Source organism: Carlito syrichta, unplaced genomic scaffold (genome assembly GCF_000164805.1).
Source record: "Carlito syrichta isolate Samal-C Ts95f unplaced genomic scaffold, Tarsius_syrichta-2.0.1 Scaffold288990, whole genome shotgun sequence".
NCBI classification, from domain to species: domain Eukaryota; kingdom Metazoa; phylum Chordata; class Mammalia; order Primates; family Tarsiidae; genus Carlito; species Carlito syrichta.
This window is the reverse complement of record NW_007233086.1, coordinates 296,722-368,810: the sequence shown is the minus strand read 5'-3', so window position 1 is coordinate 368,810 and position 72,089 is coordinate 296,722. Positions and strand designations below refer to the sequence as shown.

The following is a 72,089-nucleotide window of genomic DNA, read 5'->3' as shown; positions in this document are numbered from 1 at the left end:
TATTTCTAAGTCTTACAAGATAAAGTAAACTTTAACCTTATTATATGTCTTACTATACTTAATTATTTATTGCATAATTTCAAACCCATTCTAATAAAGTAGAAAATAACTCATAATTATTACATATTCAAAAATAACTATGCTATTTTTTTCTTAAAATCAATATTTCCCAAAACTTAATTCAGTAAGACCTTGTTGCAATGGCCATAAACTTCTGATCTCACTGTTTCAAAACTGCTGTTCTGTGTAATTAATTCTGCAATACTTCAAATTTGTTCAAGTGTTAAAAACTAAATACATCTTCCAATAAATATTTTTCACAATTCATTACTATACAGCATTTAATGACTTTAACTTGGAAGCACTTTTCCATCTTGGAAACCAAGTACTTTTCAAGCTTTTATTTCTGAGATGTTCTAGGAATATGCTAGTTATTTAAAGATTAAACATAATTCCTCAACAAGTGCTCTGACATTTTACCACTTATAACATTATGGAAAGTTTTACTTACTGAAACATCTCTCAGGCTTTTCTCAAAGGAGAAATTACCAGATTCTTTAGAAAAATTAAACTTGTATGTGTCAGTAGGTCCTGCCCCTGACACCAAAGCCTTTCCCAGCTCATCCGCATATTTCTCCTTTTCCATCGCCAAGTCATCAGCTTCTTGGGAAATCTCCGATTCAGAGACTACGAGAGACATTAAAAATGTTTTGATATGAAAATTACTAAACATGAGATAATATCTGTTTACCTGTTAGTACTAATTTACCACATATGACATAAATTTAAACAAAAAGTAAAATCAATCCCTACACTACTAATTTTTAACTCAAATTATACCTGTTAGATGAACTAACAATATTTGAAAAATGTTTTTGAAAATTAGTTTAGTCTCAAGTCTGGTGTAGAAAGCATTACACTCCTGGCCCTCTTTCTCTGACCTCAGATGAAATACATGCATTGTAAAGGTTACACAGAAACAGTCACTGTGTACTTGCTCTCAGGTCATAGCCAGATAAATTATTTCCCATAATGATTCATGAGTTCAGTATCCCAAAACAACTTTCTTCCTTTCCTCAAAGACTTAGTAGTCTGTAGCCCATTTCTCACTCGTATGGGCAGAGTCAAAGTAAAGTAGGAGTGGAGCTCCTCTTTCTTGTCTCACGAACCAATGACATCCAGTGTAAGAGAAGGGAATGGGGAAACCACAAGGCACTGAGAGTCTCTTCAATGGCACACACTAGGCTAGTCTAGCTTCCGATTGGCTTGTCCAGATATCCTTAAAGCTGATGTTTTACACATTGCTGAGATTTTTTTTTTTTTTTGGCTGAGATTTTTATTTCAGCAATTATATTTTCAATTCTAAATAACCTCTTTGTTGCGTTTTCATAATTTCCTCTTCTTTCCCTACCCTTCTTTTAAATATCTGAACATTTTAATCATACTCTGAGATCTCCAGGGTCCCTGGGGTATTAGTCTGTCTCTTCCATCTACTGACACACTATTGTTCTAGTTCTGCCCTTTCATGCTTTGTCATCCTTGAGAGTGGCTGCCCTCTAGCCAGAGTGGCCAGTGCTCAGGGCAGAAGCGTCTTCAATCAAGGCTGCCGGTCTGCCTTTTTTAGAGTCACTGTATGGTTCATCAGTTCTGGACCAGTTGTGAAAGTTGGCTTCATAACTTGGTTTTTACATTTGAGGAAAAGACTTCAATTTTATACCACCATCTCAGGGTTCTGATTTATGTTGAGACTTTTACTCATTCGAAGTCCTAAAGGACTGGTCTGATTTTATGCTGCATATCCCAAGCCAGAGAGAAGTAGTATTTTGTTTTGTTTTAGGGTCTCACTCTGTTGACCAGGGTGGAGGGCGCAATCACGACTTACTGCAGCCTCAATCTCCTGGACTCAGACAACCCTCCCACTTCAGCCTCCCGAGTAGCTGTGACTACAGACATACACCACCACACCCAGCTAATTTTTTTTTTCTTTTTTTTTTGGTAAAGACAAGGTCAAGAGGCAGGGCTCAAACTCCTGGGCTCAAGCGATCTGCCTATCTCAGCCTCCACAGTAGTAGCCAGGGCTACAGGCATGTACCACCACACCTGCCTGTAAGAGTAGTTTTGTTTCTTTTTTTAAGATGATTTCATTAGGAGGATATCTCTTTCAGTTTCCTTTTTTAATTCTGAGAGCTCAGCTTCAATTCTTTAAGAGGCCTGAAGTCCCAACATTATACCCCATGCACGGTCATCTAGACATACATCCAGTTCAGAAATTCCATGAGTCTACAGTTACACTTCAGTTCCCATCACCCACTTGGGCTTTCAGACACCTCTTCAAATGCAGAATCTGAAGTTATCCCTTTCTTACACTCAAAGGTGGCAGTGTGTCTGTGTATTTGTTTGCTTTCAAAGTTACAAGATTCAATTTGACATGTGTTGGAATATGCATATGGTTGGGTGGTTTCCTGTGTCAATTTGGGCTATCATAGGAAAGTATGGTCCTATAATTTTATACTTATACATTTCATTTTATCCCTCATAACACTAAAAGATAGATATTATTTTCATTTTTCAAAAGAGAAGACTGAGGCTCAGAGAGATCAAGTAATGGTCTAGGGTGACAGACTAGCTGAGTGGTAGAGCTGGGATCCATACTTATATCTCTCTGGTTGTTCTGTTTGGAAGTGAGGCAGAAATATGAGACAGTGGTTACATTATTTCCTTCCATAATTTTGAGAAACACATTAGTATGAAATATTACAGATTATAAGGAAATCTTGATTAAGGGATCCCTAAAAATGTAACACATCTTTTCATCACTTTAGTCTGTGTACTGTCTAGAAGACCCAAGAGAGGCAAAGGAAAAGGGAGTCTCAGAATGAAGGCATATATTTTACAGGATCAATTTTTGATAAGTTCTGATAATGAAATATGATTCTCATATTTCACACAGTCTTTGAAAAGAGGTAAGAATAAAAATATCTTACAATCTTACATGACTTTACAGCTTCTAAAACACCCTCACATATTTTCTGTCTCAGAAACAGACATGTATTGAAAATAACATTCCTGTCATATGAATTGACCTTTCAAATACCCTATTATCTCAACTGAACAAAAAAATAAAACAAATGCTTCCAATTTACAGAATTTTATATTTTGTGTTTAGATTATTTCAAAAAGTAAATACCTAATTTTACCTAGCTTATATCTATAAAGAACAAATATTTCACAGATAAATAGGAAAAAAAATCTATAGAAATCATCTTTAATGTAGCTATAGAAAAACTTAAAGAAGAAAACAGAGTATAGCTCTTGGTAAAATATCTCTAATTAAAAGTATTCAAAATTTCATTAAAATGAAGATACCTGAAAATATTTAATAGAATTTATTAATTCATTCATTCAACAAATCCCAGCCCTGAGATTTCAAAATCACCTGCTGCCATCTCAGATGACATTTGAAGTGTCCTCTCAGTTGTCATCTTAGATACCTCTCATGGCACCCACCCCCCACATGAATGCTATGCTGATTATTATGGAATGTTTCATTTTTGAGGGAGAAAAAAATAGGAAAGGAAATTATCTATTTATAATTCCCCTTTAAAATCTATGCAATAAAGGTACTAGTTGTTTAAAAATTACTTAAACATTTCCTATAAAGGTGAATGTGAAACTCCGACTGCCTATTCAGAGCTTCAATCCTGGAAAAACAACTTGGACATCAGGTCTGAATTCTGTGCTAACAACATCTGGAAAAAGCACAGCTGTAAGCATTCAATGCTCTAAAACTTAAGTGACCAAGAATAAAAGCAATGGAAATAATAAAATTCAGCAAGAATGCAGCTGAACCACATAATAAGGCATAAAACATGAGAAGGCCAGCATGACCAAAAAACAAGGAACTATTCTCAGACTGATAGATACCTAAAGAGCATCTCTTGAACACTGTTTGTGGGTAGATGAAGACTTGAACACCATTTGTGGGTAGATGAAGATATATAACTAAGCAAAAGGCTGCACCTACCCTAAATCTGAGATGGCGCAGAAGACACAGAGCCTCATCACAGCACTAGGCATTTTAGAGGGTGTCGCATCATAAACCCTCCTCACTACTTCATTCATTAAAATCCTTTTCAACTGAGTTCTGGCACTATTTCCATATAGGTCACAAATATTTATGTATAGCACAATTATGAATGATTCTAATTATTTGATAATAAAATAATTAGTAAGATGTTAATTTACAGTTCAGTAAACTTTGAACTACTTCAGATATGGGTGATGTAAGTTTCTTACTGCTGACAGCAATTCTTATAAAAGTCACATAGTCATTGATCATTAACTCACTTTGTGACTTAACTCTATGATATAACCCTCTGTAATATTGAAATGACGATACACCACACGATAATTACACCTCAAGAACATTCATTAGATAAAACATTGCTAATGGAAAAGAAATCAGTGCACTTAGTGTGGGAGAGATTAAAAGGAACCTCACATCCTTTTAACTTCACTGAAATGAAAAGAGAAAAAAATTATCCAAATTGAAGGTTGCTGTCATCAAAAAGTTGAACAACAAAAAAAAAACCAGGATGAGGTATAGGAAGGAAATCCATTTCTATGTTTTAATTATTTAATTGCTTCAATGTTCTTCATCATGTCACTGTCTATCTATAAAATACCAAATCACATTTATGTAATAAGCCTTAACTAATCATGGAAACTGTGATAATATATAAATTCCTATTTTTTCCCTGAAATTTAAACAAGAAAATAGAAATGAATAATAAAAGGAATAAACACACATGAGATTTAAAACCTTATTAGATATCTTTGAAAATAAAATGACCATGTAGTGACTACAAAATGTTTTGTTTGAAAATCTGTTCAACACAGGAAGCCAAAATGTTAACAACTCACCAGAGAATACAGAAGATTGATATCATATTTTTGTCACACTAAATTCCATTAGCTAGAAAACAAATGGTAGAATATACTGCATTTAAGATCAATGTCAATAATAAATATAAAACTGAAGTTTACATCAAAATATGCAAACTCTAAAAATGTACAGTTCATTTCCTTTTTTCCTAACAAGTTTCATACATTGAGACATTCTTTCAATCAAAATTTATTATGGCTGGGTATGATGGCTCATGCCTGTAATCCTGGCACTTCGAGAGGCTGAGGTAGAAGACTATGTTGCTCAGGCTGGTCTCAAACTCCTGGGCTCAAGCAATCCTCCTCCCTCTTTGGCCTCCCTAAGTGCTAAGATTAAAGGTATGTCACCACACCTGGCCTAAATATAGTATTCTTTATGCACAAGCAACCGCTTCATCCAGGATCTATTTTCCCAGTGGTGCTGTTCTTCTCACCCAGATGACCTGTGTGAACCTAGTGACATGGTCTGTAGCCTATGCACCATATTCCCCCAACACAAAAACTGTGGTAATCTAGATGTACCTTCTCTGCCATACACAGAACTAATCTAACAAGTCTTCCTCCATAACTGCACTGCAACAATCATCCAACAACCGACTCTCTTACACAGACATTCACAGGTTAAGTGGATATCATCAAGAGTACTGCAAACATTACCCTAGAAATTTCATTATTTTACAATAATCCCTATTATCAGGATTCCTTGTTCCATGTCATAAAAGACAAATTAAAAAAAAAACAAAACCCTGCAAGTATAAATTCAGTTTGTATTGTATAACAAAACTTGTAACAGTTAAGAAAAAAAATTTCACAACGTATTGTAATTTTTTAAAGATATAATAATTATAGCAATAAACCCTAGATAAATATTTCATAAGGTAATAGAAGATACAGTTTGTAAATTAATATGAAAAATTATTTTACCTGAAACACCATTCACAACATAACTCTAGAAATGACTGCAGCATATTTATAGACTAGTTCTCCAAATCTTTCAATAAAATACTTTAGAAGAGTGTTACAAATTTGCTATATAAGTAAAACATAACTCTAAATTTTTAAATTTTATATCTGCTATGTTCCATACATGATTAGAGGGTCATTAGTGTTTTTAAATGATTATCACTAAAGATTTAAAAAAATCAAAAGACTATTCCATAAAAAAATTACAGCCCAAATTCCATATATGGGTTTGAACCTTGTTTTACAAAGTTTTAGACTATGGTCTGTTGTTACAGATGTAATACATGTTCAATGGAAAATAGTTTAAAAAGAAAAAGTGTACCAAGAAAAAAGAAAACCACCACCAGGCCATGCCCTCAAGCCAACACAGACCCTCTGACCCAGCCAACCTCCTCCCTCTTACTCCCAATTCTTCCCTGGGGTCCTGAGTGGTGATACATGTAAAAAGTATGACTTATGTTTTCTACTAAGAAATCATTTAAAAACTCTGACCAAGTCCATGTTACCAAGATTCAAATGGTAACCAGAATTTGCTGGAGCACTTACTTATTTCTCTATTCATATAAATTGTAGAAAATGGCACTATATGTTACAAATCTGTATATGTATTAGACAGCAATAACAAGTAAAAGTATTATCAGTTTACCCAATATCTACTAGAAAAAAGAATAATTGAGGACTAAGGAGTAACACATTTAAAATTTACTTGTAAGAGCATTGTTGGTTTATTTTGTTTTGTTTTGTTTAAAGCAGGATTTATTGAGAGAACAGAAAACTCCTTCAGTGGGAGGGGACCCGAAGGGGTTGCCCAAGAGCTTTGTTTTTAATATTACCTGTCCCAGTCCACGCTGACTGACCATCAGTAAGTGTAATAACAAAACCACATTCCAGTGTTTTCTCCCAGGATACTTGTAGAAAATGAATCATATTGGGTTCAGAAGCAAGACAGATTCTGCTTACTTTCCTCTCCATTTCTGAATACCTGTAATGGAAAAATGAAATTAACATTTCATAAGAAACTGTAACACAAATAATGATGTTTTCTCTACTAGTCTTTCACCTATACAAATACCAAGGAAATAAGAAAATAAGTAAAACAAAAAACTGTAGAATAGAGTCAGCCACGAAATTCAATAAACCAGTTTTGTTTAATACTTATTGATAATTTTTACAAATGAGAAAGTAGAGACTCATAAAGTGATTTGCCCAAGTAATGAAGATAAATAAAAGTTACCATCTCAATAATGCAAATTTTACCTTTTTTCCCCCAAGAGCCAATAGTCTCTTTCTCTACCACAAAAGAAATGGTTATAGAACTTGTGTGAACGACCTGAAAGTGATCTCATCATTGCAATGTAACTAAGGGAGATAAATTTGACCAAATATCTTAGTCTCTGGAGAAAAACTTTACAAAATTAAAAAGGAGAGTAGGTACAAATTATATGGGGGAAAAAAATCTCAGAACCCATCAGTTGGGAGTACCCAGTCAAGCCTCTCTAGAAAAAAGATGCCCAGGTTCAGGGACTCATTCTATCTTTGAGACAAGAGCACCTGTATACAGATGAGTACTATTGGATTATCACAGTCTGGGACCAATTGACTTATATTGCATTTTTAAAGTTTTGTATTGAATTGTTATATGCAACCAAAAAAGTACACACATCAACAATTCAATTCGATGAATTTTACAAGTGAACAAATCTATGTAAGCAGCACACAGATGAAGAAACACAGTACCACCCCAGAATTCATTCTCACATTCCCTCTCGTGTGGTCACTTCCTCTCCAGGTAACCACTGCTCTCTCTTCTGACACAGATTGGGTTTTGAATTTTTTGTACCTGACTTCTTTGCTAAGTATGATGATTGAGAGATTCATATATATTATGTCTTATCAACTGTAGATGATTTCAAGGCTGTATGGTATTCCATTATAAGCTACAGTACAAGTTATTTATTCATTCTCCTAGTGGTAGGCATTTGGATACTTTCCAGGTTTTGACTATGACAAACAGTGCTGTCATAAACATTACAGCAAATATAAATGCATAAACATTATAGCAAATATAAATGCATTTTGGTTAGATAAATATCTGTGAGTGAAATTGCTGGACCAGAGGATATGCAGATGTTCAGTTTAGGTAATACACAGCAAATATTTTTCTAAAAGCACTGTTCCAATTTACAATTGGTGAATAAGAATTCTTATTACTCCACATCCTTGCAAATATTTTCCATGTTTTTCACGTAAGTCATTTTGGTTGGCATGTACTGGAATTACCTTGTCATTCTACTTCACATTTCCCTGATATGAATTGCTATGGATGTCATTTTCATATAATATTTACTGGTCATTTGAATATCATGTTTTGTGGGGTCTGTTCAATTTTGTCAATTTGTATTCAGTTTACCTGTTCCTATTAATTGGCACTTTTTAAATTTGTTCTTAACACAGGTTCTCTTAAAGATATAGGTAGCTTCTCTCGTGTTACCTTTAACTCTCATACTAGTATCTTTAGATGAAAAAAGGGTCATTGTATTTTTTATGTCATATTTAGTACCTTGGAATCCTACTTAAACACTCTTTGGTCACTAAGATGTTCTCCTGTGTTATCTAAAAGCTTTCTAATTGCACCTCTCACATTCATCCATCTGGGACTGGTTTTTGTATATCATATCAGATAGGGATCAAGATACCTTTTCTACACGGATATCTAATTGGCCCAGTATTACTTACTGATGACCATCCTTTCCCAATTGCACTGCACTGTGACCTTTGTCATAAGCCATCTGACCGGACCCGTGTGGGTGTATACCTAGATTATTTATTCAGTCTCATTAGTCAATTTGTCTAGCTATATACCAATCCCACACTATCCTAGTCACAATAGTTTTACAATAAGTCTCAATACCTTACACTATAAGTCTCTTACCCTTGTTCTTCAAAATTACTCTAACTAATCTTAGTCATTTGCATTTCCATATTAATTTTTAAATCAGACAGCCATTATACAAAAGCACCTAGTGGTGTTTTTAATAGGATAACATGTAGACATATGACATCTTTCCAATATTGAGTCTTCAAATGAATAAGGATGTTATAACCCTTGATTATTTAGGCCTTTTTGCTCTTACTGCTGATTTTTTTTTTTTTCCTTTTAGGGCTGTGGAGAACAAGTAAAGATTTGCTACACAAGTAGGTTGCATGCAGGTGAGGTTTGGGCTTCCAGCTGGCCCTCTCTTCCTGATATGGACCAGGTACCCATTATGTTGCCATGTGCCCCCACTTCCATTCTCCGTCCTCCCCTTCCCTGGCAGTGCCCTGCATCTGCCAATACTACCCTTGTGCTAGTGTGACTAGTGCTCAGGGCTAACTTATGAGTGAGAACATGCAGTATTCTTTTATTTCTGTGACAGTTTACTTAGTATGATAGTCTCCAGTTGCATCCAAGTGCCAGCGCAGGCTGTGATTTTGTTCTTCATTATAGCTGCATAATATTCCATTGTGTAGACAAGGGGAGGGTCAAAAAAACTGCAATTTATTTTAAAAGTTACACATTTATTCTTACATGTTTAAATTTCAGTCACCTTCAAAGAACTTAGTTGCAATATTCCTATTGAGACACTTTTTTTCATTCCTTAAAACAGTTTTTGAACTCATCAATTGTGATGCCTTTTAGTGCGTCTGTGGTTTTTTGTTTCACCTCTTCCACATCCACATAACATTTCCCTTTGAGGATATCTTTCATCCTGGGGGGAAAAGAAGTCTCTTGGGGCAAGACTGAGTGAATAGGGAGAGTGAGGCATAGGGGTCATACCATTTTTGGTCAAAAAAATGTTGAACAGTCAGCCTGGTGGGCAGGTGCATTGTCATAGTGAAAGAACCAATAACCTGTTTGCCAAAACTTCGGACGTTTCTTCAACAAAACATGACGCGACCTTCTCAAAACTTCCAGATAAAAACTTTGGTTGATCATTTGATCCAGAAGAACAAATTCAAGGGACCAGCTCTCCAAAGAAATTCTGGATCCTTTTATGTCCCCCTTGTATGTACCGCATTTTTTTATCCAGTCCACTTTCAATGGGCATCTGGGCAGATTTCCTGTTTTTGCTATTGTGAACAGTGCTGCAATAAACATGCATGTGCTGGTGTCTTTTTGGTAGAGTGGCTTATGTTCCTCTAGATATAGTCCTAAGAGAAGGATTACTGGATCATATGAAAGCTCAACTTTTTAGTTCCTTGAAAAATTGCCACACTGCCTTCCACAGAGGTTGAACTAGCTTACATTCCCACCACTAATAGTACAGAAGCATCCCCTTTTCTTTGCATCCGCACCAGCACCTGTTGTTTTTTGACTTATTAATGACAGTCATCTTTACAAGTGTTAGGTGATATCTCATTGTAGCTTTGGTTTGCATGTGGTGATTAGTGAGGTTGAGCATTTTTTCATGTGTTTGTTGTATGTTTATATGTCATCCTTTGAGAAGTGTCCGTTCATATCTCTTGCCCACTTTTTAATGGAGTTGCTTGTTTGTTTTCCTTTCAATTTGTTTGAATTCCTTGTGAATCCTGGAGGTTACGCCTTTCTCAGATGCATAACTTGATGAGTTGGTTGAGAGATCATGTTATATTTCCCAATATTAAGTTTTCAAATAAGTAAGAATGGTATGGTTCTTGATTATTTAGGCCTTTTTTCTATTATTGTTGGTTTTTTTAAGAGTATAGTTTCTTGTTTGCTACGTTTGTTTTTAGATATTTTAAAATAAGTTCCAATTTTCTTAGTAAAACTGTTATTGGATAGCCCAAAGAAAGCTTTGGTTATCTGGAATAGTCCTGCTGCATCATCCTACAAATCACCCTTGAAGGACATGATTAACGGATATTCAAGCCAAATATTCATTGATAGTTAATTATCCACTGTTATAAAGAAGGCTGGCCCAATCTTAGGACAACAAAAGCAACAGGAGCTAGCGTGGGACTGTCAACATCATATTCTAAGAAGTGAAACTATTTACATAAAAGTATTATTCTCAGATGTCACTAAAAAATAAAATAATTGGTTGGGCATGGTGGCTCAAGCCTGTAATCTCAGCACTTTGGGAGGCTGAAGCAAGAGGATTGTCTGAGCTCAGGGATTTGAGACCAGCCTGGGCAACTTGGTAAGACCTCCTTTCTACAATAAATCAAAAAATAAGTCAGGCATGTAAGCACACAATTGTAGTTCCAGCCAGGCATGTTAGCACACGCTTGGAAGGCTGAGGCAGAAGGATCTCCTGAGCCCAGCAGGTCGAGGCTGCGACAGCTGAAAGCATGCCACAGTACTCCAGCCTGGACGACAAAATGAGACTCCAACTCAAAAAGATAAATAAATAAAATAAAATAATTACCTTGCCAAAAATGCATGCCAAAACAACTGGAAACAATATCAACATTTTATCATAAAATAAGTGATTTTTTTTTACTCCATGTAATAAAAAGTAAAAGAATTGGGAATACACAATTGTAGTACTGGAAGATATGGCTAGAAGGAAGTCAGATCTAAGAAATCATCACCATCATCATCCATTTGTTAAATACACTGCAATTTCACAAGAACTTTATAACTTAAACAGAAATCTACATAAAATAAACATTTATAAAACTGATCTCACCCTCCCAAAACAAACTATGTTCATGAACTTTTTCCCTCCCTGTCCTTATCTACAGATACACATGTTTAAGTAAGTTTTGTCAAAAAAGATACTGCTTCATATTCCATTTTAGACATATGATGTGAGGAAAAATTTGTTTTCATATGGGTACAAAGTTTCACACCTAGTATTCTTAGTGACCAAAAAATAAACCAGTAAGTGTCATCAATAACGAAAGCATGCTGATGTACATCAGCTCCTTAATCTTTACCAGCACTCTGTGAATTTGTCAATGTATCCTCACTGTATGAATGAAAAGACAGAGGTGACGGTGATGTTTAATAACCATAATTACAACTAGTCAGTGGAGTGCAGAGTTTCAAATCTACCCTGCTCTTATGACCACAGCACTTTGCTTGTTGTTAGGAATATGGAAATCTAGTAGGGTTGAAGTTAAAAAAAATCAGTGCTCCAAGAGACTGGTTTCTGGTTACCAGGTACAGAAACAGGGTTAAATGATGAAGAGTGTGAGCAGGGAGATTCTCTCTTATGGTGAGCATTGCCAGATGAGGAATTGTCATTTTAAGACTACTGGAAAAAACAAAACCAAGGCTTTCATTTCCAGTCCCCCATCAATGGTAGTTTACCAAGCTCATATTCTGCAATCATATGAGACACATGAGAAACAATTAAGCCAGTCTGATTCTGGATCAAACTACAAAAAAAGGAGTTTCCAACTGTGATCTCCCAAAGACATTCCCAAAGAAGGTTTTTCACAATTACTTATCCTTGGACTTACTTTAAGTTTTCTCAAATCAGTTTTCTCAAACCCATGAATTCTACCCATTCTTCCTAGTAGTATCAGTTGGGACCACACAGAGTTAGCATAAATCCTCTTATATATGGTGCCATTTTTCTCAAGGCTATGCACTTGCAGCTAATTAAAACAGTTCTTATAAAATATCATTTCTACCCATTCACCACTCTGATTATTCTCTTAAAAGTTTACTCCAGTTCATCTCTGCCACTCAAAGCACAATCCACAGAGCCCAAACTGAACTCACTGTTCTACAGACAATAAAAAACAGAAAGACTATCACTTAATTACAGATAGTGCATTTACATAATTACAAAGAAATATCATATTTGGTTCTTATTATTGTCTTTAAGGGTAGAGAGACTGGTGGGGGTTGGGTTTGGGGTATTTTGTTCTGTTTTTGGCAGCTACATCATTCTGAAGACTCCTATTTGAGTTTAATATCAACTAAACCTAAGTTTTTCCACATATGTTACTGCTAAGTCACATTTACCGCATCCTATGTTTATAATTTTTATGGTTGTTATTTGATGTTTTTGCAGCAGAGAGGCAGTTTCATATTTTAAATTTGTTGGCCAAAGTTACATCCAACAGTTAATCTGTTCCTCTGATCCAACACATTTGTAATCTCAATCTGATTTTGACATTTAAAAACTGGATAAATTCTTCTAATACTCAAGTCATGTATGTAACATGTTGAGCAGGACAAGCTCAAGCATAAACCTCTGTGGCCTGCGTTAGAAGCAAGCCTCTAGTAGACATTTATCATCAATACCATGTGGATTGACCACTCACATCTCCACCTAGGTCCACCACCCAACCCACTCCACCCACTCTGCCAGTCTAATAATGCCACCCAAAAGAAAAAAAAGGGAATGAATTGAAACTGGGAGTTAGTGATCCTAGTCTCACTTATAACAATTATAGGTTCTTTCTCTATGAATCCAAATATGACTCTTCTAGTAAATCACACTAGAATCTTGCCCAGATTGACTCAAGCTTACCAGACTGTAGGATAACACAAATTATTTAGCTTAAAGCCACTACCTATATTTGATCTAATATTATAATATCCTTTGATTATGTGCACTTCATTAAAAGATGCTTAAACCGTACAAGCCAACAAAATTAGAGAAATAACATTAAATTATAAATATGCAAAGAGAACACATTTTGAAAAGTCAAAACCAGGACAAAGTTCAAAATTCAAAGATGAAAGCTTTAGATGGAACTATTCTTTAATCACAGCATGAATCTTTTGCTAGATGATTCTTCAAAAAAGTCATAAAATAATTCTTGTAGCCCCATAACTTAAGCATGTTAAAATTTTACAATTTTTTTTGTAGATTTGACATCATATTCACTGAAAAAAACCTAATTATTTTGAAATATTTCAAAATTGTTTCCTCCAATGAGGTCCTTTACCTAAAAATGCTTAATTCTGAAATGTCTTATCCATTTGTGAATATTTTCTTTTAGATAAATTAGCCAATACATTTAACATGCATTAAATTACTCCTATGCTCTGTAATCCTTAAATCTGAAAATTACTAGAAAATGTGTGTTACTGTTATTCAATGCCAAACACTGAAAAAGACATATATCTAGAGGCTTACATAATTCCAAATGGTTCAAAAGCCACAAGTTTGGGGGGAGTGTGTCTAGGTACTACTTACAAAATGCCATGTTTTGCCTCTATAGTATTTCTATACCAACATACATACACAAACACACACACACACACACACACATAAACATACACACAGATTATTTCTTCTTAAATGTACTTTAAGAATCATGGCTATTGTTACTATTAATGTAACTTTGTAAAAGGAAAATACAGGCCCTAGAATTACTGTGAAACAGTAATTGGTTTCATTGCTTTAAAAAATAAAAAACCATATTTGAAACAAGTGACAAATTTCTAATTATAGAGAAAAATTAGTTTAAAATTCAATATTCCAGGTCACTAACTCATTCTACTTTCACTAGACTACAAAGGGCTTTAATCTCAATGATGGTGAAAAGACGTCAGGGGATCAGATTAATTTTAAGAATCTTTCAATTATTCATGTTTCAATTACTTTCCAATTTTCTGATTAATTCTAGATATTCATTACAACAACTAAATGATATAATTTTAAACACCCTATTATTTTTGTAAGCTCAGATTTGAAGCTTTGGCTGTTACCTATGACCCATGTTTAGGCACTTAACATATTAACAACCCCATTTGACAACACAATAACCCTATAAGCATTTTGTGTTTCAGTAGCCTCAGAAATATTCTCTTTACATCTAGTAGGTCTTAATTTCCTGACAATATACTATTGATCCAGTTTTGAAAGTACTTTATTCTTTTCATTACTGAGGTCACCCTCTCATTAAGTATCAAGCACAAAATATCTAATAAGAATCAACCACAGAGACACAAAGATGCCTCGGAATGTCTTTTAAGATTCAGGAAGAGCAAATCAATGATCTCTTTGCTTTCACCAGCCCTGAAAATGGAAATAGCCAGCCATGATATCTGCCCCAAGACTACTTGAGGAAAGAGGGTGGACTCCTCTTCAGAGGACCTGATTGATTATTCTATAAGAAAGCTGGTGTTTTGTTTCCTAAGGGCACTAAAGGTCACCTTAGTATCAGCACCTCTCCTAGCTGGAGCCAAGGATCTAAGACAAGCCTGCAGGTGGAAACAGTTGGGTCCCACCCCAATTTGTTCATCAGTGGCTTTATTGAGAGTTCAGAACAGTTGGGAATTGAGAGGCTTATCTTTAGTACTTTGTGTCTTTGATACTTGGCCTCTCTCTTAGAAGAGAAATAAGTTGCTGGCTGGTATGCAGTTGATGTGATCTACAGACTGAACAAATGCCATTCACAGTGGCTTCTGAATAAACAAAACGCTTTTTAAATTAGTTTACAAAGAATTTTGTATGCCCTTTTGGACGCTGATAAGGAGTAGTGCAGAAGCCAATTCTCTTAGGTCAGCTCCAGCTAATGACAACACTGTATCATTGATAACACCATTGTGAACTTGAGCTTCTTTTCTTTCCCTTTATGGTAAATGGTGGCTTCCTTTAAAGCTGCTTGGACTGCAGGTGTTCAGACCATTGTGGCTCTGCCAAGGAATTGCACTCACAGATCAGAAAGGGCTAAATGCATGTTTCTAATGAAGCAATTAACTTAAGTGCCCCCTTGTTGAGAAAAGCAGGCTGATACCTAAAGTGAGTTCAGAATAAAGATTAGCACATAGTACATGCTGTTAATCGTTTGTAATTAGATTCCTGGTCACATTATTTTGTTTGACCTTATTATATTTTTTCTTAAAGGAGGAAAAGAAAATGTAAATTACAAACCGAAAATGTGGTGACAGATTTTTAAAAAGTCATCACATTATAAAATTCAAAGACAGGAACATATGTAACTGGGAGATAAAAAAGAAAGATTTATGCAGCTCCCACCAGGTTATTCACTGCTGATAACACAAACATCACACAACAATTTAGAAAAACTAAGTGCAAAGAAAAGGACTATTTCTTATTCATTTAGTATTTTTTTAAAGCCCTGACTATTCACATTTATCATTCTATCAGAATTCCCACACTAAGGATTTTTTTAATTAGTAATTCATTCCTAGCATTTTCATTATTGATAGCATGTCCATTTGCTGGTTGATGTTACCAAAAGGTAAATTATGATTTTTTAAAAAGTGATAACAAAATCAATTTACCTTTAAATTCCCAAAGCAATTAAAACAAAAATATCAAGCAACAAAAGTGCTTTCCTAAAATAATATTTTCAAGTTAGAATATTCTAAACTTTGAGTGAATTTACAGGATTATTAAATACCTTTTCTAATCACATGAAAATTAACTCCATTCTAATAAGTCTGAAAATGAAAGTAAGGTAACCTCCTGTCCAGGTTTTCCTGGGAATTTTCTGTTTTTAAAAGTGAAAGTCCCAAGTCCTAGGAAATCTCTTAGTCCCAGACAAACCAGGATGGTTGGTCACCCTAAGGTAGTAAAATTTAGTTGCCACTGTTAACATAACCATGTTCAAAAATTGGTAATACACAGTTGATGTTCCAGGAAGACATTAGTTAATCTTATGCTTCAGTATAAAGCATTAGAACCATAAAACAAGTGTTAAGAGCATGGCATCTCTGTGAGGAACTGTCTTCGGTCACTTCTCAGGGCTGTGTGGAATGCTGGCCACTCCATTCCAAGTATCATGTTGCTGCTCCTTTTCCTCTCTTATCTTTTACAAATGCTGTTAATAATCACTAGTTTCAGTGACTCATTTAAATTTTACTTCCTCTCCTTTCTTACCCTATGAAGTAGATATTAAAGAGCAATAAATGACCTAACACATAAATAAATTACTCACATGCAATCTAATACCTAGATCCAAAATACCCTTAAAATTAGACCCATAGTTCCAAGACTGTGACTCCTTCACACTTATCTAATGGCCACTCTAGGTTACAAATAACCTAGCAGAAAGGATAAACGGATGCTATTGTTTCAGAAACTTTCTAGACTGCCCCAAGAACACTTCAGTTCCAACTGTAGTCTCACGCGAGAATGACACTTAGCAAAATTGCAGAGAAGAGATAAGACACTACCTAAAATACAGCATGAACAAAACAACCATCTTGTTTTGATAAGAACTTAGTAATTATGATTCCTTAAGTCTTGAAAGTTGTGACATCTCTCATATTTCAATTCCAAAAAAAGAGAGGATGTTCCTATAAAACAAAATTTAGCCTATATGCAGTCTTTTCTACTTAGCAAAATGTGCTTTGTTCAGAACTTAAATGTAACGAAAAGCACTTGAATGGAAATGGAACAATACTTGCCCTGTACTTCTCCCACTCACAAACCCACCATAGACTCACAACTGTACCCATTTATCTGATCTTTTTTAATGGCAAACAAGGGGATGAATGATAAGACTGTGTTGCAAGAGAAATGAGAGTTAGTTCTGGGGAAAAAAAATATATATATATACATATATATATATATATATATATACATACATATATATATATATAGACATATTCTCCAATTGTTGATACTATCTAATTCAACCATACAAAAATATTTAGGAACCACATAAAAGTGTCAATATTTAACAATTTTTAATCTATAAAAATAGCAATTCATATAGTCCAAATAATCGTAACAGTTATAAACAGTGCTTGAGGACTTACATTCCTAATTGGATGAGTAATTACATATTTACTCAGGCTATAACTTTTTAGTCTAAGACATTTTCAACCACATTCCTGAACATGCTTTGGGCAACTCTAGGAGGAGGAGATTCCAAGGTATAAACAAAAGACTCAGAATATTCTGAGTTAAAATAAATTATTTTAAATATGTGGGGTACAATTCAGGGTAAGGTATACAAATATTCATTATGCAGGTACCCTTGTTGATGAGGTGTGCACCCCCCCTTGGCAGTTTCCCACTACTGCCAATCCTGCCCCTGCCCTCTCCTGGCAGTTTCCCACTACTGCCAATCCCTTTCTTATAGTATTACAACAGTTGTTCAAGGTCCAAGGCCCACTGGGTGGTACATTCTTAAAGCAAACTGAAACTTTGTATCTAAAATTTAAATCAAGCTCTTGCAAGGTTGCAAGTTCTAATACCTTCAGAGGCCAAGTAGGTCAGGTGTAAGTCCATATGTATCCACCACAGGAGGGGTAAAGACTGGGAAATGTGAAACTACAAGTATTAAATAAAGGTAGCAGCCAATAACTCACTGTAAATTAAATTATTATCATGGGTGAGTACTGGCCCTCAGTCGTCTGCCGTTTTGATTATTTAAGAAACTAGCAAATTTCTATGTTTAAGCAGAAGTCACCTGACTTTTAAACTTTGGCTCTTTTATTGTAAACACTGAGCATGAGCAAGACTAAAACATCCCACTTTCGATAAAAATGCTGCAGCCGCCGGGCTCGGTGGCTCAGCCTGTAATCCCGCGCCTTTGGGAGGCTGAGGTGAGTGGATTGCCTGAGCCCGCGGGTTCGAGACCCGCCTGGGCAGCGAGACCTCATCTCTACAATAAATCAAAAAATCAGCTGGGCGTGGTAGTTCATGCCTGTAATTCTGGTTACTTGGAAGGCTGAGGCGGAAGGATCGCTGGAGCCCAGCAGGTCGAGGCTGCGGTGGCCGGAAGCGGCCACTGCACTCCAGTCTGGGCGACAGAGTGAGACTCCAACTCAAAAAAAAAAAAAAAAAAAAATGCTGCAGCCATCCACAGGCAAAAATCTTTGTGGAAGTCTTGGGATTCAAGTAGGAGACTGTAAAACTCCAATGGTACGCAAGACCTAGAAAGGTCATTTTAAGAGTGCAAACTCATAATATGGCTGCATAATATTCCATCATGTATATATTATGCAGCCATAAATAAGGACAAAATTATGAACTTCACAGCAACTTAGATGGACTTAGAGTCTATAATACAGAGTGATCTATCACAGAAACAAAGAACTGAGTACCACATGTTCTCACTCATAAGCAGACCTTGAACAATTATCATAATACTAAAAGAAAGGAATTGGTAGTAGTGGGAAACTACCAGAGGAGGAGAGGTGGGATTGGCAGTAGTGGGAAACTGCCAGGGTAGAGGGGGCACACCTCATCAACAAGGGTACCTGTATAATGAACATTTGTATACCTAGCCCTGAATTTTACCCCACATCTTTAAAATAAAAATGAAAATGAAATTTTAAAGAGTGCAGACTCCCACCTAGATGGCAGACACACCAATTTGGCTCCTGGGTTCAAACCTGGCAACAACCCCATTCCTCAAAGGGCTTGGCTTCATCCCCCTTTGTCCTTGATCCTGGAACCAAAACCATCCACCAGGGGTCCTGGAGGAATCACACACCAATGCAACAGAAAGGTTGGTCTGCCTGCCAATGTTGGCCTTGGGAGTGGACCCAAAGTTACCCTGTAAGTCAGCTCCAAGCCCGTTCAGCTGATGTCACAGGTTAGTACAGATCACATAAGAACCCATTAGAAGACCTTCCCATCTGAGACACTGGGACAAAGTTGCCACCCTCTATCCCAGAGCAGATCCTGAAGGGCTCCTGTCTCAGTTACAGCTTCTGTCTGCTGCAGCCCAGAAAACTGCTGGGATGCTCCCCCATCTGAGCCACCAGGGCAGGCTTACCAGACTCTGTCTCACAGCCAGATCCTGAAGAGCCCCAGTCTCAGTTCTAGTCCCTCTCACTTCGGCTGGAAGACTATCCCAAAAGCTCAATGATCTGCTAGGAGCATCTCAATCTGAGCCATGGGAATAGACTTGTTAGCGTCCATTCCAGAAAAGATCCTGAAGCGGCCCTGCTCAGCTACATCCTCTCTGTTGCAGCCCAAGAGCAATCCTGCCCACATAGAAAAATGTTGGAAGATAAGCCAGGCTGAGGCACCAGGACAGGCTTGCCAGCCTCTGCAGCACAGCAACCCCTCAGCTAATTTCAGCAACAAGCAGGCACTAGTTCTGACACACCAGGGAGTCTAATCAAAACTCCTAATGGCTTCAAAGTCCACCTCCCTATCCTGCCCAAGGAGGGAGAAAAATCTCAACCTTGCATTTCAATTAAGCATAGCAATTGGTCCATCCATCTCAATCCACTTATCTTCGGGCCCCCTCCTGCAACCCTGCCCAACTGAAGAACTCAAATAGAGGTACTTTCTTCTTTTTTTTGAGTTGGAGTCTCACTCTGTCGCCCAGACTGGAGTGCAGTGGCCGCTCCTGGCCACCACAGCCTCGATCTGCTGGGCTCCGGCGATCCTTCCGCCTCAGCCTTCCAAGTAGCTGGAACTACAGGCGTGCGCTACCACGCCCGGCTGATTTTTTGATTTATTGTAGAGATGAGGTCTCGCTGCCCAGGCGGGTCTCGAACCCGTGGGCTCAGGCAATCCACTCACCTCAGCCTCCCAAAGGCGCGGGATTACAGGCTGAGCCACCGAGCCCGGCTTTAGAGGTACTTTCTACCCAGGGAATATATCCCCTGTGGCTGAGCCTGATCAGAGGCTACTGCAGTGCCCATTCAGCAGCTCAGCCTAGCAAAACTCAGCCAGTGATCTTGCCAAATAACTGAACCCAGGTAACCACCTCACACCAATTCAGCGTTATGGTTGCAGGTCAGCTATCTGGAGAACCTAAAAGTAAACTCTGTCTTCCAAGGGCCATTACCAGTTTGCTCAAAAAGAATCACAAGCTAGACTAAATAGTGAGAGTCTATCCCTGGCAAAGAACACCTGTAAATCTAGAAAAGGTTGTCTCCATTAAGTGTGCAAGCACCAACACAAGCACACAAGGCTTATAAAGATTCAGAAAATTATGACATCTCCAAAAGAAGCTAATGAAACTCTATCAATTAATCCCCAAGAAGAAGAGCTATGACATGACAAAAAAGAATTCAAAATAATTCTTGTTAAAAAAAAAAAAAGCTCAAAGCCGGGCTCGGTGGCTCAGCCTGTAATCCCGTGCTTTGGGAGGCTGAGGTGAGTGGATTGCCTGAGCCCGCGGGTTCAAGACCCACCTGGGCAACTTGGCGAGAACTCATCTCTACAATAAATCAAAAAAATTAGCCGGGTGTGGTAGCACACACCTGTAGTTCCAGTTATTTGGAAGGCTGAGGTGGAAGGATTGCTGGAGCCCAGCAGGTAGAGGCTGCAATGACCAGGAGCGGCCACTGCACTTCAGTCTTGGTGACAAAGTGAGACTTCAACTCAAAAAAAAAAAAACAAAAAAAAAAATTCAGCAAATCAAGAGAATATATGAATAAAATTAAATTTGGAAAACAATTCTTGAATAAAACAGAAAGCTTGATAAAGCAATAGTAAATAATTTTTAAAAATAAAAAGCCACAGATAAAGAATACAATGACTAAATAAAAACTTTCTCACACAAATACAAGCTAAGGATGTTCATCATCACTAGGTCTGCCTTACAATAATTGCTAACAGTTCTTTAAACAGAAACAAAAGGTTGATAATTAATAACATAAACCTTATAAAAGCACAGAACCCAACAGCATTAAAAAAAAATTGAGCAAAACTGTAAATTCTCTTGGACTGTAACTTTCTAGGACTCTCTTTACTGGTGGTGAGTAAAGTAGTTTTATCTCCAGTACAAGAGTTAAGGAACAAGATTAACAACAACTACAGCACAAATAAACTATCAAGGAACACATTACAAAATGATAAAAATTCAGACATCAAAAACATAAAATGGAGGGAAGAGTAAAAGTGTACAGTTGTTGTAGGCAATCAAGGTTAATCTGTTATCAGTTTAAAATAGACTATTATAAATTTAATATATTCTGTGTAAGCCTCACAGTAACCAAAAGGCTAAAATCTATAGGAGATGTACAAAAAATACAAAATTATAAAAAAATACAAAATTACAAATTAGCCAGGCATGTTGGCATGTGCCTGTAGTCACAGCTCCTCAAGAGACTCAGGCAGAAAGATTGCCTTAGCCCAGGAGATTGAGACTAGAGCATGGGCAACAGAGTGAGCCCTTGAAAACAAAAACAAACTAAAAAAAAAAAAGGATTATCATATGATCCAGCAATCCTACTTCTAAACATGTACTTGAAAGTTCTGAAATCAGTACATGAAAGATGTCTGCATTCCCATGTTGTAGCACTATTCACAATAGCCAAGCTATGGAATCAACCTATTAATAAATGACTACCAAGGTATAAATAGATACAGAAAATGTGGTAAATACATACACTGAAATACTACTAAGCCTTAAAGAGGTGAAAAAATGTTGTAACTCGATAAACTGGAGGAGATTATGCTAAGTGAAAGGAATCAGGCACAGGAAGACAAATATGTTCTCACGTATATGTGGAATCTAAAACAACTGGACTCGTAAAAGCAGAGAGTAGAATGATGATTACCAGAGGCTGGTGGGAGGGGGGATTCAGAGATGATGGTCAAAGGAGAAAAAGTCTCAGGAGGAGTAAGTCAGACTTTAAAAAAAAAAAAAATCAATTGCACAGCATAATGAACATAGCTAATAATTTAGGACTGTACATCTCAATATCACAGGAGAAAATTTCTAATGTCATCACAAAAAATGCTAAATATTTGAAGTGATAAATAAGTTAATTAGATTAATTTAATCATTCTATGTTGTATTCAAAATCATAACACCACTTTGTACCCCATAAATATAAATACATACAACTATGCTTTTTAAATATATAACAAAAAAATCTTTTAAAAACAAACAAAAATCACTGGGTTTGTGTGATATAATAAGAAATATATTTGATCTTTGTCCCCAGCTCCTGCACAGAGCAGGTAAAATCCTTAAAACTTCCTGAGCAATAGGAATGTCTCTGGTTATTCATAAGGAAACTTTTTCAATTACACCTGAGCTTATACTAATGAGGTGACTTAGGGTAGGGTCCACAGTAGCCTCAGAATGAAGCTGGTCACCAAAAAGACCAAGCGATGAGTGGGCTGGGATGTTCAGACCCCAACTCCCCCCACACTCTGGGAGTAGGAGATTGAGCTCTATAGGAACTCTTGAACAAGGAGATCTGGAGAGCTTCCCAGCTAGCGAGTCTAACAAAGTGCTGAAGGATAGTGATCCCAGACAGAGCATTGAAACCCTGTACCCCTGCTCCCAAACCTTCCCCTAGGCATCCTCTTTTGTTTTGACATTCATAAGTCATATACTTTATGCTAAATCAGTAAAGGTAATTAAAGTGTTCTCCCAAGTTCTGTGAGCCAGTCTAGCCAAGTATCAAACCTGAGGAGCAGTATCATAGAAACTCTGACTTACAGCTATTTGGTCAAAAGTACAGGCGGTCCGGGACTTGCGAATGGCATCTGCAGTGGGGGCATCTTGTGGGGCTGAGCCCATTAGGCCATGAGATCTAACACTAACTCTAAAGTAAATGGTGTTAGAACTGAACTGACTTGGAGGACACCCGCTTGGTGTTACAGTTCTCATCAGCATCCAAGAATCCCAGTCATCAATCATCTTACTCCCCAACTGGAAAAAAAGAAAAAGGTCTAATATAGGAAAGATATTGGGGCAATCATGCTCGGAGAAATTCCTGACAGCTCCTCCTCCTGATGGAAAAGGTCTTGAGTGAATTTGGTACACTGAATCACTCAGCAGGAAGCTTAGAGTGTCTTAGAGTATGTAGCTAGTGACTCCTTAAAATGGAACTTTGGTCATTACAAAATTCTAATACTACTCGGTTGTATTCCCATGTTTTGGCCTCTCCAACATATGAATGAAGCAAACAATAGAGTTAATCCAGAATAAAAAATCAGAGACCCGCCTGGGCAACTCAGTGAGACCTCATCTCTACAATGAATCAAAAAATCAGCTGGGTGTGGTAGCGTGCGCCTGTGTACTTGGAAGGCTGAGGCGGAAGAATCGCTGGAGCCCAGCAGGTCGAGACTGCGGTGGCCGGGAGCGGCCACTGCACTCCAGTCTGGGTGAAAGAGTGAGACTCCAACTCAAAAAAAAAAAAATCATGTGCTGTCAAGGTATCAGAATTTAAGAAGCTATCCTAGTATATCATGGAATGGTAGTATCTAACAGCACTTGGTCACCTGCAAAACTGGTATTGTCTCTATCAGATAGCAACGAACTAAGGTCACACAGATAAAAGTTACTTTACATTACCTTATTGATAGAAAGATTAATCAGTTGGTAGCCTTTTGATGGCTACAATTTAACATCAATTTTGAAACTAAATCCTAAAAAGATAGCTAAACTCCTTCAAAGGATTCTGCAACAGGACTGAGTCAGAGATGTTCCTGTCTATAAAGCACGACAAGATTATCAACAATATTCAAACTACAGAACAACCAAGGATGATTTCCTCATTAGGAAGAAGTTGGAAATATACATGTTTTAGAAAAAAAAACAAAAAATAATTATTTTTTAAACAAATACATCTTCAAAAGAATACAATGTTTAGTAGCAAACAAAACTACAGCACACAGCACACGAGAAGCAAGTTTAATTTTGCAATGCAAAATTAAATTGGTCTGAGAAATGATTCAAAACTAAGTTAGTTTCAGCCACTTAATATGTAAAATAAAACTTCCCGTTAAATTGAAATAATGAGCTGAAGTCAATCTGCAGAAGTCACTTGTGAAAACTCCACTCCATCTACCAATCAAAGATTTATTAAGGAAGTACTATGTACAAAGTTTGTGCACAATAAGAACTTCAGTAGATCAAAGAAAAAAAATGACTACACCTTCTATCTAGAAGCTTTTAATCCAGTTAGAGCATGATAAAATACAGTTCTACAAAAATTGTAACCAAATTTTTTAGTTATAAAAAAGTATGTGTATATACAAGGTAGTATAAAATGTTGCTACATCAGAGTTGAACTACTAATAATATAGTAAGGATGAAATATGCTGAATGCATGCAACATGTGATATGAAGATGCTACATTTTCTAACATAAAAAAAAATTACAGGACCAAAATAAACAAAAACAAGAAATAGAAGAGAATGTTTCCATGAGGAATCCAATGTTTGGAAAATGAAATACCAACAATAAACTAGAAGTTTCTCCAGAAGTGACCACGTAATTCCAATATCTTGAAAATTACCTTTTATTAACAAGTAAAATGCATATTATTAAATTTAATTGTGCCAGCATGAATAGTCCCCTTTGGCCAAGGTACAGGAATATCCAATGACAAATAAGAAATGAAAACTATTTAGAAAGATGTCAACTGAAATACATGGTTTTCAATATAAGAAGGAACCTACTCATAATTCAAATGAAGACATACACCAAAATAAGTTATTAAATTTTCAAAAACAAAGTTGTATTATTTTTTGTGTATTTCAGTATCACATCTTGCTTGCTCAAACAATGGCCAAATTATGACCATTACCAATTTCACAGGACTATTGCTATTTGGAAATGCTTAATTTTTTGTGAAACTTTGCTTGGAGGTTACATGCAATAGAGGTATCTATTTAAACTGGTGGTTAATAAGATTCAACCAAGTTTGAACATTGCGAACAATAAGATCACAAATAGATGAAAACATTAGGTTCAGGTATGTCAGAAATAATATCTACAAGAGTTATTTGCTTCAGGACAAAAATAAGAGAGATAGAGGGAAATTTGAGAACAAAAACAACTAGATAAACACTGAAAAATTAAAGCAAATATACAGATGACCTTTGAACAGCATGGCTTTGAACTACACAGGTACACTTACACGTGAGTTTTTTTCAATAAAAGTTACAGAGTGCCTTCCACTTCCTCTTCCACTTCTGCCATCCCTGAGACAGCAAGACCAATGCCTCCTGTTCCTCCTCCTCCTCAACCTGAAGACCAGAATGATGGCCTTTATGATGATCCACTTCCACTTAACGAACAGTAAATATATTTTCTCTTCTTTATTATTTTGCTAATAACATTTTATTTTCTCTAGCTGAGAAAAGAATACAGCACATAATACATATAATGTACGAATATGTGTTAATTGACTATGTTATTGGTAAGGTTGGTCAACAATAGGCTATGAGTAGTTAAGTTTTAGGGAAGCCTAAGTTATACATATGTGGATTTTCAACTGCTCAGGAGTTTGGCGCCACTAACCTCTATGTTGCTCAAGGGTCAACTGTATAGCTCATTATGATGCGTGATACAAATAAAGCCTTAATAGATCATTAATTTCTCCTAAGAACTCAAGCCATGTAGCTGTCAGTAAAGGAATAGAACACACATATATTGGGCTCATGTCATGAACTCTGCAAAAAAAACTTTACATATATTGCTTTAATCTTCATAATCTCTCACTTTTAAAATGAGAAAATGAAAACTTAGCAAGGTTAAATAAGCCTGGAAGTGTACTCAAATCTAGGCCTATTCAAAATATTGCCAAGAAGGAAAGTCCTAACCCCGGGCAGTCTCCACATGAGAGAGGACCCCTATGCATTGCCCCAAAAAAACAGAATTTATCTTTTGGAAAGCAGGCCCCTTGCAGTACACTCAGAATTTGTTCCTCCAGATCAAAAGGTCAACCAAAATTTTTTTTTATCTAGAAGTTTTAAGAAAGTTGCATCACAATTTGCAAAAGAAACTTCCCAAGTTGAGGCAAACAAGTGACTGGTTCTTTCACCATGACAACACACCTGCCCACACTGCGCTGACTGTTCGGCAGTTTTTGACCAAAAACAGCATAATCCTAATGCGCCACCCTCCCTTATCATTCGATCTTACCCAAAGTGACTTTTGTTTCCCCAGATGAAAAAAAGTCCTCAGAGGGAAACATTTTGCCCACATAGAATAGTAGAAACAAAAAAGTCAGAGCACTAAAGGACATCAAAATAGACGAGTTCAAAAACTGTTTGGAGCAGTGAAAAAAGTGTCATGATAGGTGTATTATATCAAACAAAGAGCACTTTGAAGGTGACTGAAGTTTAAACATGTAAGAATACACAATCTTTAATAAATAAATTCCAGTTTTTGGAGACTCCTATATGTTCTCACTTTTGACCTCACTTCCTGGCTCTTAGCCTTCTCTCTGAATTTTATTACTTTAAAACTATTATTTGGGAGGCCGAGGTAAGAGGATTTCCTGAACCCATGGATTCAAAACTAGCCTGGGTAACTTGGCGAGACCTCATCTCTACAATAAATCAAAAAATTAGCCAGGAATGGTGGCACATGCCTGTAGTTTCAGCTACTTGGAAGGTTGAGGTGGAAGGATCGCCTAAGCCCAGCAGGTTGAGGCTGCAGTGGCCATGAACATGCCACTGCACTCCAGTCTGGGAAACAGAGTGAAACTCCGACTCAAAAAAAAAAACAACAAACTATTAAGGTACCAGAACTATTGCTACCTCCTACTTTAAATGTTCTCCCTTTGTGCTGGAATTTATTTGCCTTAATCCATGAACAAAGATTTAACACTTCATTACACAGATCTAAATCCCGAGCTAATGTATAACCCAGAATTTCCCATGTGTGAACTTCAAATAGTACAGACAAAGTTGTTCATAGTGTTATTATATCTTCACCCCAGATATCAATTTTATTTTAAGTTATTCTGACAACAGATAGAATTTTCAAAATAAATAGCCCAATCTTTTTTCTGTTAATGGTAAGAACTCATAGAATCCCAAATGCATTTATTTTAGTTTTTATATGGCTCAAGATATATAGAGGAACTCCTGACTTCACTTGTTTTAAAGTTAAAGAGGTGAAGAATTACTACAGTAATTATAGATTTATGACCAGTATGTATATCAATACATTTAAATATCCTCTCCCCTTTCCCCACATGCTGACTTATTTTCTCCTGATGCAAATTCTGTCTTAAAGTCAAGCTTACTGTATTGTGCAATATAAACAGAAAAGAAGTCGTAACCCAATGGCTTAAACATGTTTCCTTGGTAAAACTCATAAATTTTCCACACACCACAATTTATATTTAAAACAAACAAAAAAATCAACATGAATCCAGACCTCTCAATATAACTGCTAATTTAAAGAAAATATAAGGAATGGGGGAATATGTGAAATGACACTAAGGGAATGCAATGAGATAATCTAGATAGTGGGAAACTACAAGAGGCAACTGACAAATACATTTAATGCAAAAGAGACAGGATTTGGAACACGTATTTGTTAAAAAAAAAACACTTAAAAGCCACAAACAACTGCAATTGACAGATCTTATTTAGATCATGATTCAATCAACAAACATATAATTTGAGAAATCTGAAGACAGATAAGGTATTTAATATTAGAGAAATTTTATTAATTTGGAGGGTTATTAATAGGATGTGATTATGTTTTCTAAAATTCCTTACTTTTTAGAAATACATATTAAAATATTTAGATTAAATAATATAATATCTGAGATTTGTTTCAAAGTAATTGAGAAGAATAAAGGCTAAATAGGATATAAATAAAACAAGATGGGCCATGAGTTGGTCATTGTTGTGCTAGGTGACTGGCCCATGGAAATCCATTATTCTCTCTACATTTGTGTATGTTTGAAATTTTCCATATTAAAATATATAAGAAACAAAGTTTTCATTAAGTGCTATTTAACCATCAGGCTGATTATGTTCATTATAGAGTACATTTGTAAAAAGAGAAAAACAAAGGTAACTATTAGAAATTTATTCTTAAACACTATATAGTTTAATGCTTCAAGACTCAGAAGCCTATGTAAAGAAAAATTGGATTCAGTATTGGCTCTTTGGTAAATACTCCTATCTAATAAACATTATATCAGGAATACCAGTACATAATGCACTGGTGAATTTTGCCATACAACGTTGTCAATATTAAAGATGACAAATATTTTTTAAACTTTTTTTTTTTGAGTTGGAGTCTCACTCTGTCGCCCAGACTGGAGTACAGTGTCCACTCCCAGCCACCGCAGCCTCGACCTGCTGGGCTCCAGCGATCCTTCCACCTCAGCCTTCCAAGTAGCTGGAACTATAGACGTGTGCTACCACACCCAGCTGATTTTTGATTTATTGTAGATATGAGGTCTCGCCAAGTTGCCCAGGCAGGTCTCGAGCCAGCGGGCTCAGGCAATCCACTCACCTTAGCCTCCCAAAAGCGCGGGATTACAGGCTGAGCCACCGAGCCTGGCTTGTGACAAACATTTTATATTCAACTGAAAAACTAATAATTAAAAACATCAGAAATTTTTCAATAGTTATACATTAATCAGGCATGTAAGAAATTAATATTATAAAATAGTCAATATATGAGCCACTTCATATGTATATTCAATTATTGCATGCAACATCCACAGTAAAGAAACCAGAAGTGATGAGAGTGTTGACATTATCCAAAATTGCCCATCCTGTAGCATATCATTAGAGCCATACAATCTTAGAAATTTGACCTAATCAATATAAATCATACATATTACACAGTCGCTGGCACAAAAGCAATGAGTGGACCTAAGTCAAATATCCAAATTAATTTACTCTGTACTAAGCTGAATGACTCTAGCTTATACTTTTCCTTTTAAGTTTTTTTGTGTTTTTTTTTTGAGTTGGAGTCTCACTCTGACACCCAGACTGGAGTGCAGTGGCACACTCACAGCCACCCCAGCGTCGACCCGTTAGGTCCCGGGGATCCTTCTGCCTCAACCTTCCACGTAGCCAGAACTACAGGTATGCACTACCACGCCCAGCTAATTTTGTGATTTATTGTAGAGATGAAGTCTCGCCAAGTTGCCTGGGATGGTCTTGAACCCACAGGCTCAGGCAATCCTCACACCTCGGGCTCCCAAAGTGCTGGGATAACAGGCTGAGCCACCAAACCCAGACCCTTTTTAGTTTCTTAAGAACACAGGATCCCACTGAAGGATCCAGCATTGTTAGTTATCTCTAAACACTGGTCAGAAACACCATCAGCACCATGATCCATGTCCCATAGCATTTAAGGGTAAAGTGTTCACTAATCCAACATTCAGAGAGCACTGCTTGATCTTGCCACTTAACCCAGATTCCCTGCCTGCAGGAAATTACTTGAATGACTTTAACAACTCCCACTCTGCTACTCCAGTCCACAGGCTCTGAGCAGGCTGACTCTGGCCATAGGTTTCAGGGTAGTACCCAGACCTAAGCTAAGCCATACTACATTCCAGCCCCCAGTGATGGATTCAGATATGAGCACATGATACAATTAAGGAAAACAAAGACAAGTGAGGCTCCATCCCAAGACTTCTATTTGCATTATAAAGGACGCAGACTCTTCTCTATGGAATCTGGTGTTATGACGCTGAGTCTGGAACCATAGAAACAAAATCAACACAGCAGAAAGCAAACTGAGAGGTGGACAATGGGTCAAACCTGACTCCAGCACCAGAACACAGATCTAACCATGGAGGTTTTAGTTGAGGACAAGAAATTCCCTTTTGCTTAAGCTATTTTGTGTCAGCCTTGGGAATCAGACAGACATGAGGATGAATCCTCACTGATTCGTCAGTTGTGTGGACTTCAGCAAATCACTTAATTCTCTTAACCTCAATGACCTCATAGTACCTACAAAAAAGAGTTATAAGTAATCAATGTCTCCAGTCAGTGGTATGAGAACCACATGATGGGAAACACTATATCCAATTCATAATACTCAACACCAAACATAAAGTTTTACATTTTCAGCTTAACATGCTTAGAGTCTCACAAATCTACAACATACAACAGTGTAAAAACACTGACAACTTTGTTATCACTACAGAATAAAAAACTAGTAATAGGTGGTTCAAGAAGATGACTGGTGAATATTTTACATAAGGACCTAATGATTCTAACAAAAATAATAACATACATTTCTATTGAAAGCAAAAGTTCAAATCTTTTTTACATGATAAAGTGTGTTCCAAGTTTTAAAAAGTTACCAATAAATTTAATGTTTTCTCCTCAAAATTCAACATCTTACCTCATATTATTGGCACATCCTAAAAGATCAATCTAGTCCGTTTAAATTGTAAAATGGAATTGCTTTCTCTCCTACTTTTATGTATCTGAAAATAACAGATTAAGAGCCTTTTATGAACCAATAACCAAATTTGTTTTATCAAGATATTTATAGAAACAAATGTAGCTTTGCACAGAATACAGGATTTCAATGGTAGTTTTCATCCATTCTTCACTATACAAACATAACATTATGATGTGTTGAATGATTATTACACAAAAACCATCAATCTCTGCCATCAGAAAAAAAGAAGCAATTAAAAGACAAGTCCCCATACCCATGTTTTACATTCTTAGTACTGTTTTAGGACTTTCATTCGAAGAATGGTAAATTTAACCTTCTTCTACAAGTCTGCAGTATAGATGTAAGATTGTGGGGTTCCAATGACTTGATAGAAAAGATTCAAATGTCTTTCTATTTGGTATCAAAGTGCTCTTTGTTAAATTACAGTGGTCTTCATATGAGAATTATCAGTGCAATATTCAACTGACACATCAACTTCCCTTGTTCTTTATTCCATAGATTTTCTTCAGATAATAACAACCAAGTCAGATTTCCTCATCACCTCCAAACTTCAAAATATTTCATTTTTCTCTGTCGTGATTTAGGAAGTTCTCAGAGCACAATCTTTCAATTCCTGAAACTGATAACTAAGCCATGACTTCAGCCAATTTCTCTTTTAAAAATAAGTGCAAATGAGGAGTTGGTTCCTAAATACAATAGGAGGCAAGCTTTTAAAATTCAGTTTGTAGATGAGAATCATAGCACAACTAATTTACAAAGTTATAAATAGTAACCATGCTGTCATTTTTAAAAAGTTAAATCCACATATGGAACTATATTAGTATACTATATTGAACAAATAAATATCTACTACAATTTAACAAAAAAAAATCAACTTCTAAACTTTAACTTTTAAGTGTCCTAAAGTTTAGACAGATGTAACTCTATTTTCTCTGAGCAGCTGTTCATTTGAACATGCTCCTTATTTATTGATATACTGTGTTCAATGCTAGGGTCACATTTCTTAAACAGGAACTTGGCAGCCTCCAAATCCTATAGTAAATATTGACATGTTTCAGCATGTCAATATTTATACTGTCAAGACTTTGACAAGTTTCAACAATGGCTGCATCTTATTTCTTTCCAACCACTTGTTTCTGTTCCAACTGAGCAAGTTTCTTCTTTATTCAATAAAATTTTCATTCACTGCTCAGATAAAATTACAAGTAAGTTAATAGCAAAGACAAGGTTGAACTCTGCTTACTTTAACATTTTGGTCACTCCTGCAGGGTTAGTGAAGCCCTGAAAAGGACACACAAATTCAGGATACAGTGTTCTCAAAGTAATATTTGCTTTTGATTAATTTAACCCCAAACCAAATCATCACTTTCAACTTTATAATTAATGCTGAAGCTTTTTCAGAATTCATAGAACTAAACTATTTCTTTTTTGTTAGTCCTAAAGGATAGGTGAAAAGATAAAAGACTTATTTATAGTCTGTAACAATAATGATGATATTCACAGAACAATTTGAGGAACGCCAATCACAAAGAGCAGTTGGGAAGCCTGACTCATTATCTAGATTAAGCGTTATTTTAGATGCAAAACTAGTTTACTTGTGTGCTGTCAGAGATCATGCTAATTTGGAATGACATAAATTCATATCAGCATCATAAATTAGCTAACATTTATTTAATAATTAGTTTATTAACATTCCAAATTGCTCCTGGTTGCCACTGACTTTAATTTACGCCTTTGCAAATTCTGTTTCTGAATGCTGCAACATTGTCATATGTATGTGTTATTATATTTTGCTTGAAAACGAACAGTCAGGCAAAAAGAGAGAAGGTTAATTGGGATAATTATCTAATATTGACTGTGCAATGTTGTTATTGACTTATGTAGTTGGTAAAAGTTGCAAGTTGATTATTTTGTTGCAATTAGTGTTGTATACTTGAGTTTTGATATTTTAGGTCTTTCATACTTCAATGTTAACAATAATTTACCATAATTATGGAAAATGTAGAAATATATGCTCATGAGATTTTTCAAGGTCTAAGGTGAATCTAATGAACTTATTAGCGATAGTGAGACAGATAGTGATGTAATAATGCAATGCAAAGGAAGAAATATAGCACAAATAATCTATAATAGTGAATCTAGTACTGGTGAGAACTAATTAGACACTGAGTGGACAAAATACGATCCAAAAAGAAACTTAGAAGTGTTTATTGATAATCCAGGTGTCAAGGTATTTCCAAATGATACTCAAAGTATAAGTGAAGTTGAACTATTTACTGGAGATGATTTTATAGAAATGATCGCAACTGAAACTAACAGGTATTATGATCAGATGAACCATAGATATAAATGTCCAAAGAAATCAAAAAAGTGGAGCAATACTACAGTGTTTGAGATGAAAAAATTTCTAGCATTAAATATTTTGATGGGACTAGTGAAGAAAACCACAATACATTGGTCAACATGTCTATCAATTGCAACACCTTTCTTTTCAAAAATAATGGCAGGAAATAGTCTTACAAATTTTGCAGTTTTTGCATTTTTCAAGTAATACAGATATGCAGTCAAATCCAAGCATATTATGCAAAATTGAACCCGTAATAAATTGTGTTTCAAATAAGTTCAACACCGTGTACAAACCTGAACAAGAACTTTGCTTGGATGAATCCATGACACTTCATTGTGAAAGACAGTCTTTTCAAGTTTAAAATCCGAATAAAAATACAAAGTACAGAATGCTAGTCAGATTGGTGTCTGAGGCAAATACTGGACATGTCTGCAACTTTCAGATGTATTGTGAAAAAGGTGACAATTTAGAAAAGATCGTTTCACTTGTGCTTAATGACAGAAGTTTGCAGCAACCAGCTTCAGATTTTTTTTTATTTTCACTTTTCTCAGTATTAGGAAAGTGAAAACTTTGCCTGTCACAAATGTGTTTAAGAACAAATTTCCATATCACTGAAAGAAACCCATCTTGTAAACAGCCTGGGATTTCCCAATAGCACACAAGCATAGGTTTAATACAAAGCTGCTGGTAGTAATGGCATCCAGCAAAACCACGAATGCCTCATGAGCAGTGTGGAATTTTAGTATGGATTTCTTCTTTTTAGCAACACAAGTCTCAGCAGTGTTAGTCTCCCCATAAGAGCTTAATTTCCTCAACATTAAAATTTGCTGACTGCAATAGACCCCTGATCAATTATTTCAGCCAACTCCTTAGAATAGAAGGACTACTCACCTTCTCATCAGTGCTAGTACCTTCACAAATAACAAGGAGCAAATTTCCCAGGGCTATAAAATGCTGTAATTACCAACTACTTGTATGGAAAGGATGCCAAACCATTCTGTTATTTTAAAGACAGCCACATTTGTCCTAGGAAACAAGGTATAGCAAATAGAGTGTTGATTTCATACTCAGAAGTCCCAGATTGAAATCAAAACTATGCTTCCTAGCTGAGTGTCTTTGGTCATGCCACTAATGCATGAAAACATTTGTTGATTACCTCCTATGTACCACGCTTTGATATCCCCAAGATGAGGAAGACACATTCGTAACTCTCTAGTAAGACAGAGACACCCCAGAATTATTACACAAACTTGTGAAATGCAGAGGCAAGGTGGGAGCTACTCTGAAAAGCAGCGTGAAAACCTAACCTGACATTTCAGAAGGCTTGAGATATGTCTAATGTGAATCTTAAAGGAGAAACACATAAAAAGGGCTTAGAGGTAGTAGAAAAAAGTAAAGGAAGGGCATTCCAGGTAAGAGTCCGTATAAGCAAAGGCTCAGAAGCAAGAAACAGCATGGTATATGGAAATAACAAGTAACCAAGTAACTCGGTGTTTCAGACTGGAAATTGGGAATTACAAAGTCAAATACCTAGTCAAGTTCATTCACTCAGCTAAAACCTATTGATACTTCTATGCTTCATACAAATGTTTTAGAATTTGGCATAAGAGGACAAAACAGGTAAAAATTACTACCTGCACAGATTTCACATTTTAATAGGGGAAGATAATTTAAAATACATGTAACAAATCTGTAAGATATATAGTATAGTGATAAGTGCTAAAGTAAAAAGAAAAGATGAAACAGGATAGAGGGAACTGGGTGTAGAGAGGTGGGGGTGTGGACAGTTGCAAAGCTGCAACTTTAAACAGAGAGTTTGGAATATGCTCTACAGAAAAGGTGACATCTGAGCAAATACATACACGAAATGCATTAGCTGTGTGGATGTCTGGGAAAACACATTCCAAGCAGAGGATGCAGCCAGTGCAAAGGCCCTAATGCATTTAAAAAACAAGGTGGTGAGGATGGCTGAAACAGAGGGAAGGAGGAAGAGAACACAAAGACAGTAGGGAGATCAGAGAGGTCACATGGGACCAGATCACACAGTCTCATAGGTGAATGTAAGGAAGTTGGCTTCTACCTTGAGTTAGATGAGTCACAAAAGGTGTTTAAGCAAAGAAGTAATGTTACATTCTTTTTATTTTTTTTATTTTTTATTTTTTTGAGTTGGAGTCTCACTCTGTCGCCCAGACTGGAGTGCAGTGGCCGCTCCCGGCCACCGCAACCTCGACCTGCTGGGCTCCGGCGATCCTTCTGCCTCAATCTGCCAAGTAGCTGGAACTATAGGCATGCGCTACCACGCCCAACTAATTTTTTTGATTTATTGTAGAGATGAGGTCTCGCTACCCAGGCGGGTCTCGAACCCGCGGGCTCAGGCAATTCACTCACCTCAGCCTCCCAAAGGCGCGGGATTACAGGCTGAGCCACCGAGCCCGGCTTACATTCTTTTTAATAAGACTTTCACTTTAGAATAACTCTCTATTTATAAAAGATATAATTTATAAAACCCTATAGAGTTCCCACATAATCCTCACCCAGTTTCCTTTAATGTCAACCTCTTGTATTACCATGGTGCAGTTACCAAAACTAAGAAACCAGCATTGATACATTACTATCAACTAAACTACAGACTTTATTTGGTTTTCACCAGCTTTTTCACTAATGTCCTCTTTCTGTTTCAGAACCCAATAAGGGTAATCCATTGCATTTACAATCTTACATCTTAATACAATTTTTGACTTACATTTTAAAAAACAACCACTCTGCCTATTGTATGACAATAGACTGGAGGGAGGCAAGAACAGAAGAAAGCAGGAAGAACAGTTAGAACACTATCAGTGTAATCCAAGCAAGAGATGATCATGGATAACAACAGAAATTCAAGCAAGAGATGATCAGTATATTAATAGCAGAAACAGTAAGAAACTGTGGAATTCTAGATACACAAGGGGGAACCAAAAAAAACCCCAGAATTTATTTATAAGAAATTGTATATTTATTCTTACATGTTTAAACTTCAGTCACCTTCAAAGTACTCTCCATTTGATGCAATACACCTATCAAAACGCTTCTCCCACTGCCCAACACAGCTTTTGAATTCGTCAACTTTGATGCCTTTTAGTGATTCTGATTTTTTTGTTTCATTTCTTTCACATTGACAAAACATTTCCCTTTAAGGACTTTTTTCATCAAGGGAAACAAAAATAAATCACTAGGGGCGAGGTTGGGTGAATAGAGTCAATGGGGTACAGAGATCATGCCATTTTGGTCAAAAACTGCTGAACACTCAGCACTGTGTGGGCAGGTGCGCTCATAAATCATCCATCATGAAATGGGCAAATGCATTGAAAGAATCTCCAAAAAAATTTCACACAATGGTAGCTGGTACACCAATGCCAACGGGTTCCTAGAGGCTTACCTAGCTGGGGAAGCCTGTACTACAAGGGTCTGACCTCCAAAAAAAGGTAATTGCAGGTTTTTGGGCAGTTCCCCTGGTATTTGATAGAGAGCCAACAGGATTTGTTGATAGATTTGATGGAAAATAAGAAAAAGGAAGGAGTCAAGGATGACTCCAAAGATTTAACTGAGCAACTGGCTATATGGAGTTGCCATCAACTAAGAAGGAAAAGGACAAGTTTGGGGGGGAAAGAGTTCAGTTTGGAACATCTGAGTACAAGATGTCTTTTAAGTATACAATTGGAGATGAAGAGGTAGACAACTGCATATGTAAGTCTGAACTTCAGAAAGAGACGGAATCAGGAATAGGAATGTGTAAGTCTTTGGTATAGAGATGGTACTTAAAGTCATAAAACTTAGTCTCATCAAAAGGAGGCAGTTTCTGTCACCCATGCCAGCTCTGGCTTGTCACTCTTTCTTTTCTCCCTTATTTCTCTAATAAAGTTTCTTTGAAAAAAAAAATTTTTTTAAGGTAGTATGGAAAGGAAAAGAGAAGAACCAAAGATTGAAACTTGGAGTACCTTAACAATAAAGGATCAAGAACAGAAGGATCCAACAAAGGAGACTGAGAAGAGCAAACAGGCATAAGCAGAACCAAGAAAGTGTGATGTACTGAAAACCAAGAAAAGAAACTACATCATGGAGAAGGAAAAAATCAACTGTGTCCAAGGTTACTGAAAGGTCAGTATGACAAGGAATAAGAGGAATCAATTTGCAGAGACCACTGGTGACCCCAGAGCATCTTGGGGCAGTGTAGCAGCAACACCATGCTGGAGAAAGCACCAGAAAAAACAGGAATGGGACATGAAGGCTAGCTAACTCCTTGGAAGATTTTTGTTGCAAAGAAGAGTCAACAAATGAGGCTGAAAATGGAGAAAGGTTAAGAGAATAACTTCTTAAAACGAGTGAAATAACATAGATCAAACAAAACTTTTTCTGATGCAACTCCACTTTTAAAAAGAAGTTTTATTGTATATATTTGAGGTCTACAGCATGATCTATATATGGGACACATATAGATAGTAAAATGGTTACTTTAGTGACGTAGATTAACATGTTATCTCATAGCTACTTTTTTTGTGACAAGCACAGCTAAAAATCTACTTATTTAACAAAAATCCCTAACAATTTTAATAACCTTGGTCCTCATGTTGTACATTTCAGTCTTAATTGCAAAGTCATAGGGGAAGAGGATGAAAAAGAGGGTGAAGAAAAAAAGGACAAACACTGGAACACAAAGAACCCCAATCTCAGACTAGGAAGGCTGAGGTTCAGAGGAAAACAGAATCACTGTCTGTGAAGAGATATGAACAGTGAGTGAAATAAGAAATGCAAAGAAACCGTCAATAGCAGACATATAGAAAGAGAGCATGGGGAGAAAGTGGTCTGGGGTATAAATGCAGTATCAATTTAATTCAAAAAAAACCTTTTACAGTAGCCCCCACTTAACTAGGGGCTGCACTCCAAGACCCACGGGGAGGCCTCAAACCAGGAACAGAACACAACTGTCATCAATTAATGGTAACATGGTTCTGTTAATGTCTTCCACCCACTAACTGAATTCCTTTTTCATCTTAACTAGATTCTTATCACAGAGGTGACCAGAACTTCTGCAGTTTAAGGTGAGACAGAAAAACTAGCACAGATGTCTTTTTGGCTTCTGCACGATTTTCAGATAGATTTGTTCTTCCCATAGATCTTAGCAACCTCAGCATATGAGTTTTTTTTACTTATTTGAGAACTTTGACCTTTTCACTTAAAGGAATCACTTTACAGCTTCTCTTTGACATATCCAAATTGCCAGCATCACTTCTCTTGTGCTTTGGGGCCAGCCATTATTAAATAAAATAAGGGTAGCCTACACAGCAGGGATTCTCTGGACAAAGGGAGAATTCCCGACCTGGGAGGAAGGAGTGGGAAGGTTCAAGATTTCATCAATACCCAGAATGACATGCTATTTAAAACTTATAAGTTGTTTATTTCTGGATTTTTCCATTTAATAGTTTCAGTCTGTGGTTGACCATGAATAACTGAAATTGTGAAAATCAGAACCTTGGATAAGGGGGGACTACTGTATTTAGTGCCTAATATATGCAAGTCAACCATTACTCCTCTCTGGGTACTTTTAATTTTGTGAAGAAACAGCAATACCCTCAAAAACAGCGCACACTTTCTGAGTGCTTACTGCATGCCAAACACTTGGCTAGGTAACCTACTTGTATTAACTCACTTAATCCTCCAAACACTGAGGAAACCTGTGCACTCGCTCCACAGTAAAATATGAATATCTACTTTTTTCCCATAGAATTCTAAAAAACTCATGAAACCAAAGTTGGAAATACTTTTCTAGATGCAGGAGAGATAATCTGTGAACAAAGGAATGACACAGTCAGATTTTATTTGTAGTAAGAAAATGATCTGAGATGGTTTGAAATGAGAATTCACAGCAAAGTTGCCAGAAAGATTTTGTTAAATAGTGATACAAGATAGCACTCAAACTAGTTCATTGTTGATGAAAACCAAAAGCAGGGGGTTTACATGCATAAAGACCCTGTAGCTCAACTATACCAGCTCCCCCAAATCTCACCACCTGTCAGAGTAACTTTGATGCTTTACATGAATATAATAAACATCATGCATCTGTGTTCAGTCTCATCTATGGGCACCTATGTCCCACTTATCGATAACTTAAAAATGACTGGCAACGCTGTTCTTTACTATGTTGAAGCTCAGGTATATAAGAAACCACAGCCTAAAAAAGCAAATAAGCTGCACTCTCTAATAATCTCAGCCTCTTATTGCTCTTCACAGGTGGCCTGTGAAGGTCCCTTGAAGGGTCCCAAAGATCAAGACAATCTTCACAGAAACACAAAGACAGTTATAATGTCTACAGACACCGTTACTGCTCCAGAATCCAAGACTGATATGCTGCACATCATAATATCCATAACCAAACCAACTTTGTGTATTTTGAATGGCATGACTTAAAAGGTATAACGTAAGGCAATTATGAGAGAGCATTAATAACTTGCTTTTTCAAGGAGAGTGCTTCAAGGAGAGTGCTGCTTATTTGTATTACCTTTCTTATTCCCCTATTTCCCATCCCCATTACATTCCTTAAAGAAACAGATCATCCTTGTTCCAATCTGCAATCTCAAGATCCCATGAATAAAGGAAGAGCTAATTATTTGCTAACTTGTATATTTGACCAAATCATGACAATTCAATATAACAGATGCAAAAACCAAGTGAGTTATGGTTTCAAACAAAACCAAACCTTTGTGTGACACAGTGAACAAAGTCAACACAAATAGCAGAATCCCAAATCTTCTAATCACTGTGTTGCCCTAAATACAGAAGGGTCTCTTGGTTTGGCAAATAGGACTCATAAATCCACATCTCAGGGGAGTCACCTCCCCTCCTTCTCCCCATGCACCTTAAGTCAATCAAATAATAAAAATTGGTAACATTCTGAAAAGAACCCTTTGCTGCCTGAGGAAAGATAAACCACACATTTGGAGCCAAAAGGTTGCCATAATTTTCTCATACAATTAAGGGAGCAAAGAGTGAAGAACTTTGACTTCTGAATATTTTCAAGAACTATGCAAATTCAAGCCAAATGTCTATTTCTCTATCTATAAAATGGGGAGAGAAAAACGGAGAGGGCAAGGGGGATAGAACCTTATCTAATGGGATTGTTAAATTTAGAAAAGGCTAAATACTCCTGCTGATTAAGAGTCAAAGCAGGTTGTCTATCCTCTGCCTGGGTGACTAGACCTCCAGGGTTCCTATTACTATTGCTCTGGAAAGGGTGTCGTGGGGGGTTCTCGCTTTCCAATAGGTGAAGTGTTCCGTGTATTTTTACACCTTTGCTATTCCCCTCTTCCCCATCCTCGTCCCTTATGCTGCAAGCTCCAGATCTCAGAAATGAGGAAGGCTCAGTAAATTCGCGCCAATTTGTGTACTTCTGTCTTGCTAGTTGATCCAAAACGGTGTGGGATGAGAATTCACCTCAAGAGCTGCAGGAAGACCTTGGAACGGTGAGGGATATGAGGCAGTAAACGAGTAAAATTAGCTCTGAGTTAAATCAGCTCTGAGTTAAACTAGCTCTGACGCTCACCTAGGTCACGAGAGCAGGGACTGCGAGAACCGGGTCGGAACCAGCCAGCCCGCGCTACACCCCTCAGGCTCCACATCCCCTCAGCCTCAACACCGACCGGTGCATTTCAGCAGCGTCCCGCGTGACCACGCACCCTGAAGTGCAAAGGGGAGACCCCGGACAATGCTCCACGGATGCTCACCCCGCGGAGGACGTCAAGGCCCAGGTCGCAGGAACCCAACACAAAAGGGGTTCGCGCACTGTGGGGATCCAAGGCTAAATAACAAAGAACTCACAAAAAAATAAAAGAAAAGAAAGAAAAAATAGAAAGCACAGAACAGCAAACTACTACTACTTAGGGAGGCAGCCGCACTTCCGGATCCTACCTCTTCAAGACTCCACTTCCGGTCTTCTCCGCAATGCCCGCCTTCCCACAATGTCCCGCAGCCAATGAGCGTGTCACCTACTTCCGCCGGCCTGCAGGACGTCCTTCAAGTCCCGCCTCTTCCTATCGAGGCCAGCGTCCGAGGCGTGCGCCTCGGGCAGAGGCCCCGTGATGAGCCAACCGGACGGCGGAAGAGGGCGTGAAGGGCAGGCGGGAGGACACGCCTCTTCCGCCTGGGTCCGGAAGGGTGATGTGGCTGGGGCAGCGCCGGCCTCACTATGGTAAGGACAGGGTTGCTGGGCCCCGCGGAGTTTCGCGGTGGGGTTGTGGGTTCGGGCACGGGCTAGGGGATAGTGCGGCGGAGCGGGCCGAGGAGCCCTTCGTCCAGGGCCTGGAGCAAGGGCGACATGGTGCCTGGGGGACATGGGGCCATGTGGTTCCACACGCCCAGTAGGGGAGACTCTGGGCCGAAGGTCCAGGGAGATCCCTGCCCTCCCGCGGGACCGCTTTTCGGCTTTGTTTAGAGGAAAACTCAGGGTTACATAGGTTATCTGTGGTTTTTGATCCTTGAGGGATTAAAGTTTCTCCAGTTTCCGCTTGTTTTTACGTCTCCTTATCTTGCCCAAGGGGCTTGGCCCAGGTGTGATTATTTAATGTTGGGGGGTTGGGGTTGGCACCAAACTTCACACCTTCATTTTCACCTGTTGCATCAATGGCCTTTTGGTTTCCTCTCACATCCTTATCTCGACTTAAAGATGCTCTTTGACAAACTATAGGGTTTCATGACTGAACTTCTCTGCAAAGCCCAGCTCCTCTCCCAGGAATTTAATGTTCTTCCTGGAATGACTTGTGGCTTCTGACCTGCCTCCCCTCTGGTCTCCCGTTTTAAAAAAGTTTTATCTGCAGATTTATTTGAAAGTTTAGGCCTCCCAGAAAAGCTTGAACTATAAGTCACAAAAGTTAAAGCAAGCGCCCACCTTTCCAGGCTGAGAAACGAGTGAAGCCGGTGTGGCCAAGTAAACACATGGTGGTAATACTGAAATCCCGAATCTGTGTCTGGAGGCATTTTACCCGGTTATGGTAAATGCCAGTGACCTCTACTCCAGGGCCTCGGGGTGAATGAATGAATGAAGTCCATAATGATGTGCGTCTTTCTGGAGAAAGAAGGCATCCCTCTTGTAGTCTCAAAAGCAACTATGATCCCCAAAGAGCTAAGGATCTCTGTGGCTTAAAACGACTGAGCTTGTGTTCCCAGGAGTTGCTGCAAAATCCCATTCAACCCTAGACATGTCAAAAACTGACTGTGTCTGCTACTTTGATTGGGGCTGGGGCATAAGTCACAGTCTCTTCCCTGAACTTGTTCACAATCTTATAGAGGAGATGATAATTTATTTGCACATATTCTTTCCCTGGCTAATGATGTTATTCTTTATTTCAGTTTCTTCCCCCATGTACCACAGAATAGGAGACAGTTGCTTTTAAGAGTGTCATTAGTAGTCAGGCTCGGTGGCTCAGCCTGTAATCCCACACCTTTGGGAGGCTGAGGTGAGTGGATTGCCTGAGCCCACGGGTTCAAGACCTGCCTGGGCAGCGAGACCTCATCTCTACAATAAATCAAAAAATCAGCCAGGCGTGGTAGCGCATGCCTGTAATTCCGGCTACTCAGAAGGCTGAGGCAGAAGGATCGCCGGAGCCCATCAGGTCGAGGCTGCGGTGGCCGGGAGCGGCCACTGCACTCCAGTCTGGGCGACAGAGTGAGACTCCAACTCAGAAAAAAAAAAAAAAAACAGAGTGTCATTAATAACTGTTAATTTAGCTTAGAAAATTTGCTCCTTCTTCAACTTAGGAAGAGTAGGAATACGGTCACTGTGAAATCTTAAATATCTTTCTGGCAGCTAAAGTTGAATTATTTTACTTGTAGTACAAGTCAAAGATAAATTCTTTTTAGCGACTTACTGTTATGGACTTGCTAAAAGCAAGATGTACATACTATGTTTAAGGTCAACAGTATTTAAGCTGTCTTACCATGCTTGTTTTTCCAAAAGTAATGAAAGTTTTCATTTACTAGCACTTCCTATGTACTAGAGGCTATTCAAAAAAATTGGTGTATAATCCTTGAAATACCAAGCCTACAACAACCGAGTAGATGTTTACCAATGAAGAATGTAAGGCATGGAGACACTGACTTGCCTGTGAGTGCATGCCTAGTTGATCATGACACCAGGACTCAAACTTGGAACCAGATGCCAGAAATCTTCTTGCCGCTGTCAGTAGGAACACAGTATAGCTCAGGATAAGTCTTAGTGATTTTTTTGCCCTCAAATATAAGTATGTCAGTCAGACTTATGTGGATAATAGAAACAACTGCCAGTGGTTAACTTTCTACTCTAGTCCTACAAGCTTGGGATGTCAGAAGTACATTGTAGTTGGAAAAGCTACTCAGTGAGGTTTCAAGCAGGCTACATTAGCAGTTTAAGAAGTGGCTTAGTGTCTTGGTACCATTGAGTTTGCACCTAAACTTCTTTTGTGGAGTAACCCAATGGTAAAGACTTAATAAATCTCAATTACTGTACCGTAATGAATCCGTTTTTGAAAACATTTGAAGGACCAAATGATTGTCACCAGTAATAACCTACAACTATCAGCATAAACAGTACCTGTATCATTTACAAATTTAATACTTTTAGAGAATTTCAGAATGCCTCCCCTGTCACACAACATCCTTCGAGATTCCCCTTGGGTATCTATCTATGCTGGCATTCCTAGTCCGTGTGTGTACCTCCAGTGTCCCTCTTAGCACAGAAAACAGCAATAGGGTGTTGCCTATATTTATCTAGGTGGAGTTAGAGACGCGGCCTTTTAATATCTTCGTCCATAGTGCCAATAGAGTTAGTATTCAAATACAGGGCTGGGGATGCAAGCATGCTCAGTGTCTATGAGAACTTCACAGTGCAGTGGGGGGAGATCATTAAGTGTTGGCTATGCTATAGCAAGACAACATGTAGCAGAAAGAGCATGCGCTTTAGACTGAGCCAGACTGGGTTAGAATCATTCCCTGTTCCCATCCTTTACTTGGTTAACCGTGAGGAAGTTGATTTTCATTTTGTCTTGGTGTGTTAAGTGATTTGCAGATATCCTTATTTACTGCTCAAAGTAAACCCTGCAAAGTAGGAACTGTTGCCTGTACTTTATAATTAAACTGAGTGTTTGAATAGGTATGAAATATATTCCCTCATCTTGTAGCAAAGATTTGTAGAAAATAATGAAACCCAGAAGGAGGAGTAATTCTGTCTGGGAGCTGCTGGGGAGACATCCTCATTGAGGTAACACTGTGGACTCTATGTTAGAGTATTAGAGGAGGAGCAGCCAACTAGAGCTGTAGAGCTGGGGCAGCACTCTGTCTTTTAGATAAAGAGAATGGCAGTAAGGGAAACATGGTCTAAACTGGCTCAGAACCTCAGCGTGGCCAGAGTAGAAGAACCTAAGTAGGGTGGAATGGTGAGCCTGAGGCTGGAGAGATAGGGCCAGATAGCAAAGAACTTTGTGCCAGGCTTGTGTTTAAATGCTTACTTGATAAAGACCTTGGAGCTGGGAAATGAAATGTGTACATTTAGAAAACCATGTGGTAACAACATAGAGGGTAAGTTAGATGGAAGAAGATTAGCATCTGGGAGACCAGCTTAGAAACCATTTCCCAACTCTGATGGTGGCAGTCGTGCTGAAAGGATGGGATGACTAGGAGAATCATATTACAGGTACTTAGTGAGGGGTGAGGAAGCAAAACTCCAGCTAGATGATCACCTGGATTGGACAGAAATGCAGTATGTCCTCTTACAACATTTATAAGGACGAAATTTGACGCCCAAGCCAGACAAGGCCACTAAGGCTTCACATTCTTCCCACGTCCGCCTGGCTTTCTCCGGGTACTCTTGTCCCACATCTCATGTTGGGGGCATGTCTGCATTGCCCTCCACAGGATGGGTCCTGGGCTGTGGGGACAGTTTTCAGCTGCCCAAAACCCTGAGCTGAAGAAGCAGGTGAATAATTATCTTATTTGTCTTTATTAGTCTTTCTTAAATGTATGCATAGCTCGCATTTATTTCAGTGTTTAATATTAGAAGTGTTTTGGGCTTCATTTAGAAGTTTGGTGATGTTTTTGTGAAAAGAAGTAGACTGTAGGAACTTAACTCTTGCTTATATCAGTTAATCTACAGTAAAATTGTGTCGTTATCCATCGTTTGGCACAGTCTCAGTTTCCACAAACCTGAGGATAACGTTAAGTGAGGACTGACTTTTGGGTAAGCACCTCCTCTGACAGGTACATTACACACAAGGTTTTATTAAAAGATTTACATCACTGGCCACGTTTTACATAAGGAATAGATGCATAGGGCTAAGTGTCTTGCCCAAGATCACTGCTTATATATAGCAAAGCTAAGATTTAAACATAACAGCTTTGTCACCAAATCCTGTGACAAATACTACAATATAGTAATACCTTTAAGCCCACGCGAAATGTAAGAGGACAAGCAAGGCTTGTATGCGGGAGGGTAGGGGTGGTAGGTTAATATTGTAATTCTGTTGCGACTTTTGCTTTTGTGTCATTAATGAAAATGGCATAATAGCAGAAAGGCAAATATTTTCCTAGTAAGATAAGATTAGTTTTGACCTCGTGTACCCATGAAAGGATTCCATGAACTACACTTTGAAAACCATTGCGTTAGGCCAGTAGGAATCTGCTGTGGATGCTGATCCTCTAGCAAAGTGCTTGGAACACTGATAACAAGTGAAAACTTCCAGGAAGTTTGGAGAAACTATAGATGCCCGTACCAGTTAAGTCCAAATTTCAGGGCAGGGTTGCCTCTTAAATCCCAGAGGATTCTGATGAACATCTAGGCTTACCTGCCATGTCTGGTTCCCATATTAGGAAGTTAATCTCTTTTATCAGTCAGTCTTTGATGAGAGCTGCTCTTTGCCCTTCAGAATACTTCCTGTTGTCAAATCATCTTATCAAGGACACACATGAAGCGTTTATTCATATTTTTATGTACTATTTATCATAGTTTTATGTTTGCTTTCTCTTAATAACATTTGACACCCTTATTGCTTTATTTTTAGAGCTGAAGTATGTATAAAATAGCTTCAAAACTAAGCAGCACAAACATAGCAAATCAGTTTTAGGTACCAGGACAATGAACTGAAATTAACTACAAATGAACATCCTTGTTGAGGGGCTTCTACTCTGGGCGGTGCCACATGTGGCCCGAACATTCTCAAGTGGTAAGTGCTTCAGCAGGAAAGGTCTCTTATGTTTCTGAAACAGGACTAGTGAGAACAAATGGTTGCCTATTCCAGCTCCCTTGTGTTACTAATAGAATTAAGCTGACAAGTAGAGGTGTCATTTATCAAATGTCAGATTTACATACTTGGGTTATTTCATTAGCCCAAGTGTTGAGAGGCTACTGGTGCTCAGAAGAGACAGCAACGTGTTCCTGTCTAACCATCACAGAAGCCTGGTTTCTTGCACTCAAACCAAGGTAACTTTTCTGGTACAGTATCGGCTACCACACTGTAAGCAACAAAGTTTGAATTTATGTACTAAGATGCCAAAAGAGAATATCGATATTTTTGTGTATTAATGGAAATCTTTTCAACTGATTCTGGTCACCTATCTTGAGCAAATTAGCCATATGTGTGTTTCTAGGTTCATAACAAATCAACATCTTCACATTTTCATGTTTTTCATTTTAAGAGACTAACTGGAAAATGCTGATCTGACCTAGATTTGTAAATGGTAAATGCTGACCCACTTTTCTAGTGCTGAATAATTGCTAGCACATTTAGGTCAGGAGTGTCATTTCTATGTTCCTTTCCACCCCTAGAAGGGGATAAACTAGTTTCGTGTATTAATACAACTAAAATTGTTAATAGTGGGAGTTTTTAAAATGTGTCTTTTGTATTCAGTTCTTGTTTAACGTGTACTTCAGTGAAGCTGAAGAAATTAATATGTTAATAAAATGTATTTCCCATATAGGAAGTAGTCAGAAATCGAAACCCCAACACAGTATCATGCATAAAGAAGGCCTTTAATCAGCAGATGTGTGAAGTAGTTTGTTTGGTAATCCCAAAAATAAATAAGCTACAGGGAGCCTGCCTGATCCAGGACTAATGAAACTAGGTTTAGCAGGTCCTTTCTGCAGGTTAAATATCTGGTGAGTAACCAGTCTCTGAGCATATTCTGGGCCAAGCGTGTGTAGCATGTTGGTATGTTTATTTCTTCTGCTTTTCTCATTTTTTTTTGTTGTTGTTTTGTTTGGTTTTTTTTTTGAGTTGGAGTCTCACTCAGTCACCCAGACTGGAGTGCAGTGGCCGCTCCTGGCCACCGCAGCCTCAACCTGCTGGGCTCCGGCGATCCTTCCGCCTCAGCCTTCCGAGTAGCCAGAATTACAGGCATGTGCTACCATGCCCAGCTGATTTTTTTTGATTTATTGTAGAGATGAGATCTCGCTGCCCAGGCGGGTCTTGAACCCGTGGGCTCAGGCAATCCACTCACCTCAGCCTCCCAAAGGCGCGGGATTACAGACTGAGCTACCGAGCCTGGCTTCATTTTTCTTTTTGTACCTTTATATTGTTTGGATAGTTCTTTTCTCCCTCTATTCCTAATGTTTTGGGTGGTTTCTTTTTAAGGTTTTAAATGTGAAAGCTTTGTTAATAAATACCTTGAGCCTTTAGACTTAGAAGTATTTTTATTTATGTATCTTTTTTTTTTTTTTTAATTTTCTATATTGAATTCTTACTTACATTCAAACTTGATTAACCCTTTGCACTCACATATCCCCTCTCAGGGTACATCATAAATCTAGCAAACCATTCAGATATCCCCTCTCAGAATATGGAGATTACTGTGATCATACAGGACAAACTTATATAACCACAGCTTTTTCAATGATGTATGTTGAAGTTTTCCATTCAGACTGCACAAAAAAGCCAATAAAGAGATGCAGTATATACTAGACATATTTTAAAAAATCAGCTGATATTACATAGAAAGAATATATAACGTGCTTTCACAGTGGTGCTGACACTTCTTTTAGCAGAAGATAGTGATAAAGAACATTTGTATAAGAAAGGCAGTTGTAAATATACCCTTTGTATCATATGGCATGACTTGAAAAGATAAGCAAGTTACTATAGCCTTAAAAGAAAGAGACTTTAGAAGTTGAAGCCAGATCATTTTGAAGTATTGAGCAGCACAGATCAAATATATCTGCACTAAATCATAAAAGTACAATTGCAAAAGTAATATTTTAATTTCATTTTGTGATTTTATAATTTACAATTAGAAATTTTTACCTATTTATTTGGTTTGCAGAACAATGGCAAAACAAAAAGACAAAAGTGAGAGTTATAAGCAGCAGCATAGATGAGTTAGATTTAGACTCATCTTGTTGGTTTTCAGGACTCGCAAGTGCATCCTTCCACATCCTCTTCAAACAACAGATTAGACAATAAATTACATATTATTAATGTTGGAGGTATAAACGAGACTGCATTGTCTGCTCGAATGGAAAAGCACCAGTTAGAATACATCAAACAAATTACTATTGCACAACATGTATTAATGAACCTACAATGCATGTTGGTGACTGTTTCACATATTACCACACGTTTGATCAATATAAGATAAAATTTTGACTTTTTTGTCATAAATAATTTCCTCAATGTCCAAAATTTCATTAAAAGCCAAATGTTATTAAAATAATTGGTTTCAACACTATACTATTTAATACAAAGTGATTCGTCTTCCACTATTTTGTAAAAAAGTATCGTCAGTTTGCTGGTAGGTGAGCCACAAGATGTCTCCAAGTGCAAAGGGTTAATACAATTTTAGCATTCAGGAATGATGCTGAAAATAAGTTATATCTTAATAAAATATGATAAGATTGAATTTGAAAAAAATTCCTAATTTTTCAAATAAACTTGAGAATAGAGCATCCTTTAAAAGTTTGTCACATTGCAAGTAATTTCATGTTTAGACACTAATTTTTGCATTGATCAACATCCATCTATTCATTGATCATCTATTGCGTCTTCTATAGTGGTGACCAAATAAAGTCTGTAAGTTATTTTCATTATTTCAAAATACAATACTAATCGTGAATTACTTCAGAAAAATTATATAAAATAACTGACTCATCAAGTTATTTTCTTCTGGTTTGAGTAAATTGACTTAGTGCAATAACGCAAGTTGTCCGAAACATATAGAAGGACCTTTGGAGAAGAATGGTTTGGGGCCTCCACTACCATGTTTTGGAAGAAGAGTGTGACTCTCAGAGTCAGTCAAAAGCATTCCACAGCCCAGCCCTAAGGGTAGCCATTTGGATTGTGTTTGGAGCTGTCCTCCAGAGTGCCACAGGCAGTCCTGAGTCAAGGGAAAAGGAAATATTTGTAAGTGTGGTAGACAAAATGTCCACAAACCCGTGAATGTGTCACCTTACATGGTAAAAGGGATTTTGTGACTAAAGTTAACAATTCTGATATGGGAAGATTATCCTGGAGGAGTGACCAGTTTAATCCTAAAGATCCTTATTAGAGGTCTCCCATAGGGTCATAGTCACAGATGTGCCTACCGAAGCCAGAAGGATGTGGGCTTCCTAGCCAGGAAACACTGCTAGCCTCTAGGAGTTGGAAAAGGCAAGGAGACAGATTTCTCCATAGAAGCTCCAGAAGGGACTACCAAACCTATTTTAGATTTTGACATTCAGAACTACAAGATAATAAATTTGTGTTGTCTTTAAGCTGCTATATTTGTGGTTATTTGTTACAGCAGCAATAGGAAACTAAGATGTTATATGTTTATATAACATATACTTTATGTTTATATAACGTATACTTTATGTTATAAAGGAGAGTTTTATTTCTAACACTTTTCATGGCTCTTAAAGAGACATAGCCCATAAGAATTATATCACAAGAGCTCTTTTATATTCAATGAAATCACTGTGGGTGAAAATACACATTGGTGCAACGTTTATAGAATGCAAAGTAATGGAATCTACCAGAATTTAAATGTGAATTGTTTTTGAGCCAACAATTCTAGGACGTCCACCCAAAATAATACCTGCATAGGCACAAGAATATATTAATTTGGCTATTGTGGATTGTTTATAATAGTAGAAATTTGAGGAAAAATTTCTAACCTCCCAATGTGCATTAGTAATTTTTTTTACAGACAGGAAAATAAGGCAAAGTTTCTAGGAACATAGTCAGAGTCAAACAGCTAGTAGCTAGTGAGGCATAGACCCAGAATTCAAAACTCTAGAGCCCACTACCCTTAGCTGCATCACTACCCTAGACTGAAAAAGAAAGAAGTGTATCTCTGAGTACTGGATTAGAGAGTTAATTCCATTTTTTAAAAAATGAATACATAAACATGCATAGAAAAAAGAGCCACTGTTCTTTTTATGTATCCTTGTGTTAAAATAAAGAGAAGAAAAACCATTAGTAACTAGCAAACTGGTTTAGACCAAATGCATAGTATATTGTGGGCCCTTTGTAGTTAATGTGTTTATTTTGTAATTACTATTTTTAAAGACTGTAGTGGTCATTACAGAGTTTATTTTGCTTTTGTGATGTTGTTATTCACACCTTGATTTTTGATGTTCACGGATAGAGCCTTTGCTTTATAGTATTCTTCCTATGAAGAAAATGTGGTTATTTTCAGAAACAAAGGCATTGAAAAGTATTAAGTGTACTTCTGAATCTAAGCTATATTAAATAGTTTATTGTTCTAAAATTATGATTGCATATGTAAAATATCAACTATTAGTCTAACATCTTTAGTCAAGAACGATATTTTGCATCTATGTTAAAATTAATCTGTGAAGCTTTAACTAGTGCCCTTAGTTGTAAAATTCTATCCTTTGGTTATAATTTGAAGACATTTGGCTAAAAACTGTAGAGAAGGCTTTGCTTACTATGGAGAACCCCTTTCTCCTGACTATTTCTCTGCGTTATTCCAGTTACACGACAGAAAAATAAGCAATATTTCTTCAGAGACCCAAGCCAAGATTGGTGTGAATTTGCAGAGAGGCAGGCAGGTGGCCATGCAATACCTGACTTCATTATTCGGAGTTCTAAGGACTAACCGTGGGAATACTTTAAGTCTGATGCTATCCATAATTATGTTCATTTATTAAAAAGAAATCCTAAAATAGGGTGCCAAGATGAGAGAAAAATCTATTTTAAACTTATAAAATGAAGTGCCACATAAAGATATGCCAGACATTATGACAGAGTCTGCCTCTAAATGTGTATTGCTTTGTCCACACTAACTTTGAGGGCACAAATGTAGAACTTCAGAGTCACTCACTATGATAATGCCAGAGTTACACAAGAGCATGTTATCCTGTTCAGGAAGTTCAGCTGACTGCTCACTATGTCCCTGTAGAGTTTTCATTATGTCCCTGTATTAATATACAGTTTCATATGACTATTAAATAGTGGACAGTCATCCCTTGGTATCCATGGGAGATGTCCTCTGAAGCTCATGTCCCTGATGTAAAATGGTATCGTATTTGTGTATAACCTAAACATATCCTATATACTTTATCTCTAATAACAGTATCTAATACAGTGTAATGCTATGTGAATAGTTGTTACACTAATTTTGTTAAGGGAATAATGGCAAGAAAAATAAGTCCATACATGTTCAGTGCAGATGCAATTTTTTTCCGAATATGCTTGATCCACGGTTGGTTGAATCTGCAGATGTGGAATCCACAGATATGGAAAGCCAATATACATTGGAACTAAGGAGTTATGATATGCAAGACAACTCATTTTTATAAAATTAATTGTATCCTCTCTCCTATTGTTCACATGTGTGTGAATAACTTCTTACTAATTTAGCTCTTAATTTCTTATCGTCTTAAAACGTAATCATGTCCTATGGCAAAAAAAAAAAAAAAAACACATTAAGTTAATTAACTATTATTCTGCCATTGGAAACAAATTATTTTAAATAATTATAGAATTTTCTGCCAGCTAACTTGCCTACTCGGTCACACAGACCTTTTGAATGTGTGTATGTCTCATGAATTAAAAGTCAGAATAGAACATACTGTTCAGTGTTTAAGCACCTTCAAGTCTGGCTGCTTGCTAGAACAGAAATCTGAACTGGAAGGTGACGTGGATTCTGAGTAGAAATTACCTCAGGCCTTTATTTTCCCCTACAGCCTGGGCCCTTAACATACACATAAGGAAACTTGCATCTCTCCACTTGACTTTCCAAAATATCATTAACAAGTAAGTACAAATGCAGAGCAGTATGTGGAGGTTTCTCTTGGATAGTTAGCAGAATATAGTATTCAGCAGTCTGATGTATACTTTTTTTAGTAATGTGCTCTGCTCTTGCATTTGTTAAGATGTTCGTTATTGCCAATTGTATTCAAGTTCCTGTTCATTCAGGATTTTTCAGTGACTGCTCTGTCCATTATTTTAATAGTCACAAGGGATTGATGAGCCTCAATAACATAGGAGACATTACTGTACAGTTTGATGAGTGCCCTCAGAGGGAGTTTGTGTGTAACTTGCATAGACAAAGATCCTACCTTTGCTTGATGTGGAGAGTGGGGACAGGGGATACTTCTTAGGCTAATCTTGAATCGGGACTAGAAGGATGAGTCGGGTCCCAAGCAGCAGGAGCAGCCGGCATGTGCAGAGCTCACAGCCCTGAAGATTTCATGATGTGAGGGTAGGGAAAAAATTGGACATGGTAAATGGCTTTTACTTGCCACCTGTTTTATCATCGTTTTCTCTATTTGTGATTAAACATGCTTACCTTTTTCTTAGCTTCCTGCCTTCCCTTTAATAATATTTTTCTATTGGAAATCTCAATTATGTTTTTTACTGAACAGAGAGACATCTGTTTCCTTTAACCCTGACTACAGTGTTATATCACTTGACAGCAGATGCTAAGCATTAGGAGGGAATGCTATAGGGGACAGTTAATGTCTGTTAGTTAGAAACACTTTTGGCCAGAGTCTGAGTACATCTAAAAGACTTGTTTAAATTTTAGGGCCTGTGAACCCCAGAACAAAGTTGTATATATCATATATTTCATACTTGTAAATGACTTTCATTTGTAAATGATTTCACGCATAAATGTAAATATACACCCTCTACTTCTTTAATAATAGGCATGTTTTTAAGGACCTTTTCATCTTTTATTAGAAAAAAAATTCAAACATACAAAGGTAGAAGGATATAGCGAACCCTCATATTCTCAGCAATGTATCATCAGCCATGCCCCCTCCCACCACACACATACTAGATTATTTAGAAACTAATCCTGGACACTGTATCTTGTAAGCATGTTTCTTTAAAAAGGCATTGGGGGAAGGGAAGAGAACACATTACAGAGTCCTGAATTTAGATACTCCATTAGGAAGATGTTGATAAACCTACTTTGCAATGTTTCTTTTCCAGCCATTTTACTGCAGGAATCTTTTGCTTAATATGCAATGCATCACTCATTATCCCCTGCTATGCGAATTCCTTATGCTATGGGGTTTTTCCCATGTTTTTTTCTCTGGAGCCAGCTGTCCATTCTTTGCCCATCTAAATTGTGCCCTTCCAAGGTTTGACTCTGTTCAGGCTTTCTTCTTGAAGCATTTACTGAGTTTTCCTTATGAAAACATCATTCTTTGTCTGCATTGCTCAAGCCGTCACTCGCACACACTGCAATGAGTTGCTGTTAACTTTTTAAAATACGCGTTTTGGCCAGGCACGGTGGCTCAAGCCTGTAATCCCAGCACTTTGGGAGGCCGAGGTGAGGGGATTGCCTGAGCCCACGGGTTCAAGAATAGCCTGGGCAACTTGGCGAGACTGCATCATTGACTGCATTTTGACAATAAATCAAAAAATTAGCCGGGCATGTTAGCGTGCACCTGTAGTTCCAGCTACTTGGAAGGCTGAGGTGGAAGGATGGCCTGAGCCCAGCCAGCCGGTCGATGCTGGGGTGGCCATGAGTGTGCCACAGCACTCCAGCCTGGGCGACAGAGTGAGAATCTGACAAAAAATATATATATATACATTCTTTCTGGTGATAACTGCTGTGTGCCTCAGTAGTTTGTGTGTAAAATAAGGATAATAACATCTATGCAGATACATGAAGATATGTAATACAAAACAAGCACTCAGTGAACATCAATACTTGTTGATGTTAGTCATAAGCTCGTGAAGAAAAAGAATCAGACATGTGCCTTCTTTTAATCCCCCATGTCTAGCTTCATTCCCAGACAAAGTAGACACAAAACACATATTTAGTTATGTTGACTGGGAGGAGATCTGCTTTCCATTTCATGAAATCATTGTCTAATATTGTTTATTAACATATACACTTGTTTAAAATACTACTTTAAGTTGTAAAATAGCACTTGCTTTCATAGATGTAAAATTAAAACTCAGTTTAATCAAAAACCAAGACACATTAAACTTTACCTTGGGTATATTCATGAGGTAGTTATTCATAGAAAAACAAATTTTAAACTGGTAATTACAAATCGTTTTTATCTTTTCAGACCATAAAAGTAGCACTTAGAAAGTTGAGGGTTAGATTGAAAACTATCCAGAGGTAATCCCTGTGTTCCCTCACCTGGTTTGCATAAAGGTTGACCCAGCTAAAAATGTTCTGGTTGTGAAATCTTGCATCCTGTTTTTCCCACCACTTAGCCATGTATATCAGCACTTTTTGCCATTACAAATATTGGTAAATTATGTTATGATTTTTTATTTTTTCAATACTTTCTACATAGTTATCATAAAAATATGTAAAACGTTAGGAACAATTTTGACAAGACTAGTTCTTAAGATCCTTTTGACCACTCAAAAATAACTTCTTGGTGTTGGGTTCACTTTAAGTTTATAAGTTATCTCTACAATGTTGCCTTCCAGTATAAAAACCTGGGATACCAGTTGTCTTAGCCTATTTTGTGTTGTTATAAAAGAATACCTGAAATTGGTAATTTTTTTTTTTTAAAGGTTCATTTAGCTCATGGTTGTGCAGGGTTAGAAGTTCAAGGGCATATCTCTGTCTCTGGGGAGGGCTTTTGTGGCAGAAATGATCAAAGGGTTCTGTCAGTTTTCTTCTGTGATGGTGATGTGGCTCATTTCTTGTTAACCTTATTCCTACATATTTTAGCTTTTTGTTCTGGATACTATCATAAATAGAATTCTTACCATTATGTCTTTTGCCTGAATAATAATATAATTATGAAGGCTATTGATGTATATGTAGTAATTATGTGCCCAGCCTCATTACTCAATTTCTTTAAGCTCTGTCATTGTTTTCATTAGATTCTTTTTTTTTTTTTTTTTTTTTGAGTTGGAGTCTCACTCTCACCCAGACTGGAGTGCGGTGCCCGCTCCTGACCACCGCAGCCTTAACCTGATGGACTCCAGCGATCCTTCCGCCTCAGCCTTCCAAGTAGCTGGAATTACAGCCATGCGCTACCACGCCTGGCTGATTTTTTGATTTATTGTAGAGATGAGGTCTCTCTGCCCAGGCGGGTCTCGAACCCACAGGCTCAGGCAATCCACTCACCTCAACCTCCCAAAGGCGTGGGATTACAGGCTGAGCCACCGAGCCCAGCTCATTAGATTCTTTTAAGGCTTTTCAGGTAAGCACTCATCAGCAAGTACCAATTTTGCCTTATTAAAATTTTTTGTAACTCTTTTGCTTTGTATTTACTCCTGGCTTTTTTAGGAAGTTATTCTAAGTTTACTAAATAAGCATATTGCTGGCTGCTGTGTGAGACTGATATATTTTGTCTACCTGTAACGATGAAATATTATGTATTCAACCATCTCTTGATGGACAGTCATATTGTCAGGTGCCGGGGAGTCAGGGTCTGATAACATAACGTCCACCTTGGGGGATGAGTATTATTAATGAAGTCATCACTTTGCTATGGGAGTAGAAAAGAGAATACTCCATAAAATAGAGGAAGGAAAGCAGATAGGTTCAGGGAGACTTCTTGGAAAGGTGACATTTGAACTGAGTTTTGAATAAAGTAAGTCTTCCTCCATTTAGTTTAACTGGAAATCTATGATTTTCTGTTTCGCTGTGGAAACATAGTTTCTTATGATTCTTGTGTTAAATTTTAACTTTGGAACAAGAGTTAAACAGCTAAACAATTTCAGTATCCCTTATCTGAAATGCTTAGAACCAGAGTGGTTAGGATTTTGGACTTTGCATTTGAAGTATCTTTACCATTGAGCATCTGAAATGTTAAAGTGTGACCTTTGAATGTCATTTTGGCACTCTTTGGAGCATTTGGGGTTTGAGGTTAGGGATGTTCAACCTGTGATGAATAGCTTTTAAAGACACAACAGTGGAAGAGGAGGTGCTTTCTTTCACCAAAGTCTAATCGCCTAGTATTTGTTAACTCATGGAACATGGTAGCTTAAAGTGTATTTATCCTAGGAGAAGTTTAGGATTTAAAAGAAACTTTAGTCAACATTTAGTCTATCTCCATTCTTCACCCAGCTTATAAAACAGAGACTTGGAGAGACTGGTAGGTCCACTGAGGTCAGATAGCCAGCTATTAACTGCTGGAAGACTTTAGAACACCTCATGCTTCTGGTCCTAGGTATTGTGAGAAACGTTATCCTGTCTATTTTTCTAAGAAATACAAGCATCATCTTAATATGGAATTTTCAGGTATTTTTGCCTCTGCAGTTTCTCTTGTGACAATAATTTTTCTTTTTTCTTTTTAGTCAGCCATTTTCAATTTTCAGAGTCTGTTGACTGTAATCTTGCTGCTTATATGTACCTGTGCTTACATCCGCTCCTTGGCACCGAGCGTCCTGGACAGAAATAAAACTGGGTATGTTACTAATGACATCTCAACACCCAAATTAGTTCATATAGACATGAAGTATAAATTACCATTAATATTATTAGATAATTTAATTCCTTTGTATGTTTTGGTTTTGTAATAACTTTTCACATTCTCTTTTTACAAATCAAAGCACTGAGTATTCATAATGTCTTACTAAATGAAAAGATAAATTTCAGAAGTGATCTGAAATATGTTGGGCTGAAAAACATATGAGGGATTTTATGTATTTAGCCTACCACAGGTGAAAACAGATGTTAGTGGCCCGTCAGCTTTTATAATAACACCCCATTTCCTTTGGAGACATTGTCTTCTCTTCATTACACCTTTTTCACTAAAATCCTATGGAACTTATTCTTCATTACTTCATCCATTTGTTGAATGATGTCATCTTATTTGTTGCTTAGCTGTGCATGAAGTCTTTCCACCCAAGCAGACAGCTTCATTTCCTCTTTCCCTTCTGCAGCCCCAACTGTGAACTTGAAGTTAAAGCAGTAAATGCTTATTCCCATTGAGCACCTGCCTGGAATTTTAATATAATACCTAGTGTCTATCTAATAAGATACTTAAATGTTTATTTCATTAAGCAGTAACCATGTATTAGTAGAATACAATACTTATGCTTTTTTGATGCTGTGATAAAAATTCTCTCTTCAGACTAGGTCGCATGTAGAAATGTCTGCTCCTCATTCCGTGGGAGCAGGAATACATTCATAACATGCCACATTCAAAAAGGAGTTCTCAGGGCTGCCAACCTAACAGTAAAGGTTGAGTGGTAGTATATTTCTCCAACATAAAGACCAGAAAAAGCATGCCTTGCTTTTACATTTTAAAATATATACTAACACTGCCAACTGTTTAAAAACTCTTTATCTTTGTTTCTACTTATACAAATGCTAAGCACCATTTTATTTTGATTTGTACCTAAGAAATTTTTTTTATAAAATAAATTTTTACAGGCCCTATATCTTTCTGTCACAACTATGTGTTTTTATGATATTCATAATAAGCTTTTCTTTCATTATTGTGAGAGTATACATGCTTAAGTAAAGATACTTAGACAGTTTGGATAAAACAAGTTCTTGATGACTTCACTGTGTAACTTCATTTTTTTTTTAACTGTTTCAAATAATACAGAAGTAAGCAGCAGGAAAAATATTGCTACTTTGTCTTTTTCCTACCTTCATAAACCCAATAGCATTATCAGCCATAGTAACTAAACAGCATAATTGCATTGGTTTTTGTCAGCTAACAGAGTTCTCATTTTTTTAAAATAAGTATCATTTGGGATATTATACAAATATATCTAGGTAGAGAAATACATGGACAAAACCAAAGTGGTGCTGATAAGTCTCTGAGTCACCAAATTAGGACTCTGTATTCATTTGAAAAACTTTTAGTATGCTGTGTTGCTCCCATTTCTTTTTTGTTTGTTTGTTTTGGGGGGTTTTTTTGGTTTTTTTTTTTTTGTTTTTTTGAATTGGAGTCTCACTCTGTCACCCAGACTGGAGTGCAGTAGCTGCTCCCGGCCACCGCAGCCTCGACCTATTGGGCTCCGGCAGTCCTTCCGCCTCAGCCTTCCGAGTAGCCGGAATTACAGGCGCACACTACCACTCCCGGCTAATTTTTTGATTTATTGTAGAGATGAGGTCTCGCCTGCCCAGGCGGGTCTCAAACCCGCGGGCTCTGGCAATCCACTCTCCTCAGCCTCCCAAAAGAGCAGGATTGCAGGCTGAGCCACCGAGCCCGGCTTTGCTCCCATTTCTTAATGATAACTTAAGTAATCATTAAGAACATTAGACATGAAAAGACTTTGACTTTGTGATCTCAGGGTTTCAGACTACTGTGGTGCACTAAGCTCCCAGCATGAAATCCCTGCCCTGGTCCCTTGGGTCACTCCTTTAAGCAGAGTAGCTTCCAAGCATTAATGCAGGTTATAATCAGCAGGTTTGAGAATCAAGGAATCACAACTCTGCACATGCCTAACCTGTTGTCTTCTATTTTTAATGAAGTGTTCGCCAGTTTTAACTGCTCTCTGGAGTTTCTATCGCATGTGCTGTAGCCTGCACGTACTGAGCATGGCACATGGACATCACCATGCTGAGAACTTGCCGGATTACCACTCCTTTCTTCCTCCTGATATCCCTGTGAGGGCGGGTGCTGTTGTTGGAGAGAAGAAACAACCTGTTCATGGCGTACAGCCATGAAGTAGAATCAACCGAAGACAGCCTGGCCTTGATTTTAGCTTAGGTTACTTTCAGGAACGCATGTGGCTTTTGTCCTTTTATTACTAGAGTAAAAGTGTTTTACCTGTCCAATTGTCTATCCTTTTAAATAAACTTGCATTTTTGCTTATTTCATTTAATTTGAACTAAAAGACATTTCACTTTGAAGTCAGGAAGTTATACTTCGGAGGAAGAACATATATAGAACTCAGTTGAACCAGAATTTTCTTTCAGTCTTAACAAAAATAATGATTCATTAGCTAGCTATCTCTCCTAGCAAAAAGAAAAAAAAAGTAATATAAATTTCCCTGGATTTAAGTATTGTGATTTTTGTTAATCTATCTTAATTTGTAACTACGTGTACCATCATTTTGAATTCTGTTCTTTTGTCAGACCAACAAAGTGGTGTCTACAGTGTTTTCATTTTTTTCGACTATTGCTATTCTTTCATGGCTCAGTTTTTTTTTTTAAGGTGGTACTTTTCATACATGCCAAATAAGTGATATATCCATACAATATGTGACTCATGATATATTCATTATAGAATTGAAATAACACCTTCATTCCGATTCTTACTTCAAGAATATGTGCTTTAAATGCCATATTTAGTGAACTCATATAGTGTCCCTAAACTAGGAAACTTTCTACTTATATTGAAAACAAGCCGGGCTCAGTGGCTCAGCCTGTAATCCCGTGCCTTTGGGAGGCTGAGGTGAGTGAATTGTCTGAGTCCGGAGGTTCGAGACCCACCTGGGCAACCTGGTGAGACCTCATCTCTACAATAAATCAAAATGACCCGGGTGTGGTAGCGCATGCCTGTAGTTCCAGCTACTTGGAAGGCTGAGGCGGGAGGATCGCCCAGCAGATCGAGGCTGCGGTGGCCGGGAGCGGCCAGTACACTCCAGTCTGGGTGAGACTCCAACTCAAAAAAAAAAAAAAAGAAAACATAGGCACATATTTTTTCCTCCTTAGTGAGTGACACAGTTAAGTAAATACCTTCATGAGAGTTCATGATTACAGATTATTTAAGTATATGACTACATTCTGTAAGAAATTAATTTTCTCAGCATAATAGTATTTTAATATCAAAATTCATCCAAAGCATGTTCATTTATCATTTTGTCAATTAATGCTTAATTTAACTGGCATATACATTTTCTGTTTTTGTTAGTACACTACTTAGATTGACTGAATAAATAAACTGTTATGCAAATTTTTGCTGCTCTTATTCATTTACCCAGGGTTTGACTGTGATACCACACATATTCCAGTTCATAGCAGTGTCTATACATTGATAGTTAGTATGCTATTATTTCCTGCTTTCTTATATAAATGGTGGCTTGATATCAATCAAATTCCAGGTTTGGCAAAGCATTAAAGATTAATAAGCCTGTATATAATTAATTATCTATGTGATGTTCAGAGAATGACTTACCTTTCTCGGTAATCAATGGCGACATTTTTTCTTTTTTTTTTCTATACAGATTGTTGGGTATATTTTGGAAGTGTGCTAGAATTGGTAAGTGTCTGTAATCTCCCTCCATTTAGCTGTAAATTGCTGATCAATTACTGTGTTATATTGTTACAAATCAAATGTCAGTTTTAAAAGGGCTGCCTTCCCAAATTTATGCATTTTTGCAAAAGTTTATAAGTTACACCAAGCTCTTTTCCTTATGTTGTTATTTAAAACTAGATTTGGTAAATACTTCATCATCAGAGAGGAAAATGGAAAATATACGAAAAGTCTCTGTAATTCAAATGTCAGATACCAGGCATTCCTGTTTTGAGGAGATTTCAAACAGATGTATACAGTTTAAAGCACACATTCATAGTATAGAGCATGCTGTTCTGCATATTGGTGCCATTTTGATAACTGTGGGTAAATCTCCCTTCTTTGCAGCAGCCATCTAAACATACTTGTGTGAGTGCCCTATTTCAGGCATGGCATGTTTGACGTTTTGTCTGTTGAACCCATGTGGTCCTCATGAAACTTTGTTCTGTTTCACTAAAGTTAATGCACGTATGGTTATATTCTGACTCTTCATAATAAGATTAATAGCATCAAACAATTGTTTATAGATATAGATAACAGTATACTATTATTCTCCAGTCCTCCTGTATATGTAACATTTAGCACCCTTCCCAGCACAGTAGACTCTCATGTGATTGTTAAGTGAGTGCATTAAAATGTACTTTATTGCCGTAACTCATCAGTATTGAACAATAGATTATACCCTTTTTTTTTGAGTTGGAGTCTCACTCCATCACCCAGGCTGGAGTTCAGTGGCACGCTCACGGCCACCCCAGCGTCAACCTGCTGGACTCCAGCAATGCTTCTGCCTCAGCCTTCCAAGTAGCTGGAACTACAGGCACATGCTACCATGCCCGGCTAATATTTTTTTTTTATTTGTTGTAGAGACGAGGTCTCACCAAGTTGCCTAGACTGATCTCAAACCCGTGGACTCAGGCAATGCAGTCACCTCAGCCTCCCAAAGTGCTGGGACTACAGACTGAGCCACTGAGCCCAGCCATAACTACTTGCTTCATTCGTAATGCCATTAGGCTTTAATAATAAAAAAAGTTTTCTACATTTGACATTGAATCTAGTTAGCTAGTCTAAGAACAACTTAAATTCCCCAAACTAATCCCTTTAAATAGAATGGAGCATTTTAGAGTCATCTTCCTTAGATAAACTGTGTTCCCTTTGGAGTGTTATATTTAATTTGGTTTTCAACTTCTCAGAGACATGGAAAATCTAGAAGATGGTCCATAACAGAAACAAACTTGATTAGTGACTAGAAAGTATCCACTAAGTTCTTGTAATACAGACATGCCTTGGAGATACTGCATGTTTGGTTTTTCAATAAAACTCAAGTCACACCAAACCTCATCTTTTGGTTTCCCAGTACTTGTAAAAATTATGTTGCGTTAGTAGTCTATTAAGTGTGCAATACCATTATATCTAAAAAAACTTTGTGTGCCTTAATTTTAAAGTGCTGTATTGCTAAAAATGCTAATGATTATCTGACTCTTCAGCAAGTTCTTACTCTTCAGCAAGTTCTAATGTTTGTGCTGGTGGAGAGTCTTGCCTCACTGTTGATGGTGCTGACTGATGAGGGCAGTGGCTGCTAAAGGTTGGGGTGTCTATGGCAGTTTCTTAAAATAAGACAGCAATGAAGTTTGTTACGTCAATTGACTCTTCCTTTCACAAAAGATCTCTGTAGTATCTGATGCTATTTGATAACATTTTACCCACAGTAGAATTTCTTGCAAAATTTGTATACATCCTCTTAAATCCTCTGCTTTATCAGCTAAGTTTATGGAAAACCAATATTTTTTGTTGTCATTTCAGCAGCGTTCACATTACCTTCATCAGGAGTAGATTCCATCTCAAGAAACAACTTTCTTTGCTGATTCTTAAGAAGTATCTCTTCATCCGTTCAAGTTTGATCATAAGATTGCAGCAATTTAGTCACACATTCAGGCTCCATCCACATCTAATTCTAGTTCTCTTGATATTCCCACCACATCTGCAGTGACCTCTTTCTTTCTTTTTTTTTTTTAATTTTATTTTTTTATAATAAAGATGTGGGGTACAATTCAGGGTTAGGTATACAAATGGTGATTATGCAGGTACCATTGTTAATGAGGTGTGCCCCTTCCTCCCCTAGCAGTTTCCTTCAACTGCCAATCCCGCTCCTCCTCCCCTGACAGTTTCTCACTACTGCCAACCCGTTTCTTATAGTATTATAATTGTTCAAGGTCTGCTTATGAGTGAGAACACTGATGTGTAGTAAGCCATACTGTAAACAGATATACTGTCATCCAGGCTATGTTATTCCATTTCTAGAGCACAGGCAGAGTGGGTTTAGCATAATTCGTATGGGCCCTAGCATTTCTGGAATGGTAAATGAGCATTGGCTTCTACTGAAGTCACCAGCTACATTACCCCCAAAAGGACAGTCAGCCTGTCCTTTGAAGTTTTGTAGTCAGGCAATGACTTCGCTCCAGCTATGAAAGTCCTAGATAACATCTTCCAGTAGAAGGCTGTTCTATCTACACTGAAAATCTGTTGTTTGGTGTAGCCACCTTCCTCAGTGATCTCAGCTAGATCTTCTGGAGAATCTGCTGCAGCTTCTCCGATAGCACTTGCTGCTTCACCTTGCACTTTTATGTTATGGGACAGCTCCTTAAATCTTATTAACAACCTCTGCTGACCTCAAATTTTCTTCTGCAGCTTCCTCACCTCTCCCAGCCTTCATAGAACGGAAGCTCTCTTTTTCTTGTTTTTGGAGAGATAGAATCTTGCTCTGTCACTCAGACAAAAGCACAGTGATGCAATCATACCTCACTGCAGCCTTGAATTTCTAGACTCAAGGAATCTTCCCACCTCAGCCTTCCAAGTAACTGAAACTATAGGTGTGCATCACTACATGCAGCTGACATCCTTCCTTCCTTCCTTCCTTCCTTCCTTCCTTCCTTCCAGACCATGTCATGCTATGTTACCCAGGCTGGTCTGGAACTCCTGGCTTCAAGCAGTCCTCCCACCTCAGGTTCCCAAAGTTCTGGGATTGCAGGCATGTGCTGCCATGCCTGGCCCCCTTGAACTGTAAATAATAGGCAAGATCCATTAACAGTGGAAGTTGGAAACATAATACTAAATTATCTGAAAGTCCTTTCTGAATCTGTGATGATATCATAAGATTCTTTGGCCTTGTAGGTTTCTTGCTGTGGAAGATGATAGTAGATGCATAAAGGGCTTATAGAAAAGTGTCTTTTCCAAGGCCCTCATTTGTTAGTGACTGTTGAAACAGACTTTATTTTCTGAAGAAACTACTGTACTGGTCACATACTGAACTGGCCTTCCTCAGTGTCCTTTATCATGCTTTGTTCTCTCTTATGGTGATAGGCATGAGAATCTTTCTTTTATAAGAAGCATGATTGACTTTGGCAAAAATCACAGGTATAGCCTAGAAAAGTAGTTACCTGTCAGAGGACTTTGGCACTGTCTAGAGACAGTTTTTGTAGGTCAGAGATTTTGCTGAGTATCCTAGGATGCACAGTACAGCCTCTCACAACAGAACTGCCTGGCTCGAAATGTCAGTGTACTGGAATTGAGAGGGCTGGCTAAATTTAGATTGGTGGTGCAGATTTATCTGGCACTCTGTCACACAACAGCTGTAAATACTGAAATGACAAAAGAAATCTTCAGTACTTCAAAAAGAACCAAGAAGAGAATGATAAAGATATAAGATGCTAGCCAGGCATGGTAGTGCGCGCCTGTAGTTCCAGCTACTTGGAAGGCTGAGGCGGAAGGATCACCGGCACCCAGCAGGCGAGGCTGCAGTGGCTGGGAGCAGCCACTGCACTCCAGTCTGGGCGACAGAGTGAGATTTCAACTCAAAAAAAAAGAAAGATAAAATGCACCCACAACGGCTACCACTGAGAGTTAATGGTAAATGTAAATATGTATATATAAACCAAACTGCATGCTTCAGAGACAAGACACCTGAAAAGGAAATAAAAGAATATGGCCAAGGAACAGAGTGGTAAGATTACTGCACATCAACTGCAGAGAGAGAACAAAATGGAAGAGGAGGCCTGGCTTGGAGGCTGCAGTCTCACCTCAGTTATCATTGGGTTGCTAATATACAGAGAAAATACTAGGGTGTTTTACATTAATTTATGTGATGGGAGTGTGTTGTACAGCTGTGTTCCTAGCCCAAGCGACCCTTTGTTCACTGGCTGCTTGGAGAGAAGAGAGTGCAGCTACAAGTCCAAGATGTCTGGAGTGTGGCTTTGCTAATGGCTTCCTGTGGTGTGATCTATTTTTATGTCTAATTATAAATAGTACCCTTTCTTATTTGTTCATTTATTACTTCCTCCCTTGACCACATGAATGCCATCGGTTGAATGGTTCTGTTAAAAGGTTCATTCTTGCCAATTCTGTTAAAGTATTAGTTTTTCATTTTGTCAAAGTGACTCGGAAGACAATGCTGATATGGTGCTTCCTCACGCATGTGCTCCTCCTTATCTCAACACAGAATATGCCCACAAAGAAAGGGTGTAGTAGTAATGGGAAAAGACCCGGCCAAATCGTCCGATCATGTTACACATCACAGTACAGCAACTGTTTTACATTCACTTACACAGACCTAAAACCAGACAAAAAGGAACATTCTTACCCAAGTTCAACCAAAGATGTTTAGCTCTACCACATGGCAGGTTCTTTTAAGAAAATTAAAAACAGGAAAATGAAACCCATATGTAAATCATAGCATTTCTAAGTTGGAGGATGAGGAAAAAAGAACTTCCTCAAAAATTAATTTCTGCCAGATGGAAAACTTAGGATAGTATTAATTTCTTCTTTTCGGTATTTAATCATATATTAGGCAATGACTACCTAAGCAAGAGTGACAAGTTTGCTTAGGAAATCTACCTGAAATATATGTAAAAATGGGGTTATTTTGTTTGATGACTTGAGTTTTTTACCCTAAAAGAATTGACATTGTGTAAAAATTGTAACCCAAGATTTTTTTTTTTTAATTTTAAAAGTTTTTTTTTTTTCAGTGAGGTGATAACATTGTAAAAACACTTTATCTTGCTTTCTAGATTTTTCTTTATCTGGAAAGCAGTCCATTAAATGTCCATGGATAGAAAAAGCACCTTCAGAAAAACACCAAATGCTTGATGTTAATGTGTATTTGCTATGGGAAGTGAGCAGACACACAGACATGAGCTCAATAATACAGGGGTGAGGTCAGTGAGAAAGCTTGAAAATGCAAATGACCTAGAGAATGTGGTTAATACGGATGCCTAGAGGAACATTTCCAGAGGTAGTTAATTGCTAAGTGAATTAAGGAACGTAGTCCACCAGGAAAGAGTTGACTTTAAACCTGATAGAAAAACGTAAGTGAGGGGACTATAGACTACCTCTGCTAGAGAACACCAGATCCACACCCCAGATCACTTCTGAAAGTCATATCTTTCTCTTTCCTTTTTTATTAAAATTCCCTGAGGCAGCATGTAAGTGTCTGGTGCCTTATTGGTTAGTACAGCCTTGAAATTATTGGAGAAACAGGAAAAAATAAGATGAATTTGATTAACTGACAATCATAGGGTCTCTGTCTATTTGCAAGACAGTTTCACAAGTCAACCACAGATTTCCTTTACACAGAGAAAAGCCTCCAAACACAAGTAATCGTTAAATACTTGTGAAAAAATGACTTATGCATGGGTGGTGGTCCTTATTTCTGCATTTCTGACCCAGGTCATCATACAAAGATGGTAACTTGTTTTTATTAAGCATTTTATTTTGTCCATTTTCCTTTTTTTTTTTTTTTTTTTTTTTTGAGTTGGAGTCTCACTCTGTTACCCAGACTGGAGTACAGTGGCCACTCCCGGCCACCGCAACCTCAACCTGCTGGGCTCCGGCTATCCTTCCGCCTCAGCCTTCCAAGTTGCTGGAACTACAAGCACGTGCTACCATGCCCGGCTAATTTTTTGATTTATTGTAGAGATGAGGTCTCGCCAGGTTGCCCAGGCGGGTCTCAAACCCGCGGGATCAGGCAATTCACTCACCTCGGCCTCCCAAAGTGCAAGATTACAGGCTGAGCCACTGAGTCCAGCCTATTTTGTTCATTTTTTGTGGCAGCTTTTCTGACCTCTTCTTTTTATTTTCATCCGTGAACACTTCCCCTCCCTGCCATAAGTGTCATGAATTGCCACCAGTGAAGAAAAAAACTGTATGTTTGATTTTTTTTTAAAGGAAGAAATTGTCTTTTTATAGGAAGAAAATATTCTTTATTAGCCTCCATTAAGTTGTTTGAGCTCCTGTTTCTTGGATGTCTGTCCTCTAGTCTGCGTTGTATTTTAATGTCTGTATTCACGCAGTGGCACAGAAATAGTGTGTTCAGGACTTCCCCCCCCAATTGTATTTGTTTCTGCGTAGCACCTATTTCTTGTTTTGATACCACCCCCCAAATCTGTGGGCCTCCTGGGCAAGAACTTCATCTAGACTCTTATGTCTCCCTCCCTCAATGAGTAATCACCCTCTCATGCCCAGGCCAGCTGCTCACTGAATCCCCATGAATGTTTCCATTTCTCCACAGGTGAGCGGAAGAGCCCCTATGTTGCGGTGTGCTGTGTGGTGATGGCCTTCAGCGTCCTCTTCATACAGTAGCTTGAGGAAACACCAGAGTGACATTGTCATCAGAGTTCTGTATGAACAGGGACTTGCTGTGGAAGATAATGGAAAGAGTGGTGAACTTGATCTCTGAACATTGAATAAGATACACTTCAGATGCTGTTCTCTATTTTTATGTTACTGGACCTTTGTTCTGTATAAATAATTAAGATGTAACCATTTAATATTCAGAGTTAAATAGTCTGTAACAATCAACCTCAGTACTGTCACTACAATATTACATTCTGCAAATGTCATTCTGTTGTGTTAGATACCGATTTTTAGTGAGGTATCTCCAAGGCACATAATAGAAAACAAAATTGGTAAATTACTCAAGTTCCTTTCACTGTGATTTGGAAATGATAAATCTTTATAGAATGAGACCTTCTCTTGGACTAGCTTTTTTATTGAGTAAAAAATGGCTCAGTTTATGCTGATAAAGATTGCATTCATGTTGAGTAATGCTGGCTTTTCCTCTGGGCACACCATGTTGATCATTAACCAGAGTACCTCTACTCTTAGCAAACTCTATTTTACTACAGGAACTTAAAATATTTAAAACAAACCTATGCAGTTCTAAAGGAGGAAGGTGAATTAGACATGACTTAAAAGTAGTACTGGGAACAAGTTCCTATTTAACATAAGAGGGTTTAGACTAACCAATTGGCATAGTAGCCTCTGAAGCCTCTGCTTAAGTCTAAATAAACGTCTTAAGGTAAATTTTACCAGCTAACTCACTCTTAGATAAAGAGAGTAAAACACAACAATTGCAGAGTGATAATCCTATATGTTTTTCGTTATTTTTAAGGTTGAGTCCTCAAAAATGAAATATTTAATTGCCCCAAAACAAACTGTACTTTTGTTTTTTAAATAGCACTTTAAATCTAGTTTATGTTTTTTATGTCAACTTGAACTGGAATCTCTTGTATGACTTTGTAGATGATGAACAGTTTTCAGATCTCTTTATTCAAGTACTATGACTTAAATGTCTCTGGACTCCATAGTGAAGAAAATCCTTCAGCCATTTTTAGTCAGGCAAGAAAAATAGAGAATGTGACTTATAAGTCTTACAATAGGGCGATTATAAGCTTATAGTTAATATTTCTTAAGGTTCAACTGAAATTCAGTTAAAATGTCAAAGCTAAGAGGAACTTAAGTCTTAGCTGAAAATTACTCATTATAGATAGTATTTAATTAGATATTGTTTACAGCTGTTAATTCCTCATAAAGGTAAAAAGAAACTCCCTTTTTTTAAGAAAAGAAAATTAATTTGCTATTAGTTCTTTTTGGAGAAACAAAGTATGGAGCTGATATCCACGTAGTTTTGGGGGGCTTTTTTTGTGTTTTTTTTGAGTTGGAGTCTCTCTCTGTCGCCCAGACTGGAGTGCAGTGGCCGCTCCCGGCCACTGCAGCCTTGACCTGCTGGGCTCCAGTGATCCTTCCACCTTAGCCTTCCGAGTAGCCGGAATTACAGGCGTGCGCTACCACGCCCGGCTAATTTTTTGATTTATTGTAAAGATGAGGTCTCGCCTGCCCAGGCGGGTCTCGAACCCGCGGGCTCAGGCAATCCACTCACCTCAGCCTCCCAAAGGCACGGGATTATAGGCTGAGCCACCGAGCCCTATCCACCTAGTTTTAAAGACCACTTAAACTGCTAGGAAACAGCTAAGTAAAGCTTATGTGCTGTCTGGTGGGTTTGCTTGCTTGTTTGTTTGTTTTGGGAGGGTGTTTTGTTTTCTTTGCAAAAGAGCAATTGTAGGCTGACAATATTTTATGCTTTTGGCATCTCCATGGCTGGTTAAAAGTGATATGTCTTGCTTTAGGCAGGGAATCAGGTTATGATAATTGTTCCTACTGTGAATTGCCTCTTGGGTTTTACAGTAGGTCAAGGATTTTCAGAGTATCCCCAAAATAGGACTCTTGTCAGCATATGCATACTGAGTAAGTCACCTTTGTGTGTCTGATTTCTGGGTGGCCATCTGTTGTCCAGCCCTGCGGCCAACTAGACTTTTTAAAAGCTGTATGCTAACACAAACCTAATGAAAAGGGGAAGAGTATTCTAGATAATTAGTTCTAAGACAAGTTCTTGGCATTTCAGAGGAGGTAGGTAGAAAGTAGAGGAAGAAATAATTCCTTTGGAAAATTTGTGGTGTCATAAAATGTTTTGCTGTGTGTATATGCTAAACAGAGTGAGAGTCAATTTATTTCTAACCCCAACCATTCTGACCTTTTGAAACACACGTTTTTTAGGAGATGGAGGAGAGACACTGTATGAAGAAAAGCAATTAGCGTTCTCTCTAATGTATTTTTTTTTTAGAGAGGACCACTGAATCCTGCTCTCTGACCCGAAGGGCTGTGTAAGTGGTATTAAGCCCACAGAATGGTCAGATATTCCTCCTGTGGTCTTGGAGAGGCGTGCAAAGCAGAAGAGGGTTGAGGATCAACTCGTATACCAGCTGGACTGCCTCTGCCCTGGACCTTTGCAGGGTGGGATGAAGCGATGAACTCTGAACCTGCTGGTTCAGGTGCTCTTCCTAGCTTCCTTTCTGGCTTCAGAATCCTTTGATTCCATCTGTCCTGAAATTTTTTGTGTATTGATATTTATTTTATGATTGGCTTCAACTGTGCCAGTGGTGGGAGAGTGTCTGCTTTTCAAACACTCTGGGGTCTGCATTCCTCCTGTGGCTTAAAGAAATGTGATGTCTGAGTCCAGTGTCTAGTGAATGCCTTGTTCTACTGGCCAGGCACTATACTGAGTGCTCATAATGTTCAGGTTCAAATAGCTCATTCATACTGGGGATAATAGTAACATGAATTTACAGTGGACTTCTTCATCTTAGTAATATGATGGTGGGTAGGGCAAAATAGAGGTTTGAATGGGTTGACTTTTCCAAGTTTACAAAGTCAAAAGTCAATGGATCTTTGCCTAGTTTTGCGATAAAGCACTTGGAAATAGAGCATTTATATTCCATTCTTTCAAGAAGCATTTATAGATGTATAACGGTATATCATGACAGAAGATAGACACGTCCCCATAGTCATTCATAATGGAGCAGGTGAGAGTTGTGGTGTGTGCACAGCACAATGTGATAGCACTTGTCAGTGAGATGATCCCAGGATGCTAGAAGACAGCCTTGCAGAGGGGCAGTGCTGACACTGAACTTGGGAGCATTGTGCTAAGAACTGGAGATACTGAGCTTATGCTGCTGGGGTATTATGAGGACAAACTAAAAGGGTGGACAGATGTTAGAGCCTTGGTGGTCTTGTATTTCTCTCATTCCTGTCTGTTACCTACCTCAGAATCGCAGTTGAATATTATTTTTCCTCCTGCCTAACACAAAGCTACTTAAAGACAGAATTCAAATTTCCCCTTGCTGAATGTGCAGACAAGGTTGAATATGCCCATGTCCACCTTAATTTGGATGAGAAGTGCAGTAGTCTACTCTCAGAGACTCACCTGGACATATATAAGGCAGAGGCGGCTAACGGGTCAGTTCAGTATTTTCAGGAATCCTCCTAGTTCACAATCCATCAGTGCCCAGAGCAGCCTGGTGTTAAAGCACATACCTACAAAGAGGCAGAGGTGGGTGCATTGTTTGCATTTCCTGGATGTACAAAAAGGATTTCCAGAAAGCAAGGACTTGGGCTTTTTCAAAGTCTTTGAGAAGTTACTGGATCATAGGAATGGGAGATTCTTGGGGACCGCTCTTCACTTCTTTGGTATCCAGTAACAATAAATATTCAAAATATATAGCTAATATCAGCCTTGTGAGTGCTGTAGCCATGTTACTCTTTGTAAGCTAATCACTACTAGATTCCAAAGAGTGGCTCCCTCCTTGTTGCTTATACACTGCCTTCCATGGTTTATTTTACTTTACCCTAAACTAATACCAAAATAATTGGAAATGCTACTCCAAAATCAGAAAAAAAGGGGAGGTAGAAATATATTTCCTGTGATTTTAAGAATACAGAGAATCATTCTAACCTCTGGTTAGCTCATTTGTCTAATGTGGAATAAAAATGAAAATGACTCTCAAAAGCCTCCTAGTTTTGTCTTATTGTCAGATGAATGAAAGCAGTTTTTAGAGGTTAAAAAATGGAAATGTGCACCTTATAAACGAGGGAATTTACCTGCATTTTAATTAATGGCTAGCCAAGATTCATTTCAGGGTATTCTTATTTTGCATCTTTAAAGCTGTTAACTCTTATGTTGCTGCTGCTTTGAGCCTAAATGTCTCAGGTTTGAAGTCTTTTATCCTCCCAGAGATGGTTGAAATCTATCTGATTCTGAATGAAAGTGACAGTTATTAATTATTGACAGTTATTTTCAACCTTGTCCTCAACTGAGCTTCAGATGCCCAAGCATACTGGCAAGCAGCTGGCATTTTCTGCCCAAAATCTATTTGTTAGCAGTGTTCATCAGTCAGAATATTCAGCCAATTTATACCATGAATGCTTTTTTTTTTTTTTAATCAGGGTGTCTGTCACCCATTCTGGAGTGCAGTGGCACAATCACAATTCACCACAGCCAGGTGATTCTCCAGCCTCAGCCTCCCATAGCTGGGACTATAGTCACCACCACGCGAAGCTAATTTTTTTTTTCTTTTTGTAGAAATAAGTTCT

At 37.7% G+C, this 72,089-nt stretch overlaps 2 protein-coding genes across 2 annotated transcripts in view; one reads left to right on the top strand and one right to left on the bottom strand.

Moving 5' to 3' along the window:
• The window catches only part of XRCC4 (X-ray repair cross complementing 4), a gene marked incomplete at its 3' end in the record, with an annotated part of 98,360 nt that extends 91,469 nt beyond the window's left edge, over nt 1-6,891 (bottom strand). Inside the window, exons 1-2 of the mRNA XM_021710443.1 lie at nt 6,741-6,891; nt 512-687 (exon numbers count right to left, since the gene is read on the bottom strand). Of these exons, the coding sequence (XP_021566118.1) occupies nt 512-687; nt 6,741-6,879 (315 nt within the window). The remainder of the gene's footprint in view (nt 1-511; nt 688-6,740) is intronic.
• A 34,439-nt stretch (nt 6,892-41,330) lies between these two features.
• TMEM167A (transmembrane protein 167A) lies at nt 41,331-67,907 on the top strand. Its single transcript, XM_021710444.1, has 4 exons — nt 41,331-41,435; nt 56,935-57,044; nt 60,766-60,800; nt 67,393-67,907. The coding sequence occupies exons 1-4, from the start codon at nt 41,433-41,435 to the stop codon at nt 67,461-67,463; spliced, it is 219 nt and encodes a 72-aa protein (XP_021566119.1). The 5' UTR covers nt 41,331-41,432; the 3' UTR covers nt 67,464-67,907.
• The last annotated feature ends 4,182 nt before the right edge of the window (nt 67,908-72,089 follow it).

Excerpts from the sequence above, each read along its gene's own strand:
- TMEM167A (XM_021710444.1), top strand. Across the intron at positions 57,045-60,765 it reads CTGGACAGAAATAAAACTGG|ATTGTTGGGTATATTTTGGA; the intron begins GTATGTTACTAA and ends TTTTCTATACAG. Across the intron at positions 60,801-67,392 it reads TTGGAAGTGTGCTAGAATTG|GTGAGCGGAAGAGCCCCTAT; the intron begins GTAAGTGTCTGT and ends ATTTCTCCACAG.